The following is a 72,089-nucleotide window of genomic DNA, read 5'->3' on the forward strand; positions in this document are numbered from 1 at the left end:
CAAAAGTTGATTATGTTTTGTTTTCATGTACATGTATTTTAATACAGTATTAATTTTTCTGGATGAGAAACATTCTCTAGAGACAAAAGCTTTCTTTACCGAGCTAAATAAACCCGATTTCTCTGGGTTGTTTTAATCTTTAATTCAAAAGAGTTCAATTTTGCATTACTTGTTTTAAAAATTCTTTTATGATCAATATATCTTATTGACAGACGTCCCAAAATAGCAAAAGTTATGAATATTTACACCAGTATGTGAATTTATTTTGACCCAGAAAAACTTAAACAAAATCGATACACTGCACTGTTAAAATACTTACCTGAAAAAATGTTTTACAAATTTCAGAATATCAGAGCATGCGCATACATGGATGTCATAGTAGTAATGTACTCGGTAGTTGATGTTGAGTCATTCAGGTACGCTGGCAAAATTGTTGGAGAGATCAACAAACATTACAGGAAACCAGTCATTCTAGTTGCTAACAAAGTTGATCTGGCCAGAAAGCGTGCCATTTTTACAAAAGGTACGTATTTTCATGAAAGTGTTTTTGAACATGTGTATATACATTTCGGAGAAAAGTCTTGGCTGTACTGTTGTGAAGGTCGAGGAAGAATTTGTAAGAAATTTGCTTTAATTAAAAACTCTTTTAAAGTTTTCGTAAGATTATCTAATATTTTGGGATATAATTAATTGTTTGAAACACAAAAAGAATAAAAAATGCTTACCAAAAATAAAATTCTTCCAAAGCATTTCTTCAATATATTATATTTTTTCGATAACCACTGAAATTTACATTCTTTTTCCTATGCATCCATGTCAGCAATCATATACTTTGTCTTCCAGATGGTGAAAAACTGGCCAATAGATTTGGGTGCAAGTATGTTGAGTTATCGCTCGTCTTGAATCATAACGTAGATGATCTATTAGTAGGCATTGTGCGACAAGCTCGCCTTCAACCACAATCATCAACGATATCACAAACATCAACGATATCACAATCATCAACGATATCACAAACATCGACAGAAAAACAACAAAACAGAGTTCAAAAATTGACAAAGGGACTTTTAAAAAGATGGAGAAAGTTACGACCAAAGGGATCTCTTTGTACGAATCTGTTTGATTCATGAATTGGGCAAGTGTTTCTTGCCCAGACTCTACTAACCTTTATTTGTTATGGTGTTTCCCAAAATCCTGTCAGGGATTTTTGTTTCTTATTAAGAGAGTTGTCTGAAAGTAAAAAAAAAATAAACATTGTCGTTGATAAAGTATAACAACAAGTGATTCTTCTCCAGAAAGTATCAGAAATTGAGAATAAAAAAGATGTTAAAGTTAAACAAAAGACCATAACTTTCATTCACTATAAGAAAATACAGTAAGAATTGTGGACGGGATGTTTGTTCTACGATTAATTCTTTCCATGAAAATTAAAAAGAAATGAGATTAAATAAAGGGGGAAAAATGTCTTCCACATTTGCCAGTAGAATGAACATTAAAATCAATCGTATATTCATGGTGCTACATATCGGAGACACAGCAATAATTAACTTTATGATTCAATGATTTTGTTTCAAAAACCTTTTTTTCATATTATATTACACTGTGCACAATATACATTGAAATAAAGTGTTATTACATATTTATTAATTTATTATGCTTGTGGTACTAAATTTCTTTATTTTCAACATAAACTATCTTGAAAATAGACCGTTCACGGTAGCTCAGTCTGTAGAGCGCTCGCTTCGTGATCGGGAGGTCGTTCGAATCTGGGCCGCGACTGACTTAAACCGAGGCCCGGTATCACGGCAGGCGTTGGCACGATAAAGATCCCTCACTGCTCAATGGCCCTGAGTGCAGAGTAAAGGTCAAAATTGGAAGCCCTTCACCGGTATATGGTGACGTCTCTATATGAGTGAAAAATTCTCGAACGGGACGTAAAACAACATACAATCAATCAATCTTGAAAATAATGAAGTTTGATGCTTTTGAGAAAAGACGGCTTGGTAACAACCATCACTTTAAGATGTAGTAAAATTTGACAAGATCTTTATTAAAAATTGGTGATATTTAAACGAGGATTTAATTTGAATAGGAAATAAATTTATATTAAAGTTTTCCCAGTCTTCTGATATTCTTTAGTGAAAAGTACCACGCACCTGAAATGGTAACCCCGTCGATATCTGTTACAATGTATTGTTGAAATTTTCACTTCAATAAGCAAAAGTATCTGAATGTAGGCAGCTGAATGTTGATGTTGAAGATGCTGGATTACCAAAAAGCCAAAATGGCCAAAATGTCAAACTAGTGGCCTTGCATTTAAGCAAGTGCCAGCACTCCAACGACATTTGAAGAATAAGCAAGAAAACTCCACTACTTCTTCCGATCTACCTTCCAAGATTGACCTTTTAAAATTTTTATCATACCTGCAGCCCTTTTTAGAGAGATGGTGGGGTCCCTCTAAGTAAAATTTAAAAACTCTTTCCAGTGCTGTGACCTACGATGGAGATTTTCAAAATAACATACACCGAGGCACCTAGCTCTTTCATTTGAGAACAGCCATGAACCGTCCCCTATGTGTTGATGCAGAAGGGATAGCTACATGTAGATGAGGGCCATTGACTACTGACAAGTCTCCTACCCTTCCAACACTGACATTAAGACAGAAAAAGTCTTTAATCATAAACAAATACATGAATGAAAAGTTTCTACAAAATATGTAAAAACAGAATGCATAAAGGAAGGATTAGGTGCTTAATCTAACGGTCTGTTGCTCGACACCTTAACGATCAGCTGTAGTATCTTATTTTTTATACAAACTACAAAAAGGCGCCTATAGAATTTGTAAAACCATGTATATGTGTATTTCCTGAAGAGTAATGACATCATTTAAATAATTATTAATGTTGATCTTTTACTTAAAGTTTAGTAACGTTACCAAGTGTACGAAGTGGTAACAGTAGAGGATATAGAAAAAAATTATCTTTGTAAGCAATAGGTTTTGATATTGTGTTTGTACATATAATCTAAACTGCTTAAAATATACCACTTGACATTGTTGCTTTGAATCTGCTTTAGAATTTTTACAGGATACATTTAAGTCTATGATTGTATGTTAATTGTATGTTGTTTTACGTCGCGTTCGAGAATTTTTCACTCATATAGAGACGTCACCATATACCGGGGAAGGGCTTCAAATTTAGACCTTTACTCGGCACTCAGGGCCATTGAGCAGTAAGGGATCTTTATCGTGCCAACGCCTACCGTGACCGAAGGACACGCAACTTTCACTTCAAAGTACCGAGCGCTTGGCGAAGGAACAATTGCTAACTATTTTTTATCGATTTATGTCAGTCGCGGCCGTGATTCGAACACACGACCTTCCGATCATGGAGCGAGCGCTCTACCGACTGAGCTACCGTGACGGCTATATTTAATATATTTCTCAATAGATGGTACACAGAGTACCCGGGCATTAACATGGCCATATTACCCCGCGCTGTTGCCAAGGAAAAACTGATGTCCCAAAATCTTTTCCCGTCTCTCCATATTTAATGTTAACACATACGAGGGGTTATCAAAAAGTTCGTGGACTAGCGACATAAAATTAAAACCGCTTTAAGTACATCAATGAATTTTAAAACATTTAGTTAGCATCATCTTTTCTATCTACAGAATAAATAATAAATCATAAGTTTTATTTTTTAACAAATTGTTAATATTTTTGTAAGCAATGGTATGTACATGTGGCGCAACCTTGAACATGACGTTTTTTATCTATCTGAGTGTAACTCAGAAAATTTCTTTTGATATGAGTATTTGTCATAAAAAAATCCCGTTAATTCAGGCAAGTGGTATTACATTAATTGTTCCATAAAATTTGCAAGTTTTTCCTCATTCTGTAAGTTCTATGAAATTTTATCGTAAATTTTATATGGAGTGTCCAAACAATAAAGGGCTTGAAAATGACGTCAAAATGGGGTAGGGGTTTCTCTTTCCAATATTCTATAAAGTTTAGCCCCTGGAAAAACTGGTTTAGACCTAAGAAATGTTTAAACGGGCTGCAGATAAATAAAATGCATCAAGAGTACTTGTTTTTAAATGCCGAAGAAATTCAGAGGGATGAGAGATGCACAGTTAATGTCCATTTGTAGACAGGGTGTCAAAAGTCAATCACGTCGAAAAGTGACGTTGATCATGTGTTCTAGAAATTGAACTCCGACAAACACAATATACTGGCATACTCATGTGAGGATCTTTCCCTATGTATAGATCCATTTACAATATTATATACATTGAAAGCAGCTGTTCATGACATTGTAAAGTCAGATTAACAAGACGGGATCAAATCATAAGTTAACTCCAAGAAATCTTATCGAAATAATTGTGTGAGGTAGAGGAAGCGGACAATTAGAAGCATGACGTTGTCGGACGTCATGAAACCAAATGGCGACAGCGCCGGGTGATATTAAAAAAGAGCAGAGAGATCAATTATTAGGAGGTTGAGACTTAGTGCAGATTATCTTGCCATAGAAAAAGGAAGACATTTGTCTATACCCACAGATAAAAGATTTTGTAATATTTGCAACACAGGAGAGATTGAAGATGAATTTCATTTTCTATTCAGCTGCCAAAAATGCAATAATCATAGGTTAACTTTTGAAAGAAATTTGTTGAATTGTTTTCAAGGGAAAATATCAAATATATCTTATACTAAAAAAGTTAAGCTCTGCTTTAACAGCCAATGCCCTGAACTATTGAAAATAACACACTCATTTATTAAAAAATGTCATATATCTAGAAATGCTTGTATTACATAATTATTGTACAAATGAATGTATGATTTATGCATATCTTCACATTCTAGAATATTGTTTAAATGTATGAACAATTGATGATTCTTGTATGTTGTGCCTTTGCCAATTATTGTAATTGTGTTTGCGCCAATAAATATTGTATTGTATAATGTCTTTTTTATTTTATAATAATTTGGCAAATCATCAACGTATCAAGCTAAAATTTTCAACATTTCTTAAACTTTTGTTGTAAATTTTGTAAGCACAGACTACATAGTATTAATTTTATCGCATCAGTCCACGAACTTTTTGATAACCCTCGTACATGTACATTTGACGTCACAACGTCACAAATATCCGTTGAACTGACAGCTACTTAAATGTTGTAAGAATGATTTAGAGTGATTCCTTTCATATGAAAAAGAATGTATTAGTGCTATTAAAATTTGTAATGAAAAGGTTATTGACTGAATATCGGGAAATATGCCCGCCTCGGTCTTTTCGCGGATGAGGACCTCGCAAGTTTCGGTCCGCTTTACCACGCAAAGACCTCGTGCGGTCATACATGTATTTCCCGATGCTCAGTGAATAACCTGTGAGTCACAGTCAAATACAATGTACAATACTGGTCATTTTCTACAGAAAATAGCATCTTGTTTTAAAAATATACTACAAACATTGGGCATAAGAGAACAATATAAATGATAAGTTGAAGAAAAAATTTAAAGAAAAATTTAATTGAGATGTGTTTATAACAAGAAAATGAGTTCAGAATTCAATGTAAATTTAATTGCTGAGTAAATATAAACAGGGAAAATCTCAGATTTAGTTGCCTCAAGAAGGCCAACATGAGTTCAAACCTTTTACACAATAATGCACAAAAGTCAACATCCTTAAAAATAGTTTTGTCGAAAATTTGACCCTCTTGTAAGGTTTGAAGCCAAGGAGGGAGTTGAATTTGTAATTCATGCATATAATTTTCATATGAACCCTGACGGCTTTCACCTCTTGTTTAACTTTTTCGCTTTGTTCACAATCATATTTATTTTAAGTCCAAACATAACAACATCAGCCGTTTAAGTATCGAGACTTCTGGGAGATCTAAGAGAGATAACCAAACAATCTCAACCTCGAACACTAGCTATTCTCATCGATTCTCTTTCTTTTGTCAACATGTTTTTTGTTTAAAAATATACATGTACATATAGAAAGGGGGAAAACTAATAAAAAAGATAAGAACAATACACCAACAACAGCAACAATACCCCAAACACAAAGAAAGAAAATGATAAATCAACTATAACACAATCAGTCAAAAAGCTGCGAAAATTTCATGCACACATTTTCAAAGTTAAAAAATTGGGTTGGAAATATGTTAGACCTCATTTCAATCAAATGAATTTATAATTTAAAAAAAAGGAGGGGAGAAAAAAAACCATAATAGTATGTCAGACTAAGCCTCTTGTTGGACTCTGATGGGATAAAATTAAGTGGTTATATTTTATAATGATGGAAGAGGAAGTAGCACCTGGACTTGGAACACTTTAAAAAAATGTTACTCATACAGAATTACTGAAGTTTTTTAAAATTAAACAAAAAACTGTAAAAGGAGTGGCATTTTGAAATTATTTCACACACATAAAAGATCTAATTTGGTAACCGTGGCAACATTGACTAAAAAGGGTGGACAGAGTAACGGCGGGTGTGACCGGTCGGCAGGGGATGCTCACTTCTCCATGGCACCTGATCCCACCTCTGATGCTTTAGAGCTCCGTGTTTGCCCTGCTCCTGATTTGTAATGTTTGAATGGATTTTTGAGCTTGAATACTGTTTGTTATTTCCATATTTAATCTTAGTCCAGCCGTTGTGTTCCCAGGTCTGAAATCAGACCAAAGGAGAGATCAGTAAAATTGTTTACAAACAAACAGACAGACAGACGAGTAAGCTATTCTCTGGTCCTTGACCATCTGAAAAGCAATGATAATTTGGAAAATTAACAAAAATCAATCATATTCTAAATATTTCTACAGGAGAACTCACAGTTTTATGTTATGAAGAAAAATATTACAAGAAATATACTGCCATTAATTATAAACTCTTTTAAAAAGACTTTCCAAGAAGCTTCTAAGAAAGATACATCTCAAATTAAGAAATCACTTTTTAATTTATTGAGTATATCAGGGTATTACCTACAGTTGGAAACGTGGGATAGTTTGCATAATAGGTGAAGCGTGTTATGCATAAATTATCCCAAGTTCCAGCTGTCGTTAAATTCTTGGCCTATCTAACAAACTACTTAATGTTTCCTTATATTTACATTTCCATGTGAAATGAAATTGTAAATAAAAATAAAAATGTTTAATAGAATTGAAAATTGAAATACTTAAAGCATTCCATGTTAATTTTCGTTGTTCCCCGCCCCATGACGTCCGACACGACAGCACGGATATTTGCACTTAACCTTTCACTTGGCGAAATTTACATTGATTGTAATATTGAGAAATACACTTAATTATGTTCCCCAAACGAAGTTTGGGAACATATTGTTTTTACTCTGTTTCTTATTATTATTAAGGTCTTCCGTCTCCACGTGATTCTATTGTTTCTTATTATTATTCTTTTTTTTTTTAGACAAAATTTTGTGCACGCGATTTCTCGAAAACTATTCAATGAATTTCTTTGAAATTTTCAGGGATAAAAGGTCTTTATATGAATTTTATATAAAATTCCGTTTTTTGGTAAATTCGGTTCCAGTGCCAAGTTATGGACAATTTCCTGATTTTAAAATGAAATTTTGTCCTCGAAGGATCTAAGAAACGGCTAGAGATATGAACTGGAGACTTGTTAGAGATGATAGATCATGACTTTTAGATGTTCGAAATTACCTTGGTTTTCGTCGTCAGTACTTCCGGTCGTCACCGGAAGTGTTCAAAGAAATCGAAAAATTCAACTTTTCTTTTTTAAATCAAATTTTGCATCACATTATTGCAACTCTTTCGCAGTTTCGAAATATGTCGGTCCCACCGGAAACAAAAACGACAACTTCCGGTTATAAGAGAAAAACTACATAATTTGAGTAATTTACTTTCCCAGAAATATCTTTTATAAGTAAAGTATTTGAGATGATTTTTAAATATGTTTTTGAGATTGCAAATGTCTAGAGTAACGTCAAATATCTTTGCAAAATTCACTTCCGGTCGCGTGTTTTTTTCTGTCCTCAAAAAGAGAAAATATCTGAGTGAGATCTCAGAAACGGTAAGAGATTAAGACAACAAACTTATATGAGTAATAGACCTTGAAGAGTAGGTAAAATCATTTGGGTTAAACTGTCAGTCGTCACTTCCGGTCGTCACAGGAAGTGATAAAAAAAAATCAAAAAATTCAACTTTTCTTGTTTAAATTAAAACTTGCATCACCTTATTGCATCTCTTTCGCTGTTCTAAAATATGTTAGACTCCTCCGGAAACAAAAAATTCAACTTCCGGTTTTAGGAGATAAAATACGTTATTTCGATATTTAACTTTCTCATAAATATCGCTTATAGAAAAAGAATTGAAATGTTTTGATACATGTTGTAGATACTGCAATGTCTAGAGACACGTGAGAGATTTTTTTTTTTTTTATAAAATTCACTTCCGGTCGCGTGTTTTCCTGTCCTCAAAATTAGAATTTGTTCTCACAATTGCTCGGCAACAATAAACGACTGAAGTCTGAAACTTTCAGGACTGATAGTCCGTCACTAGTTTATTTGCATCGTATGAAAATCGTGTGTCGCCGTTACTTCCGGTCGTGACAGGAAGTGATGCAAAAAAGTGAATGGTTAATGGTTAGCACGTTGGATTTTCACGCTGACGACCAGGGTTAAATCTTCAGAGTGTCTGTATTTCTTTTATCACTTTTTCAGCTTGAATTTTCGATTTTATTTTCAGATTCGGACGGAAGACCTCTCATTGCTCGCAATGAGTTTCTAGTTAAGGTCTTCCGTTTTCACGGAAGACCTTATAGTGATTCTACTGTTTCTTATTATTATTATTCTTATTATTATTATTATTATTTTTTTGACCAAATTTTGTGCAGGCGTTTTCTCGAAAACTATTCATTGGTTCTCCGTGAAACTTTCAGAAAAAAATGGTCATTGTATGAACTTGTTTCATCACAAGAAAAATTTGGAAAATTCCATTTTGGTTCCAAGTTACGGGCAATTTCCTGATTTTAAAATGAGATTTTGTCGCCCCTTTTTTCAAGAATGGCTAAAGATATGAACTGGAGACTTATTGGAGAGCATAGAACGTGACTTCCAAATTTGCAGAATCGCATTTTCGTTCGTCGTCGGCACTTCCGGTCGTTTACGGAAGTGATCAAAGATATCGTAAAATTTCAACTTTCTTTTTTTAAATCAATACTTACATCACATTATTGCACCTCTTTTGTAGTTTCGAAATATGTTGGTCCCACCGGAAACAAAAACGTCAACTTCCGGTTATAAGAGAAAAACTACATAATTTGAGTATTTTTCTTTCCCATTAATATCCTTTGTAGATAAAGTATTTGAAATGAATTTTAAATATGTTATTTAGACTGCAAATATCTAGAGTAATGTCAAATATCTTTGAAAAATTCACTTCCGGTCGCGTGATTTCCTGTCCTCAAAATGAAAAGTTGTCTGAGCAAGATCTCAGAAACGGTGAGAGATTAAGACACCAAACTTATATGAGCAACAGAGCTTAAGATATAGGCAAAAACATTTGGGTTCAGAGCGTCAGCCGTCACTTCCGGCCTTCACAGGAAGTGATCAAAGAAATCGAAAGTTTAACTTTTTTTTTTTAAATTAAAAATTGCATCACTTTATTGCATCTTTTTCGCAGATTCGAAAGATGTTGGTCCCACCGGAAACAAAAACGACAACTTCCGGTTATAAGAGAAGAACTACATAATTTGAGTATTTTACTTTTCCATCAATATTTTTTTTCTAGATAAAGTATTTGAAATGAATTTTAAATATGTCATTCAGACTGCAAATGTCTAGAGTAACCTCAAATATCTTTCAAAAATTCACTTCCGCTCGCGTGTTTTCCTGTCCTCAAAATGAGTTGTCTGAGCGAGATCTCAAAAACATGTGAAAGATTAAAACACCAAACTTTTATGAGTGATAGACCTTGAGGAGTAAGCGAAACCATTTGGGTTAAACGCGTCAGTCGTCACTCCGCTTGTCACGGGAAGTGATCAAAGAAATCAAAATTTTATCTTTTCTTTTTTAAATCAAAACTTGCATCACATTATTTCATCTCTTTCGCTGTTTTGAAATATGTTAGATTCCACCGGAAACAAAAACATCAACTTCCGGTTTTATGAGATAAACTACGTTATTTTTATATATAACTTTCTCATAAATATTGATTATCGATAAAGTACTTGAAATGATTTGATATACATTGTAAATACTGCAGATATCCAGAGAAAAGTCAGAGACTTTTTTAAATTCACTTTCGGTCGCGTGTTTTGCTGTCCTCAAAATTAGAATTTGTTCTCACAATATTGCTCGGCAACAGTAAACAACTGAAGTCTTAAACTTTCAGGACTGATAGTCAGTCATCAGTTTATTTGAATCGTGAGAAAAACTTGTATCGCTGTTTCTTCCGGTTGTGACGGGAAGTGGTGCAAAAAAGTGACTGGTTAATGGTTAGCACGTTGGATTTTCACGCTGACGACCAGGGTTAATTCTCTAGAGTGTCTGAATTTCTTTTATCACTTTTTCAGCTTGAATTTCCGTTTTTATTTTCAGAATCTAACGGAAGACCTCTCATTGCTCGCAATGAGTTTCTAGTTATTATTATTATTATTCTTTTTTTCTACTTTCTTCTCCGGTACTTTTTTGTCCGGGAGTGTTCTCATAGAACCACTCATCCGATTGACATGAAACCTTTTTAGGGTTAATAGGCATGTTGTGTAGGTGTTCGGAACGAAGGTCATTTTGCGCGCACATGCATGCACGTGCGCGCGCGTGCAATGAGTGAAATGACTGATATACTTCATGAAGCCGTAACTTTTATATTTCTCGACAAATTGCTTTGAAACTCAAAATATAAAGATATATTAGTAGTCTAGACAAGATAACAAGGTCAAATTAGCGTGAACTCACGCGCATGCACGTGCGCTCTTCTCTGATTGGCTGATACAAAAATCTCAATAATTTCCTTGTTTTTTGACAAAATACTTTGAAATTTAGAATATAAGTATATATTATAAGGTGCTACAACATGTTATATAGGAAATTTCTTGAAAACACGCGCATGCAGGTGTGCTGCAATCTGATTGGTTGAAACTTTCAATGTCCATAACTCCCTTGGTTTTCAACAAAACAAGATGAAATTTACGACATGGATAGGCACATAGAGCTCCTACATTATGATACTATCAAAATTGAATGCAAGGCCATGCATGTGCGTATGCTGAATTCTGATTGGCTAATACTTAAAGGGTTACATCTCTCTTATTTTTCAATGAAATTCTTTAATATTTAACACAAATGTATGTATTGTGACACACTATAAGAAAATTATTGTGAAAAATATAGAAAACATGTGCAAGCACATGCGCTGAAATTTGATTGGCTAATACCCATATTGCTATATCGGAGTAGTTTTCCAATGAAATACCTTTAAAAATAAAGTGTCCCTCTATATTACAAAAGTATTGTCTAATTTATTGAAGCTTGTAGGGAATGGGGCATCATAAGGGATTGGGGAGCCGTTTGGGGAACATCTGTAACGGTTCCCGTTACAATTAGCACTAGTTTTTAATGAGTTATCAAAGGGAAAACAGATGGAAATGTAAATATCTAAATAGTTAAATACAATAAATTCGTCTTTGATTTTAACTTAGTGGAAAAACCCAATTTCTAGTAAAATACCAGCAAACAGTATACTGCAAAGTAGATACAAGAAATGAATTTATGAAATTCGACAGCAGGGCTTTTGATGTCTATAGACATGCTGTATTAGATAACCTAAACAGTAAAGCATATAAAGCAGCTCGAGATCCCTGAGTTTGAGGTCCAGTTAGTCCTTTTACTCTCGTGGAGGATTAAGAAGAGTTGGGCTATTCCAGAAGGCAAATGAAAGGATCTTGAAATAAGGTGAAGAATCTTATAATACAGCAAAAAAATCTTGTGTAATATAGTGATTTTTTTTAATAAGGAGAAGACTACTTCGTGCGACGCATAATGTACACTATCGATGAATTTTCATAAATAAAAATTTAAAAAAAGAAAACAATTTTTAACCCATGAGAAATTTTACATACATTAGAAAATGATATACTTCAAAATCACTTATTTCCGTGAGGTCAAATTTTTGTGGTTGGAGGATAAAATATGGGTTCTTCGGGATTGGATTTCATGGATGAAGAATTGTTAAGTAGTAATATATATGAACTAGAGTGATCCAAGTAACGGTTGTGTCACCTGCTTTGTAGCTTCAGTAAAGATGTAAATAAATCGAAGAGTGGTCAACTATTTATTTACTACTAGCATGATAGTTCAATCATTTGCCTGTAAAAAAACATCCAAAACTTCGTTAGAATCTGACAATCAAAGAAAATATGATTTCCCCAACCCTCAAATGAAAAATTAAGTGAAATTGTTAGGAATAATTATTTCTCATTTGAAATAATTAAAATTATTTATTTTAATTAAATAATGATCCCTTAGGCCAAATAAAAAATATGTGTGGTTCCGGTTACACCTCCAATCAAATTAGGGTAGGTAGGTAGCTTTTTTTTTTTTTTTTTTTTTTTTTTTTAATATACTAAACGTCAAAAATATCATTGAATGTTCTTGAATTAACTATTGGTGATATTGGTGAGATAATACTATTGCTTTCTTTCAAGTGGTGATATTTGTAACTGACAAAACACTTGTACTGCGTGTTGAAACGATGTTGTCAAAGAAAGCCACCATTGCTGAAATTAAAACTAATATTGGAGCCAATGAGGGAAATCGGGGAAAATTCCGGAAATTTGAAAATTGTCAAAAAAAAAAAGTTTAGGGTCGGGGGTATAAAATAGGGACGGTCGGGTAACCGGAACCACACATATTTTTTTATTTGGCCTTAGTGCCGCTCCGCTCGGCAGGCGACACAAAAATTATATTTCATGATGGACATAAATTCGTAGGTCTCTTCATACCTTAAAAAAAAACGAAAATTAACCCACGAAACTTAGTGATTTCACAGTAGTTTAAGATTACTTCAAACTTGTCAAAAATGTGTAAAACTTGTTAACTGTATTCAAAGAAAAATATAGTTAAAAATTTTCTTCCTTTATAAATATCCCATATATTATTTAAGAATTCATCGATATCTATGAAATAGAAAAAAAAGATGGATTATTTTTTTTTATAATCGCACTTCCTAAAGAAAGTTCAGGTACATTGTTGTTACCCTGGTCCGTCCGTCCGTCCGTCTGTCACACTATTTATTTCCTAAAACTACTCTTACATTTTAAGCAGCAGTCAACTCATCGTTTGGAATATGATTGGTGGTGCTTTAAATATGTGCAAAATTTTTCAGAAATTTTCAAATTCACCCTGAGGGGGGCAAATGGGGGGAAATGACGTTTTTCTCCTCCTCCTCCCTGGTTCTATGCACACCTCTTACACTCTTTGCAGTAGCCCATTCATATTTTGGAATTGGTTGGTGGCGTCCTGTAGATGTACAATAAGGTTTCGGAATTTCGATTTTCGCCCTGGGGGCTAAATTGGGAACTCTTCTTACATTTTTCACAGCAGACTTTTAGTATTTTGGAATATGTTTGGGAATGTCTTGTACTTGTGCAATAAATTTTCGGAATCTTGATTTTTGCTCTGGCGAACGATTGGGGGTCACAAAAAGACGTTTTTCTACAAAACCTGGTTCCACGAACTCCTCTTGCTCTTGCAGTTTCCAGTTCTTCTTTCGGGGTGTGCTTGGTTGTGTCCTGTAGATGTGCAAAAAGGTTTCAAAATTCTGAATTTCTACAAAGGGAGTCAAATGCTAGTCACAAAACTTTTCTTTTATAAACACAACCTGGTTTTCTATAGTCATTTTACATTTTTTTTTTGCAGTAGCCAACTCATACTTAGGAATATGGTTGTTGGTGTTTTGTAGATGTGGAATAAAGTTTCAGAATTTTGAATTTTCCAAAGGCCTAGGGGCCAAATGGAAGCCAAAAAAGTCATTTTCCCCCTACAAAACCCAGTTCCCTAAGCCCCTTTTTCATTTTTGCAGTAACCAAATCATCTTTTTGAATACGATTGGTGGTGTCCCGTAGATGTGCAATAAGGTTTCGGAATTTTCATTTTCATCCTAGGGGCAATTAAGGGTAAAAATGTCTGTTTTTTTTAAAAAAACAAAAACAAAAACCTAGTTCTCTGAATCCTCTAACATTTTTGGCAGTAGCCCATTCATATTTTGGAAAAAATATTAATGACAAGAGGCCAAAGGGCAACATCGCTCACCTGAGCATTTTGGCTGGTAAAAAGCAGAAATCGGTTCAGCCTTGAAAAGTTTAATGGGGTAGGGGTTATGATTTGAACTTACTTGAATCTACACTTCCTAAGGATGGTTTTGAATTAATATGACACAAAATGCTGATTTTTCCTATGTATTCCAATGTAAAACTTTGATCCCCCCATTGTTGCCCCACCCAACCTCCGGGGGTCAGGATTTGAACAAACTTGAATCAACACTACCTGAGGATGCTTGCATATAGATATGACCAATCATGTCTTTGCTGTTCTTGAGAAGAAGATTTTTAAAGATTTTTCCTATGTGTTCCTATGCAAAACTTTGATCGGCCATTGTGGCTCCAACCTACCCCAGGGGTCATGATTTGAACAAACTTGAATCAACACTACCTGAGGATGCTTGCATATAGATATGACCAATCATGTCTTTGCTGCTCTTGAGAAGAAGATTTTTAAAGAATTTTCCTATGTGTTCCTATGTAAAACTTTGATCGGCCATTGTGGCCCCAACCTACCCCAGGGGTCATGATTTTAAGAAACTTGAATCTACACTACCTCACAATGATTCCACATAAGTTTAATATTTTCAAGCACAGTGGTTCTTGAGAAGAAGAATTTTAAGTGATGCCATTAATTTTTCATGAATTCATAATTATATCCCCTTGGAATAAGGGATGGCCCTTCATATGTGGTTCTTAAGAAGAAGATGAAAATGTGAAAGGTTTACAACGACAACGCCAACAACAACGACGACGACGACAGTCAACAGACAAATTTCGATCAGAAAAGTTCACTTGAGCCTTCGGGAGTAGGGTTAAAAATCATAAATTTTAAGGTTTTTGAACATTTACGACCAGAGCTTGGTAATGCATTGATTACATAAAATACTACATAATAAGCCCATCGACCAAAGGCTTATTCGAGCATTTTAGGCTTAGTTTGTGTAAATTATAGAATTATTATGGCTTCTTCTCTGTTTACCCAGATATGAAGGAGAGTATATTTAAAGGCAACATATATGTGCGGGTATTACTGTCTTACGACAGCATCTAGTTTGTAAATTGTCTTAGAGCTGAAATTTTGCTTCGAGTGAACAAACAAAGCAGCAAATCGATACTGAAGAAAGGAAAAAAAAAAGATTTCAATTTTCAAGAAAGAGAAAGAAATTTTACTCAAATCAAACTACTTTCATTTATAGATATATAATTATTTATGTGCAATTCTAGATATGCAAACATAAAGCAGGTAATGATTTTTATAATCAATTGAAAAGAAATGGTAAAAAATAGTGACATACTTGTACAAAACAAGATATCTAGAGCTATATATGTTCCGTATATGTCTTGAAAAATAACTCAACATATACTTTTTTAAATATATAACATAAAACATTCACCAATCATTTGCCAAAGTTTCAAACGAAATGAAGACGAGCCAAGTGATCAAGCTACAAGCCGACGTTACAAACCACTTCTATTAGATACACCAAAAGTACTTGGCATTTATAAGCCAATTTGATTAAAAATAATTAATACGAGGGTTATCAAAAAGTTCGTGGACTGATGCGATAAAATTAATACTATGTAGTCTGTCCTTACAAAATTTATAGGGAACATAAATCAACAAAAGTTTAAAAAATGTTGAAAGTTTGAGCTTGATACCTTGATGATTTGCAAAATTATTCTAAATAAAAGACATTATATGATCAACGGGCGCTGTCGCCGTTCGTCTGACAACGTCATTATTTCTCAATGTCCGCTCCCTCTACCTCATACACTTATCTTGATGAGATTACCTGGAGTTAAGTAAGGACTTAAACCCGTCTTGTTATATGACTTTACAATGTCATGTACAGCTGCTTTCAATGCATGTAATATTGTGTATTGATCTATACTTAGGGAAAGATCCTCACTTGATTATGCAAGATTACTTAGCTTGTTGTAGTTCATTTTCTACCACACATGATCAACCTCACTTTTCGACGTGACTGACTTTTGACACCCTTACTACAAATCGACACTAATTGTGCATCTTTCATCTCTCTGAATCTTTTGGGGTACTGAAAAGGAGTACTCTGGGTGCATTTTATTTTTCTGTAGCCCGTTTAAAAAACATTCCCTAGATCTTTACCAGTTTTTCTGTGTGCCAAACTTTATAGAGTGCTGGAAAAAGAAACTCCTCCCCCTTTTTGACGTCATTTTGAAACCCTTAATTGTTTGGACATTTCATATAAAAATTACGATAAAATAGAACTTACAGAGTGGGGTAAAAATTGCAAATTTTGCGGAATAATTGTGTTGTTCCACATGCCTGAATTAACGGGATTTTTTGATGACAAATCCTCATATCAAAAGATATTTTCTGATATTTTCTCAGTTACACTTAGGTTGAAAAACCGTCATATTTGAGGTTGCGCTGCCTGGACATGCCATTGCTTACAAAAACATTAACAATTTATTAAAAAATAAAACTTATGTTTTATTCTATAGATAGAAAAGATGATGCTAACGTTAACTAAATTTTAAAATTCATTGATGTACCTAAAGGTGGTTTTAATCTTATGACGCTAGTCCACGAACTTTTTGAGAACCCCTCGTAAGTTGAGTATTTAAGTAACTAATGATGATGCTTTATGTTTTAGATTGCAGAAATTCTAGAAGATCTATCTCACTCTCAACCAAACCATAACCAAAACTCTGAGCAGATGAAACGATTTCGTTAATTGTTATATTTTGATGTTGTACAATCCTTGTACAAACCATTCTGGTAGGTCGTATAGATGATAGGCTATTTTCAAAATCAAGCTATCATAAATAGAAGTCTTTTTACCTTTAAATATTTTTCGTAGTTTCTTCAATTACAGAATTCTTTAAATGTAAGAAATATGTGATTCAAGGTTAATCACGACATTTTATTTCTATCAATATTTTTTGAATTCGCATTCAATATAATAACTACGAAAAGGGAGCATCCTTAAATACAACTTAGACGAGTTAGTGAATCATTCCAACTCTTAAGCCTATAATAAAAGAGAGTATTTTGGTGTGATCTTTAACTTCTTTAATTTCAAACCTTTTGTAAAAGACAATTGGCAAGAACAGGGATATTATTTACTAAAACATAAAGGATTTTACAACGTTTAATGGATGAAAAATGATGCTTATTAAACCTCTGAAGCTCGAGTAGCGACTTTTTTTTTTTACACAACAAGCTTCCTTCCACATTCTCATATGTTTCTCAGAAATCTGAGAAAAAAGGTAGGATATTGTGTAATAAAATTTTCGGCATTTATAGAGCAAAATGATGTAAAAGCTTTGAAACCATACATGTAGGCTATCAAGATCAATCCAACCTCAGCCATACCTTTGGTTAGAAGAGAAATTTTCCTACACTTAAGAGTTATTTTTTTTTATTTTGATTAATACTCTTGATTGTTGTACAAACATTCTGGAAGGTCCTATAAATGACAGGCTATTCGCAAAAATTAAATTCTATCGCCGTTGTAACAGCATTCTTAACATGTTGAAAAATTTGTATCTGACACAGTGCACCTGAATAAGCAGTAGAAAAATACATTTAGTATAAGTGCTTTCCAATATATCCTTTTAAAATACATTTTTTTCTTGCCAAGATTTTGCAATTTTTAACTTACATAAGAACATCTTATGAAACACATAATCAAAACTACAATTTGATATGGCTTTTTAATATCATTCATTTGTAGGAAGACATTGACCTTATTGCAAACAATGTGGGAGATTTAACAAAGAGTGTCGACTTGGATCATTCTGTCATTGTCATCACTACGGTTCACAGCAGGCAACTTAAGAAATGATCCTCGATGTCGTTAGAAATGTAAAAGGTAAAATAACAAACAGTGATCAATCTCATGAATATAGTAGACAAAACGAATTGTGAACAGGGCAACAACACGGACCCCTGAAAACATCAGAGGCGGATCAGGTGCCTAAGAGGAGTAAGCATCCCCTGTAGACCGGTCACAACCTCCGTGAGCCCTGTGTATTGATCAGGTAGACGCAGTACTCCGTATTCAAATTTAAACTAAAAGCAATGACCTAAGAAATGGTATAAAACATGTCAGAAAAGTCTTATTATACAGACATCACTAGTAACTATCAAACATTAAAAATGACAAATTGATTATCTCTGGATTGTGCTGATTATTTAGGACTTACGAACACTTCGTCAAATACAGAATTTTTATAAGAAAGAACATCAACACTTAGAGGCTATTGATCAGGAACTGCCCATTAGTTGTTGAGAACACTGATCCTTTATTGTGTATACAAGAGTTATACTTTTGATTGATATAGGAAATATTGCAAGACACCAAACACTAATGGAGTTTTGGCTTCTAACATGTCAGTTGAACTGTTAGACGGTTGATGACGCCAATCACAGAGTGAATGGTCTTGTCCTTAGGAATATTCATCCCGTGCGAACCTCGTTGGGTGAAAAATAAATATCTGAAAATTTAAAGAAAACTGAAAAGTAAAATAAAAGTATAGGATAAAACATACAAGGTAGTTAAAAAAATGTCTTAACACTTAATAGGAATACAAATTATTTAAACGTTTTATCATTTCGTACAAACTTCAAAATAAAGTATTAAACGGTGGCTTAAAATAAAGTATTAAACGGTGGCTTCTAAATGGAACCAATCAGTCAATTACTATATACATATCTTTAATCATCAATCAACCTGGCATTTACAGAAACACCTTAAATTTAATCACAGATCATATTTCACATTTTCCTGGGATTTATTGGTGATGAATCTAAAATTCTAGCCCTATTGAATAAATAATGCCAAACCTAAACAATATCTTTGCTTCTTATTTTAAAAAAAAATGATTTCAGTATACTAGTATCTTGCAAAAACTTCAACAATTGAATATTATATTGAAGAACATTCGTAATCAAAAGAATAAGAACTTTAAAACATTATTTTTACCGGTGGTTTGAACCATACGGAATATCTAGCAGGCAGTAATAAGCATTATACTCGCGACCACAGGTACTTGTGGACAGGACCCCCCCCCCCCCCCCCCCGAATATACCCCACAGGTCAAAAAATATTTTTATGTATTTTTTTCATAAATTATTCTTCTAGTACACATTTACAATGTATTCCATAAGAAAAATCCAAAAAATAACGCAGAATTAACGTTTTACTAAAAAATCATACCCGCGGTATTATAAAATAGAGAAGGTAAGTCACTTCCATTTGTTTACACTTGACCCCTCTTGGATATCAGGCCCGAAATATCATTTACCTAATACATGTCACCAAAATGTGTCATGATATCTTGTTTCGGTAGATATTTTTGTCTTTAATCGTGCTATTTAATTGCCCAGGCATTCCATAATAATCCGAGTATTCATCGTCAAACGTGAAAAATGCTACAAGATTTGGAAATGTCAAAGTAGAAATTACGGAAGTGATGCAAAAACGACACCTAGCGTGTAACTCTCGAGTTCCGAGTTTTATAGAACTAAGGGAAAAGTCAGAGGTCTACGAAAAAGTTCGGGAAAATTTTGATAAAGAAGTTGAAATTGATTCATTAGAATTAAATTCTGCTTAAGATTTTCGAGATGAGCGAGGGTAGTCGTCAATATTCCCTTTAAAGGATGTTATCACTGATACCAAATAGCGGTTTAAACATCGCTTAAACATTTATTTACAACTTACAAGACATGTACCCCCCCCCTTTCCCTTCTACATGGACATGCTTGCAATTAATTCCGATAATATTAAGCTTAATAATTATGTGTATTTTTTTAATATTCTTTTGCGATGATTATATTTTGCCAAGGAATTTAAGTGTGAGTCTTTCCAATATAATTCTTAAGAATGAAAATCAGAACCCCATTTTTTTTTTTAATTTTCTTGCTCTTCTTTACTTTCGCGTCGCACTGCTGAGTTTATTTCTGGCCTTGATTGCATATATATCAAGCTGCTATTATTTTAATTGAACAAACGGAAGCCTAACTTCTATAAAATAAAGACTTTTAAAAAAGTTCTTTAGGTACGTCTTATCTAACAGTCACAGTTAGAAATTGCCATAGGCGTCGGAACGGGGGGGGGGGGGGGGGCTTAGGCCCCCCCCCCACTTTTTTGCAAAGATATACATAATATAGGCATTGAAAATTGGGGCTTACCTTTTTTCATTGGTTTAGCCCTCCCCCTTTCAATTAGCCACCCCCACTTTTAATTTGCTTCCGATCGACGCCTATGATTGCAACTTGTATTACGCACCTTTTGACGTTTAAATATTGCATGGGTTGTACAACCATTCATCAACCGGTCAATTGTTTTTCTCCAACACTGTAACTTGTAATGCCGTGCACAGCCCCCGTCCCCAAATTAATCAATATTGATTATACATGTAGCGAATTCATAACAAATGGAAAAAAAAAGATTTTTTGTACAGTTTTAAATAATCACATTTCTGTCTTTACTTATTTTTAAAACTAGTTTATCATTCTAAATATTATATTTACTACCACATTAATTTAACGGATATGCACCTTTCCGCAGAAACAATTTAATGAAAATTCCATATCCACGCAGAAGGGGAAGGCGGCCGAGGTGGTGTGTGTGTGTGTGGGGGGGGGGGGGTTAAATGTAAGATATTATAATGTTTAAGCGATGTTTAAACCGCTATTTGGTATCAGTGATAACATCCTTTAAAGGGAATATTGACGACTACCCTCGCTCATCTCGAAAATCTTAAGCAGAATTTAATTCTAATGAATCAATTTCAACTTCTTTATCAAAATTTTCCCGAACTTTTTCGTAGACCTCTGACTTTTCCCTTAGTTCTATAAAACTCGGAACTCGAGAGTTACACGCTAGGTGTCGTTTTTGCATCACTTCCGTAATTTCTACTTTGACATTTCCAAATCTTGTAGCATTTTTCACGTTTGACGATGAATACTCGGATTATTATGGAATGCCTGGGCAATTAAATAGCACGATTAAAGACAAAAATATCTACCGAAACAAGATATCATGACACATTTTGGTGACATGTATTAGGTAAATGATATTTCGGGCCTGATATCCAAGAGGGGTCAAGTGTAAACAAATGGAAGTGACTTACCTTCTCTATTTTATAATACCGCGGGTATGATTTTTTAGTAAAACGTTAATTCTGCGTTATTTTTTGGATTTTTCTTATGGAATACATTGTAAATGTGTACTAGAAGAATAATTTATGAAAAAAATACATAAAAATATTTTTTGACCTGTGGGGTATATTCGGGGGGGGGGGGGGGGGGGTCCTGTCCACAAGTACCTGTGCTCGCAACACAACGAACTGCTCTACAGTGTTAGTACTGTAATAGTCGTCAATTTCACAAAGATAAGTCAATGAATATATCGTTTTGTGTAATCAGTGGGATACTAAGTAGTCTCTCGTCCAATCTGTCGAAGATATATATGACCTAAAAACATTCACTTCCAAAGTTCTTTTTGTTTGTCATCAAATATCTTAGCTTTATTCTTGTTAGGATAACAATCTAAAATTTCATACTTGTAAGATATTATAAAACGTTGTTCACTATCGCTTCGAGAATATTTTGCTTACATAATAACGATGATAAATATTATCCAGTAAGAAAGGATGACGATGTGTAGACGTCTGTTATGGAGAGGTTCGCTATTAAATTCAGCGGAGGTTCTAGGATCCGGATATTGGACAAGGAAAGCTATCGACCTTTTGTAGGAAATGATTAGTTGTGTACGTAATGGAAACTGCTGGCATTTCTTGTATGACAGTAGGTATAACATTAGGATATAAAAAAAAGTCGCTTGACCTTTCATACGAGACATATTTACATATGTGTACATACTATTTCATGAAAGGAATAAATAGCTAAAGAATGTGTTATGATCGTTTTTTTTAAAATGACGATTGAAAGGCTAAAATGTTGAACTTGCAGTTCTGTTATTTTGAGTAATTTGATTTCGTCGAAGATGAATTGGAAAAAGGAGTGCTATTTTTAGAATTATCTTGTCCTTAAAATCATTTATCTTATTGATTAATGAATAATTGCTAACACAACTTTCAACCTTGCAGAGCAATATTATTTCCGAATTCCATCAATAATTGTCTCTAATGTGAAAAATTAATAAATAATGCCTACACGAACAATGAGTTTCTTGAACTTAGCAAAACGGTTCAACTAGGGTATACGGAAAAGTAGATCCGTAAAACCGATTAACATCTTTCAAATTTTAAATAAGGGATTCAAAGAAATAGTTCCTTTTATAAAACAAAATTACGTCAAATAAATGCGTTTAAAGAAATGGTCCACAAGAAGAGTTTTTCCTTAAATGGTTGACAATTTGACACTTAATCTGTATTGTCATCACAAAGGTCGACACCTAATTGGTAAAATCTTATCCCTCAAAATAAAGGTCGACATCAAATTGCTAAATCTCATCCATCAAAACAAAGGTCGACAGTTGACACCCAATTGGGATACTATTTTTTCCTTAAAACAAAGGTCGACAGGTCAACAGTTGATATCCGTTCGATTTCCTTTATACAGTGTTATAACTGAAAACAAAAGTTGACAGGTCGAAACTTGACCAGTCACGGTATTCTTTTTTCCTTCATAACATTGATCGACAGATCTCCTTCACTGTATTCAACATTTTCTTTCCCTAATATAGAGCTTGATTCAATTTTTTTCTTCAGATAATTATCAAAGATGTAAAATACAACTGATCCTGATAATATATATTGTGTCTTTGCTGCCATTCATGAACGAATCCTCGTTCTGGGTAGGCAACACATTCTCCTTGTCTGAATGATAAAATAAAAAAGTGGGTGTGTAGTTATAAACTTAATTATGTGAAAAACAAAGTTAAAAAGTTAAATTTAGAAAATTTAAATAAAACTGTTTTAAAATAAAACCCTAAATCCTCTCGAATTAATAAGCTTTGTTTTGTGGGAACAAACACAAGACATTAGGGTAAGTCTTGTAAAACCACTCGATTGATCGATCCCACCCGAGAGATTAGGGTTAGTCCTCGAACACACCTAAGAGATTAGGGTTAATTCTCGAACCCTTCCGAGAGATCAGGATTATTCCTTGAACTCATTGGAAAGATTAGGGTTGGTCCTCAAACACACCCGAGAGATTAGGGTTAGACCTCGAACCCACCATAGAGATAAGGGTTAGTCCTCGAACCCACCGGAAAAATTAGGGTTAGTTCTCAAACCCACCCGAGAGATTAGGGTTAGTGCTCGAACCTACTGCGCCACTGCGCCACGCGGGTGACTATAATATAATAATCCGTCGACCTCTTAACCTGTCGACTCGTCCACCTGTCGACCTGTGAACTCGTCAACCTGTCGACCTGTCAACCCGTCGACTCGTCTACCTGTCAATCCTTCGACCTCTCTTCTTGAATACATGTAGACCTGGAGAGGCAGAGATTATCCGATCAAAATACACTTTTTTAAAAATATTTATTTTATGTTTGTTGAATGCCACTATAAATAATACTTTAGAGAATTTTAAACACACCCTGAAGTTCCAGATGCATACATATACTGACGAGGTCTGGTGACCTTTGGTATCGAGGTGTGTGGTATATGAACCTCAACACAAAAACATGAAGAAAACCTTGATTTCCGATAGTAAATCACTGTGACGTTTTAGGGGTTGTCACACTTCAAGAGCCAAAAATGCATCAACAGACAAAATTCTATGAATTATTGTTCATAAGGTGTAAAAACAAGAAAATGAAAAGCTATCATACGAATTTAAAAAAAGAGGATCATAGTGACCTACTTTTCATTTATCAAAAGATGCATCAGCTAATAAAGTGTGACGTATAGTATTCAGCATATGTATAAAAACAACATTTGACGATAAATAACTATTATGTAATGGCTGAAGTATGTCAAGGTAACGCACTCTTTGGTAATCACATCTGAGCTTAAAGATGCATCACAGACCTGGGGTAATGGTAATGTGTAATGGTAATGCATTGTAATCATTACATTTTTCAAAGTAATTGGGTGTAATGTGTAATGGATCCATCTTTCAATTACAAGTAATTGTAATGTAATACATTACTTTCAAAAATGTGTCAGCAATGACCATTACTTTTCAATTTCATTTCAGTTACATTTTGTATTTTAATATCTTTTCAATACTGAATCTTAAACAAAGCAAGGCCATTGAGAGTTGTTTTTTATTTATAATGTTTTAAAAAGTCTTAAAATTAAAATCCTATACCTTATTTTTTTAATGTTAATCCATGGTGATTGATAGACAATATACTAAATAATTGTTTTAGTAGAAAACTTCTTTACAAGACAGTTATAAAATCAATTGAAGAGAGTCAGAAAAAAATATTAAAAGAACTCATTAGGTTTCAAAGATAGCCACAAAACAAGTGACATTAATACATGTACTATACTGTGAATACCAATTAAAATACAGACTATATTTTTCAATTTGATTTTTTTTTCTTTTTATGAAGTTCATTCTGATAAAATGGACTTTAAAGCAAGATACAAGATCAGTATGACCTACTTGAAGACACAAATGGAAACTAAGGCCAAATGTAAATACATGATATTGTCCATCATTCATTTTTGGTAGCTTGAGAGTCACATCTAACTTCAAACCCTATATCTAGGTACCAGTAATTATCACCTTTGATTGTGTTAAATTTATATCTTCATTGATTGTGTCTGCTCAGCTAATTATGAGTGCCAATTAATTAAATTATTGATACATACTTGTTTTACAATTATAGAATTATCTGTTGATTAAATATCACTTTATATAAAACATAAAGTATGAAATGTTTATTATGTATTTAAAAAAACATCAGAGACTTAACAAAACTACAACATTGAAAGTGTTCTAGCTGATCCACTTTCTTTGTCAACTGTAGATAGGTAAACTACATGAACATGATAAATGAATCCAAAATCCAAATACCACTCTGACTTATAGACCTGAGGGAAAGCATATTAACCGAGAACAAAGTGTGAGAAAGTTAATTTATGGATAAAAAAATTGTGTGGTCATAAAATTTGTGTTTTTCTTTTATAAAATGTAATGTGTAATGTAATTCATTACTTTAACAAAGTAATTGTAATCTGATTAATTACTTTTCTAAATGAGAGTAATGCTAATGGTATTTGTAATGGTAAAAACTTCCAAAGTAATTGTAACTTAATTCATTACATTTCAAAGTAATTGACCCCAGGTCTGATGCATCAACTAACAGAGTTTGTCCTACGTGTAAGTCTTTAGTTTGCAGAATATATCATAATTCGATTTGATAAAAATGAGTGTAAACTTTCAGGAAAAGGTCACCATAACCTACTTTTAAGTTGATAAATCTTTACACCATTAGACGAATAGTCACCCGCGTGGCGCAGTGGTTAGAGCGTTCGCTCTAGAGTAACGGAGTAAGGAGTTGATCCTTACGTCGCGGGTTCGAATCCCATTGTGGGACGTGGAGACCGGTCCTTCGGATGAGACCGTATAAACCGAGGTCCCGTGTCTCAGTAGGTGTTGGCACGAAAAAGATCCCTCACTGCTCAATGGCTCCAAGTGCCGACTATAGATAAAAATTTGCAGCTCTCCACCGGCAAGTGGTGGCGTCTCCATAAGGGTGAAAAATTCTCGAGATGGGCATTAAACATTAAAACAAACAAACAAACATTAGACGCATCAACTTACAAGGTTTGGTGGACTTTGGACTCATAAAGAGCAGGATATGTATCTTACCTAGGATGTGTATCTAAGCACAAATGGCGTGCATATGTGCAGTAGATTATTTTAATCCAGATTATTGTATTTACTAAGTTTACAAAATGAAATACATTCTATTTTATCCTGTTTAACATATTGAACATTTTACTGCTAAGAGAAATGAGAGTTACTAGATGATGCTAACACAAAAAGAACGAATTTACAAGAATAAAGCAACATAGAAGTAAGGACAAAATGAAGAATTAAAAAAGTTCAAAGTGAAATGTAATAAAGACGAATATAAAAAAACAATAAAGTGACATATAGTTACAATAATAACAAAGAATAAAGAAGTAGGCAGAATAAGAATAAAAGCAAGATAAATAGACTTTTGGCGGTAATTCCCTTCCATAAAAAACAGCCTAAATTTTAGCTTAATATTAACACTTTTTTTGTAATATTTAAAGAGTTACTTATTTTCTTTTTCTGAATATATAAGATAACTTTGACCATTCTGCTTAAATTAAGTAAAAGCTTAAGACTTTAAAATAATTTTGTTGCTTGTTACATTTTTGATGCCAGAAAAATGACATTTATTAATTATTTTTTTCTTGTGTCCCTCTTACCTGTTGACTGTCCTTTCGTTCCGTTGACGACATAGATCAGTTGTTGAAATTACTTTGGCTGTTAGTTTTAGCCAGCGTCATGATGTTTTATTCACTCTCGCTTTGTATGGGATGTAATATTTTTTTTCACATTTTTTAATCAAAGGGAAGGATTTTTGTTGAGAACTTCTTACATTTGTATTTTCACAATGTGAAAGTAATGCATTGTTTTTCACACTGTGAAAAGGGTACTTTTATAGTTTTCACACCTGTGAAAATATTTTTTTTTTCATCTAATACATTTCAACTAATAAAATTTCAAGTAGTCAAATTTGTAATGTAATAAATATAAAAACCACACATATGTATAATATACAACTTTCAGTTTCTTTTGAAATTGTGTAATTTTATAATCGCAGTTAAAAGAAATATCAATAGACGCATGTATGTACTTGTAAAACGAAAAATATGTTTCAAATAATATATTAAACGATTTCATGATTTTATAATTTTCACAATTGTGAAAAGGACAGGAATTTAATATTCCGTTGTATTTCCAGTAATAGGTGCCTTTGTATGACAATCACTCCTCCATGGCACCTATTCCCATCCCTGATGCTTTCAGAGGCCCTTGTTTGACCGCTCCCAATTTTTATTGTTTCAATGGACTCTTGAGCTTGATCATACTGTTCGTTATCTCCAGATTTCATTTATTTAATCTGTTGATTTTAATGCTTTTCACTCGTAAAGTTGGTTTATTAGAGATTGATTCAGAACTATTTCTGCAAAAAGTTCAAGTTCATTATTTTATTATTATCAGAACTATTTGTTCTACCAGTCTAAACAATTATGTAGCTTATGCTGGTATTTAGGCCAAAGTCACAGTTTCTTATGTGTAATCCATTTACCACAGAGTCACTGAGGTATTGGTATTTATTTCTGGAAATCGTTTTGAGTAGAAGGGGTAGAAGGAGTCTATTCACTAAAATTTCATATTCCAAAATATGAATGGGCTACTGCAAAAAAGGAACAGAAGTTCACAGAACCAGGTTTTTCTAGAAAAACGTCATTTTTACCCAATTTTATCTCATTTTTACCCCAATTTGAAAAATTGAAAATTTCAAAATCTTTTTGCAATTGTTCAAAGCACCATCACTCATATTCCAAAAGATTAGTTACTACTACTTCAAATATAAGAAGTTTGAGGAAGTAGATAGTGTGACAGACGGACGGACCAAGATAATAACAATAAACTCGAGCTTTCTTTAGACAGTGCCAACTTTTGGGCCAGACCAGGCCGATCGTACAACGCCGGGTTTTGTGGTATGCCCATGCAAAATTCTTCACGAAACGCTGCCATTATTTAAAATGTTAGCCACTGTTTCGCCATTTAACGGCAATAAACCCAAAGGCAATGAAGATTGAATAAGTTTTTAATAAGGTCAAACAAAATGTTATCGGGAAAAAGGGGTAATTAACCCTAAAAAAAATAGATGATAGCCGATGAAATGACAGTCATGTTAAGTCTTTGGCTGCTGTGGAAGCCAAGCGACTAATATAACTGAAGCGATAACAATTGTGTCATTCTGGTTTTTTCGTGCGTTTGCAACAGCCCAATCAGCCTGCTTTGAATATTGCCTTTTAATGACTGCACTAAATTGCCCCAACAGCTTAATTTGATCGGTAATGTAATTCTTAATCTGGAGGCAGTGGAACTTGATAACAGTTTGCTTTTCGTGTTGGTTTCCCTTCAGTGCTTTTGATGATGTTATGAAGAAGCAAAACCCGAAGACACATATATCTCAATATGTACCTTGCTCCATGGCGAGCTCTCTTCCTTTGACATTTCACAAGTTTATAATATCAAGGCTAAAATGTCACAGCGCTCAAAGGGATACCGTGGTGACATACTGCAGTCATTATCTCTTACATAATTGTTCATAAAATATATTTCTGCTTGTCATGTCATGGAAATGTTTGGGCCTTTTCTCCATCTATCTGCAATTTTTTCATTTCTTATTTCTCAATAGCCAGCAGTAAATTAAATATGTACCACGTGATATTTTTTTAAGACAAAGGGACCTTTTTATGTATGTACAATGTATTTTTTTTCCAAGTGTTATGAGGACTAATTTCTATATCTCTCATAATTTTCAGAATCCATATATGTGCTTTATATACTATTTTAAAGAAAGTGCTGTTCCTCGGCTGTTCATTTTCTCGATTGATCCGAGCTATGAACAATTAATGGCTGCGGTGAAAAGGTGGGAAGTCATGTCACTACAAAGGGAGCCGGTAACACTCTTTGCTCCGTGTTTATTGAATATTGATATTTTTTTTCATTAAAACCACATTACTTATCAATTACCAAAGCAAGTAAATGCCTTGATTTTAGCGTAAACATTACTACAGAGTTCATATGAAATTAGCGAGAACATTAAATCGATTACCATAATATGTGATCTTGTCTTTCGTTCAATCATCAATCACCCAGTCCGCTGTACAAAGCGACCAGCGATGTGTACTAACTTTTGGAGCGTTCTGTAGATAAAGTGAGCGTATTAAAGGTACATGGAGATCCTTTCACGTGTTATTCTTCCTAGCAAGATATAGGACCAACAATCCATTCCCCTTCAAGATTATTTACAGAGGAAGTATCCGATGCATGCGGCGACAAAATGGACAAAACACTTTTGACTGCACATCGAAATTTGTTAACAGTGGATAGTGGCTATCACGGACGCCGGAGGAATTCGGCGACACTTCTGACCCCAGGAGTCTCTAGTCCTCTTCTTCAAGTTCGACAAAATGCTCCCCGACGAAATAGCATGCCAGAAAATGTTTACCTTAATGGTGACAATTCTCTGGATTTGGAACGAGTAAGGTCATTTCGAATGACAAAATCCGGTATTGTAAATAGAGGTGATAGGATTCGCCGCAAAAGCACAACGAGTATAAGTTCCGCCGGAAGTAACGTCAGCGGTGCTAGTTACCAAGATGTGACAGCACCTCATCCCTTGGAAATTAGTGACGGAGAAATGAACTCTGACCCTGAATGTTTTTCTGTGGCAATATTAGGAGCGCAAGGGGTTGGTAAAAAGACGTTGAAAACGCAGTTTATGACATCAGAGGCTATCTGCACCAGCAACACCTCGATAGGTAAGGTAAACCAATATTTGACAAAGTAAAAAGTCTCGGCAAATAGAACATGAATAGACTACGCAGTACAGTTAAGGCAACATTTTCTATCAAAAGGCACCAAAAACGAGACACGTAAAGTTCAACCGTTTTATTTTTTAGCATGAAACTCTATTTGAAATATCTTAATGGCATTTTGAAGAGTATGTTCATCGCTTTTCATATCAATATTTTTTGTCATCTTGTGACCCTCTACAGTCACGTGGGATAAGATTTTGGGTCAAAATATGAAATGTCAAATTTAACCAAAAAGTGCAAGGGCAAGGCAAGCAAAAAATAAACTGCAAATTGTTTCAGCGTGTCTCTTGATATCTACCCTATCTCAAAACTGATGCTCATTCAGTTAGATTTCTGAGATATTTAAGTTAATCATTAAAAACAAACACCAGTATTCAAAAAATTGGGTATTTTCATAATTTCATCGGAAATTATAAATTACCTAATGAATTACAAAGAAATGAGCATCACTTTTTAAAAACTATACAGTAAAATAAAGAATTTAAAATAAAAACCTACCTCTTTTGTTGTCGCCTTGCCCTTGCACTTTTTGATTAAAAATTGAAATCTTGACACATTCATTCTAAATATAGTTTTCAAACGCATCATTGACCCAGCATGGGAGATAACTCTCTAGTACTTTATAGAGTTTCTGTACCTCGCAAAGTTTAAACAAATAATACCTACGTACTGTGCTGGGCTTCTTTTCGCTAAATCAAAACGTTATGCATAAAAAAATCCTTGACTTTACTTTGTTTTGTATGTCTTCGTTCTTTCATAAGCTACACAAGACGTCTTTGACACCCTCCGCATTTCCTCCATCCACAGGCCTCTGAATTTCTATCAATAAGCCGTTATATGATTGATCGGAGTAATATATATATATATTTATATTCCCTCTATTATATATAAATACATATATATGTATTTATATATAGAGGGGGTATATATATCACTCTGATCAATCATATAACGGCTTATTGATAGAAATTCAGAGGCCTGTGCTCCATGATATAATGTTCACAATAGGCCTAAAATTTTCCGCAACATCCATCATGTGTGCCCATGGTTAAAAATATTGAAAGATTCAATCATTTCTAATAAACAATAGACAACCCCTATCAATTAAGTAAGTATTTATACTCCCTCCCCCAGTACACACACAAATAAAAAAAATCTCCAACAGAACTAAGTTTGTTTGTTTGTTTTTTTTTTTACATACATTCTATGTGATTCTCGTAATATCTATCAAACCTTCTACTGTTCAGGGATTCTAGACTAAGTTTTGTAGAACCACGAGGAAGGGATTGGAGTGCTTACACATGTAATTAAGAACATGTTTTCCTTTCTATAGATCTAGCCCCCCCCCCCCCCCCCCACCACCACCAGTTTGCTTTTGGCTCCTTTGATACCAAGTACCGTACTTGCGTGTTAAAAATAAATTATTATACCGTGTTTACATCGGGTTTTACTTCTTTAGGTACTTTTAAATTAGCACAATTCAGGGGTTGGAGGGGGGGGGGTTAATCTCCTTTTTTGAGTTTCTATCAATCCATGCACAAACAAGATAATCATAGGAAAAACTTTGTAATCAAGAAACAGATACTCTGTTAAAAAACAAGTGAACACAATATACATGAAATTTAGATCTTTTTGGTACCTAAAACAACTAAATACATGCAAGTTAAGATTTTCAAATCTTAACAGCCTTCAAACTTTCACACCACTGTACAGTTAAAAAGTCAAAGTTGTATTTTTCTAGAAAATAAATTTAATAAACACAGCTCTTCAAATTCAAAGGCAGGCTGTGAATGGAATTCTGAGCAGGTGCATATTTCCGTTCATGTTCCTTTGGATGAAATCAATTCTGAAAACAAAATGAAATACCATTATGGAAAGTTCATTGGTGTTGAGAAACATAGAAAGCATACATGTATATATTTTAATTCTACTGTTTTTATTATCAAAACATTTCAAAAATCTTGCCAGAAATATGTATAATGGTTTATACATGTAGCTAATATGGAGTAGGGCTGTAGGATCAATTACAGTTGGGGGGGCATACATTTTTAGTTGGGGGGCACTATCAACTACCAAAAATTCTTTGACAAGAAAAAAAAATTAAAAAAGGTCATGATCATAGTTTATTTTTTAGGGTGAACAAGCAATATATACCAGTTGTAGCTATGCTTTTTGTCTGCAAAATAATCCTCCCCCCCCCCCCCAGGTTCCTATGGCCATGAGGAGCATACCTTTTTACTTGATTGGTGAATACTCGTGCTGCCTGAATTAATGAATTGTTCAAATTGTTCGGGAGAAGTAATACATAATAAGTTACATAATATATGTAATTAGTGAAATACATTATGATTACTATTGTAGAATGAAATGACATTGCATTGTGCAAAACAAACCATGCTATACTATATTTTCTGAAATTCATAAAATAAATGGAAACAACTTTTCATACATAACTTTTCTGGGAAATTATAACCTATAACATTCGCAAGAGCAGATTGGTAGCTATAGTTAAAGTAAAAAAAAATCAAATCAATATACTAGAGGTAACATTTAATTCTTTCACCTAAAAAAAAAATATTACACTGGCATACTATAAAATGAATGTGAAATGCTTTTTTCTAATTATTTAGACGTAGTGATCATACCCAGTGGATAAATTGATGCATCTATTTTGATAATTCTGGGTGATGTAATGCCAGTTTTATTTATTCTTTCAACCTACAACACCTAGCAGCTACAATGATAAAAAAAGATGTACATATAAACAATTTATAAATACATGTGTATACATATAAGACTGACTTATTTTACGTGTAGTCAAACGAATGAAAATTCAAATATTTTATCTTCATTAATAATATATATAAATTCTACAAATTTACAGACTGGTGATACAGATAGAAAAAAGTTGAAAAAAATAAAATAAAATATGAAGCACTGGTAAAAAACTGAAATCTTAAAATTTCCTTTATTTTCGATTGGTATTTTTGATTGTCAGAGGTATAAATTAAAGTTAAAAGGGTCTTGAACTCTTTTTTTTTTTTTACAGTGCACATACATTGTGCACTGTACAGTTTGACTTTACATATATATATATGCACTACAAGTGTGACTGCATCTAAATTTATATTTCATATCAATTCATGTTATGCTGTGCATTTTTTATTATGTAACATGTTTGTATGACAAGAATTCTGTATATTCAGTGCAAATTAAATTGTTAAAAGTGTGCAACTTTTATGATGTGTGGTTGGTGGTGTGTGTGTGTGTGGGGGGGGGGGGGGGAGGGTCATACACACAAGGCAATGCATCACAGTTTGTGACGGACTGTAATAATACATCTTATTGTACATGTACACGGTTATTTTACATTGATGTAAATAATAGTATGTCTAGGCCTACATGTTGATACATATGCGCATACACACCTATAAATGAACAGATAGGGACCTAGGAAGGTGGTGCAGATCGTCCCAGTTTTCCTTGATTTCCCGAAATAACGTCAGCACCTTCTTATCAAAGAGATAAACAAGGCTTAGGTGTCTTATTTTATCCATATCCTTTTTAAAGATTGCCTGCTTGTTGCATTTATCCACTGCATATCTCAGCTCCTGTCGCCACGTTTTAGATGTAAACAACATTCCGTGTCACCGAGTGCAAGCGCTTGGCTGAAGCCGAATGCAGCCAAACGACACCAAAAAAAGAGAATTATTTCGAAGACGTTGTGTTTTTATATAAAAGAAAATCACTAATTTTTATTTATTTAAACATGAAAATACAGACATTCATTACAAATTCTCGCAATCAATGACTTTTTTGAGCTCTATTTCCTTATATAGATCTATCAGGGCGGAGCAACTGTCATGACGTCAAACCTCATTATGACCTCATTACCATATTATCTTCATGTGTAGCCTTAACTGTACTGCGTACCAAAGAGTGATAAATTCAAAATAAAAGTTACCGCTAATTGAAAAAAAGGAAGAAAGTTACATTTTCTGTGTTTTATACTTAAGTTAAATTTGAAAAGTACAATTATATATTCTAAAATAAATTATTACAGGTAAAGAAATTTTCAATTTTTAAAAGCACAATAAATGAGAAGGAAAAATAACATGATACACAGAGTAAAAAAAAAAACCAAATACTTGATTTTTTTTAACTAATGGTGGTTTGACTCATCATAAAATAAGATTTTTACAATGTTTTTGATTCTTTAATATTGATTGAAAATAATGTAATACATGAACATGTAACTAATATCATGTGTGCAAAACTTTCATCAGGTTAATCCGTGTATCTCACCATAAAAAAAAAACCAACAAAACAAAAAAAAAAAAAAACCAAAAAAAAAAAAAAACCAACAACAACAACAACAAAAACAATACACAACATAATTTGAAATACAGTAAAACACGCCTATAGCGAACATGCTTATAATGAATTGACGCTTACAACGAAGTGATTTTCATTCCCATTGGCTTTAAAATATAATTATGAACTGAACGAATATAACGAATTACGTTTATAATGAAGCAAAATCGTCCGTCCCTGACACTTCGTTAGGCATGTTTTACTGTAAATGTATGGACTAATTTTATTAGACGTCACAAAGAATGATCAGCTTAACTTCTTTTTTTAATAAAAAAAATAAGTACGTTGTCGATAGAATACAACACATAAAAAAATCCATGTGATTACTTTTAGGTGCCAATGAATTGTAAAATATAAATATGTATGCAGATGTTGCCAGGGCAATAGGAAATGTAATTCAAATTTATTGTGTTTGGTCATCTGGAAATCGATAAATTGACACGATATAAGGCGATAAAAAAATGTAAATTACCTGTAGTAAGCTCTTGTAAACTTTAATACTGGTGGATTTTAATATAAGGCTAGTTTATCACAGGATATAAAAGTTGAACTAGCATATGTTACTAATGAACTAAAAATATTCAAACTAGTTTTCATAGATTTCTTGTTATTACACATGCAGCTTCTGTGAAAAAAAATTGCATATGTTGCATTTGTCAAGTGATTTTTCAATAATGACTCCACTTTTTGTAAACATTGTTGAGTTGGAAACACGTAACATTTTAAAAGACAATTAATAATGCGTAATGAATTTTGACTCACTCCCTGGTTGAAAATTTAAAGCATTAATGGCGAGAGGGATCGAGGGGACGAATGCTGTCTTTTCAGTTAAGTTGGTTTTGGAATACACCTTGTTTTTGTTTGCTTTTTTATTGAAAAAAGATGAATTGATGACATAAATGCAATCAACAAACAGTCATTTACACATATTTCAGTTATTTTGAGTCGCACCAATTCACTTCTTCTAGTGATACTTCTCCAAAATACAAATTTAAATTTTTTACGCTGTACTTTTTTCCAGCGCATTGCGACAGTCGCATAACTATGCATTGGACGCAAAAAAAAAAGACTTTGTGCTACATTGCAAAACCAGGACGTCGTCTCTCAGATATCATTATCGCATGTTACAGAGGTTATTTGTGCTAGAATGAAACTTGCCCGGTCGCTTCAAAAATGAAATTAATACGGTAATGAAAAAATTCTAATCATTAATAAGAAGAGCATGGTGACAAATTAATATCTATTCAAAACGGAGCAAAAATTAGTTTTTAACAAGGTACTACATGCAGTATGATTTGTAAACAAAATGCCTTTGAAAATGGCCAAGTTGCAATAGGAACAATATTTCCTAGACATTCTGTGTATGTGATTACAACAGAGTTTAGTGGACAGAAAAATGTTATTTTCTATTGAAATTTTCATTTCAGTGTAATTAGACAACCCCATGATTAGACATCACCATGTGATCTATCTAGTAGACCAACTTTTTGCGATTGGCTTCGGTCGATCACGGTTGATTCCTTGTAAGGCATCCGGCAAATGTAACCAGATGAGCACAGATGACGCGACTGACTACTTTCTTTACTATTACACTGTCAGCTTCATGTAAATCTGTCGGAACATACATGTATCAAGTACTACGGATCTTTTTAAAAAAAATTGCTATTACTTTCAAATGCAATTATAAATTTACATGGTGAATAAACTTACGTTTTCTTTATATGCGCAAGAATTTTATTAACTTCCGAAACGAAAGTACAGCCTTCCCTTTTAGAGTTTTTTTCGTTCATTGGTATTTCGAGTTAAGTCTTACTTGTTCATTGTTTATTCGCTTAATGGGTAATATTGAATGTTTTGTACATTCTGTGCCTACGTAGGCCACAAGTTTTACATCTGATATTACACTTCCCTATCACTTCTTTAGAAGGAATACTTGTTATTTCTAATCCTAACCAAAAACCACAATCAAGTTGTTTGTGTCAAAGCTGTGAACAATACGTCGGCATGATCCAGTCTGAGACTAGTATATCTTGTGTGATTCCGATTGAGAAATTAAATATAGTTTTTCTTTTTAAAAAGCTTTGCCGTCTTTAAGGAAAACCTTAAACAGTAAACTGACATACATGTATCTGGCATTCTTGAGTAGTTCTTGTTTTGTACTTCTGCAACGTCAGCCCTACCATATAAAAGACAGAGTAAAACCAAGGCCGTAACTACGATTGAGGCAAGTGAGGCATTTGCCTGACTAAATTTCTGAAAAGTGAAAAAGTTTTACTTTGAACTTTAATTTTGTGTGTCTTAGTACTAAATTAATACTTTCAACTTTTCTTTTTTTCAATATCGGTAAATCGATCATAACGTCAGGTGCCACATTATCGTTTAGAACTTGACGCATGTAAAAAAAAACAATTCAAAACGTGTTTGTTTTGTTTGATTGTTTCATGTCCCCTCCAAAAATTTTTCACTCATATAAAGTTGAGACGGCACCACTTGCCGGTGGAGGTCTGTAAAGTTTAGTCTAAGATCTATACTCGGCACTCGGGGTCATTGAACCGTAAAGGGTCTTTTTCGTGTTCTCACCTACTGCGACACAGGATCGGTTTTACCGTCTCATTCGAAGAACCGGTCTCTACACCCTGCAGTGGGAATTTGAACTCCTTACTCCGAGACTCTAGATCAAACACTCTAACCACTGCGCCACGCGGGCGACAATTCAAAACGTTAAAACTTTTAAAGATTAAGTCTTCAATTTGCAAATACCGTTTCGTGAACTCCCCCTTCCCCTAAGCATAATGTTGGAAACCACCATCAGGACCTACCCTGGGCCCGCTTGGGACTAGGATGGCCCCCAGACACCTTGTCTCACTAAAAATTTGAGCCTAGTTACGGCCTTGAAAACAAAGTAATAAAAAGAATAGAACACAAACTGTAACGGTTTGCATGCACAAAAGAACATTTCTGCTGACTATGAGAATATAGAAACAATTTTTAACGTTGCTGTAAACTGTTAAAGTGTAAGTTTCATTAATTGCAATTTTCTTTTATTCGTTTTGTCGTTTTCTTTCTTTCTTTCTTTTTTTTGGAAAATCTGTTAAGTTGTACGAGAATTAGATCGCATGCAAATTATTTCCCTATAGCATTTCAACAAACAGACTAACTCAAGGTCTTTGATCTGAGTACAATGAAAAAAATACATACAAGTAATTAACAGTGATTTTGTTATTTATGTCTCTGTTTTAAAAGGAATTAATTATGATTATATATAATAGATATGATTACCATACTAGAAGAATTTACCAATTACATTTAAAAAGTTGAAACTGCTTTCGAAGAGAGACTAAAACAAGGACAGACAGGACAAAAATATTTTTAAACATTCTTTTTATGACCTACTTCATATCTTTGACCCAGTGTTTCTTAAAGAGATTTTTAAAGAATTTGTCTTCTATATTTCAATGTTAATCTTTGAATTTCTATTGTGGCCCACCCTACCCCCGCGGGTGCAATTAAGTTTCATATTTTCTGGTCAACTGGTTCTTAAGAAGAAATTTTTTAAAGAATTTTTCCTATATATTTCAATTTTAGACTTTGATCCTCTATTGTGGCCCCATCCAACCCCCAGGGCAATGATTTGAACAATTTAGTATCTATACTACCTCAGAAAGCTTTCACTTAAGTTTATCTCTTCTGGTCCAGTCGTTCTTGAGAAGATTTTTTTAATCCTATAATATATTTTAATTTAAAACTTTGATCCTCTATTGTGGTCCCACCCAACGCCCAGGGCAATGATTTGAACAATTTAGAATCTACACAACCTCATAAAGCTGTCACAAAAGTTCATCTCATCTGGCATAGTGGTTCTTGAGAAGAAGATTTTTTAATGACCCCATCTTTTTTGCCTTTTCTTGATTATCTCCCCCATGGAATAGGACTTGGTCCTTTATTTGAACAATTTAGAATCCCTTTCTCCAAGGATGAGTTATGCAAAAATTGGTTTAAATTGGCCTAGTGTTTTTAAAGAAGTAAAAAATGTGAAAAGTTTACAGATGGAAGGGCAGACAGACAGTCGGACGGACGCCTGACAACGGGATCGGAAAAGCTCACTTGAGCTCAAGTGAGCTAAAAACAACTAGAAAGGACCTCTTTGTCTAAGAATGCTTCAAAAAATGCATGTACATGTAGGCTTTCAAATTAATATTTTTAAAACTTCATGTTTAATTCTATTGAATGTTTCTTTATACATGTATAAATGCACAATGAACTTTTTTTTTTCACATGAACCTGTAACAATTTTTTTGCAGATAAGTATGAGACAGAAATCCGTTGATTTTTATACATACACAATATAAAGAAAAATATTACATTGAAGCACTTTTTCCGGACAAATAACACCTAACTTAAATTCAGCAAATTCATAACCAAAAACGAAATTTAAAAAAAATAAAGGTCTTAATTATTAAACACACATTCTTAAAAAAACTCAGCGTTGAAAACGTGCGCTGTAATTTTGAACTGCGAAAATTGGTGTGCACGTGATGTATAAATTTTTTAAGCGGAAAAAATAATCAACCCTATAATAATTTCGATTACCAATTCTGCAAGCAAACACTTGGCGATACCTAGTTAAAAACACATATGTACAGTCATGCATAATGTACATTATGTACAATGGGCGCCTTTTGTTACTTTGAGAAAAAAACGAGAAAAAAGTCTGCGTAATATATAGATCAGGAATCGTTGGCGTCTGTCTTGGAGGAGAGCTTTTCAGACTTTTTACATTGTTATTTGTATATCATTTCCGCTTGTTTCTTTGTCGATAACCTTGAAGAATATAAACACTGAGAATGTATTGTTTATATTTCTATAGAAATGTTTCCAAGCCAGTTGTGAAACATCTTTGCGTGTGTAAATTACGAGAAATCAATGGAAAGGTGATAAATAAAATAATATGCTGCTCATCATGGCTACATTGTGTTTGTAATTGTTAGTTTTCAAAGCTTTTAGAAATTTCTGGATCCGTAGCTTAACTGATAATCTTATCAGTGAATAAGAAATTGAAAAGTTTTTAATGATTGATAAAACTGAAGGTTTTACCAAAGGTCAACATGCCCAAAAATTTATTTTTACAACAGCTCCAAAACTATGTGAGGTATAAAGTTAAAACTTTTACAGTTTATAAATACATCATTGATTAAGAGATAGAAAGTATCACTTAAAAACAAATATTTAAAAAATAGATATTTTTTGAGAAAAAACAATTTCAAAAAATTTGCATATTTTAAAAAAATGCACCTGCTTAATTCTGTACTTTTAGTGAAAACCATCATTGAAGAAATAATATATGTTTATCAATGAAGGGCAAGTTGGACATGAATGGTCTCTGAAAGGCTGTTATTGAAAGCATGACATGTATAAAGACAAGACCCCTGTAAAATCCGCCATTTGCAATGTACTTTCGGTTTCAAATCTTAACATTTGGATAAAATAAACAGGGAAAACAACTTTCCAGAGGCTATCGAAGTCCAACTTGCCTTTCACTGATAAACATATATTGTTTCTGCAATGATTGCTTTCACTAAAAGTGCGGAACTAATTAGGTGTATTTAAAAAAATATATATGCATTTTTTGAAAAGATTTTTTTCTCGATAAATACTTTCTTTAAGTATTTGTTATCAAGTGATACTTTCTATCTGTTAATCAATGATATATTTATAAACTGTAAAAGTTTGAACTTTATAAACCACATAGTTTTGGAGCTATTGTAAAAAATAAATTTCTGGACACGTTGACCTTTGGCAAAACCTTAAATTGTTTTTTTTTAATTACACCTTTTAGTTTAGGACTGGACTAGAAGGTTGTTACAATGGGTGGATCTGTAGCTCTCAGGTATGTCTGTCCGAGTTTATTTTTCCAGAAAGCTACAGATCTACAGCTAATGACATACATGCTCCAGGTGTTGCATTTGACCTACATTTTATGATTCATTGACTCAGAAAAAGGCAAATTTCCAGCTTAATATCTCAATGGTACCCAAAGCAAACTTCCAGAGATTGTGTATATGTGTATACTGTCTGAAGCAGGCTTGCATCCGAACATATACATTTTATCTGTGACTGCTTCCCTACGGTCAGTACATAGATCTTTTCCCGACTTATCACTAGTAGCCGTATTCAAACCAGCCTTTACACATAAGGTTCATTTTACACATGGTTTGTCAGATCCATTCATTGAATGTTTTTGCACCTGACCTACTTGATATGCTTTGGTGACTTTATTTCTGTACATCATATTATAGGCTGCTTCCTCTGATTCCATGTCTCTCTGTAGACAGTATGAGACTGAAAAGTCATGCAGGTGATACTTTTGATATTCACAACTTAACTTTTATTACTGTCTTTGAACTTAACCGTTTGATCTTGGAAAACTTCGGATTTATAGAAATAATGATAAAAAAGAATTTAAAAAAATTTAAAATTGCAAATATTAACGTACTATTTTTTTGAGGGGGGGGGGGGGAGGGGTGGATGGGTAGGCGGGGGTTAGGGGGATATTCATTTTGAATAAATTCTTTCAATGCGTTATATGTTATCACCATGGCTCCTTCTTTAAACCAACATTCATTATATCCAAGCATCAATATTTTAACAAAAGAACCCTGTGACTGCCTTGTGCTGAGTCTGATTTCTGGAGAATCGTTTAGCTCATCTAGGTCTTCAAAAGAAAGCAAATGTCATGGATTTCCCTATTACGAAAAAAACTTCAAAAACGAAACCCTACTACTGATTGTGAGTTGCTGAAGAATACTATCATATTCTTATTGATTGTCAATAAAAAGCTTTTGAACTAACATGTCAGGAAGTAATCATTTTATCATTCAGACCAGAACCAATGATATCACATTGAAATGAAATGTCAGTTTTGAACTCCAAACCACCGGAATTGACTTGTACGCCATTAAGCAATTTATCTTTATGACTTTTAAATTCCGGTGTCATATAGAAATCCGCCTAGGAAAGCCTCCCCCCGAAGGTTCTATGTAAAATAACACTTTTCACCCAACGATCTCATGTCGAAATTCTTTTTCCCACGGTCGATTTATTAGGCAGAAAATAATTCTCTGTATAGAAAAAATCCCCCCTCTCAGCACAAAAATCATCTCTCATGGAAGCTTTTTAGATAGAATTCCTCCCCACTAATCCGGATAATAATATCAGAATTGTAATTGTTTTCTTTACACAGACCCTCTGTCGTTACGTGTAACAGAGAGGAGAGACGTCAGGTTGCTGGCCTTACGAAGAAAAAAAAAAATCAAAAGTTGAATGATGTTAATTAAGCAAAAGTAATTTAACGTCAACTGAACATATTCCAAAACTATTGAATTTTACTTCAAATTGCAAGATTTCAAAGTTTTAATTTCTGGAAAGAATTTATTTCATTTTGAGAAAAAACTCATGTCATAGTTTATTCCCAATGCAACTCGATGGTTTTTTGATTTTTCACCATGCAGTTTTTACTGCAATTAATTATAAATATATTTCCACCCTCCCAAGTCCTCCCTATGGTTTATGATTTCATCGAATACTTTTTTTTAATTCCTGAAATTTTATATGTTGACATGAAATAGTGAAAAAAGAAATAATTGACCAAACGATTGCTTTTTTACACGATTTTTATATATTATTATTGGATGTATTTTACGCTAAATTATGAAGGTTTTCTTATTGCGGTCATCATACTTACTCCTCCGACAGGCCTCTATGATTTTGTTAAGTTTGAAAGCTTTCCTTCATTTGACATAATTGTCTCCTAGAAAATACAGTTGGAAATGAATGTAGAAAATCCAATCCGATTGCGGAGAGGTACGAAGGTTTTCTTTTCGAAATAAATTCTAAATAGAAAATTAATACTGAGTGAGGATGCATAATTATCTATATGACTAATAATGGTGCTGTTGCTTTAAAGATATTTTCCATATATTCTACTGCGACTCCATGGACTGAAAAAATATAAGGAAACATTCATTATTTCATATATTATAAGTTTTGTCTTTTCTGGTCCAGGGGCACTACTGGTAGGGGAATACTACACTCTCGGAATGCTAATATCCTATTTACATCTCTGACTAGTGCCCATAAATCGATCATAATACATAGAAGTACAATTTCTAATACTCCAATTCGTGTCCTAAACTTTGTACATGTCCAATAACCAATAACTTCCACAAACTAATCTCCCACGCATTTGTAGTCGAAGCTCTCCAATTTTCGTATTACTAATAAACAAATGCCCACTCAGTTCCAGCGCTGCAGAAAATTAACCAACAGTTAACAAAATGTTATAGCAGCGTTTTTGTTTGGCTTTTATTCAACAAACCATTGAAGACGTTATTGCAGGATTTCATAGATTTTTGTTGGCAGTGTTAGTATTGTTTTGATATTCAAATATGCTCGAGCTCCTCTTTATATAAATACTTTTCAAGATACGTCGTACAATAGATCAATGGTAGAAAATGTGCTAACTTCCTAGTTCGGTTGCAGTTATGTCATACTATGAAACCTACATTTGAATGATTCACAGATTTGAACGTGTTAAGCCTCTGTCATATACGTACAGGACAGATGATATTATAGGAAGATAGGGCATCTTTTCCTTTACCAAACCTCTGCAACTCGTATCCTGTAAGTGCAGAGTTCATGCCCTATTGTTAGAATGAATATATTTTGAACGGCTAAACAGTTAGCAAAGAGATTTATTGTATAATTTTACTAAAGTGTTAAGTTCTTCTCTGGAATTGCGTCATGAGAAGTATGTGATGACAATGTAGCATCATCTTTACTACGTCCTGGGTCTTCTCGTCGCCACAGGACCACTGGTGTTGTGAGGATGAAGAAGAGTGTGCAGATAAAAGGGTTGCTGCACACTCGAGTTAAGTCTAGGCCAGTGCTCTTTTTTTCTTGGATTTTTTGTCCCCCGCTTTAACTGAAAGTGGGAGATATCAATTTGGGTCTGTCTGTCCGTCCGTCTAGCTGTATTTCTGTCTGTCTGTAACGCTTTCGTTTCCGCGCGATATCTCGAGAACCCTTTGAGCTTTCGCAATGAAATTTTGCATAGCAACTCCCTATGGCCTAAAGAAAAACCCTATTGATTTTGAGGTCAAAAGGTCAAAGGTCAAGGTCATGAATTAATAAATTCTGTCTGTTTGAACACTTTCGTTTCCACGCGATATCTCGAAAATCCTTTGAGCTTTTGCAATGATTGTTTACATAACAACTCCCTGTGGCCTAAAGAAGACCTCTATTGATTTTGAGGTCAAAAGGTCAGAGTTCAAGATCGTAAATTTATACATTCCATCTGTGTGTAACACTTTCGTTTCCGGGCGATATCTCAAGAAGCTTTTGAGCTTTTGCAATGCACTTTTGTACCATTATTCCCTAGGGCCTCTCTCACCCCTCTCAAAGTGTCCCGCCCCGTTTTTTTTTTTTTTGAATTATTATTATTATTATTTATTGTATTAAAAGTCGCTTGGCACTTTTTTTTTTATCACAGGGGGCAAGTGGAGAGTTATTACGTATAATACAGGTTGTTGGCGGACATTATATTCTTATTACATCTATTAGAACTGTTTAGTAAAGGCTAAATTAGACACCAAGTATTGATTAAAAATTTTGACAATATCGAACATGAATATAAACATTATATGTGACATACTGTTTGCATTTAATCTGCTACACAATCAAGTGGCTCGGTGGTCTAGTGGTATGATGCTGGCTTAGCAAATGAGAGACAGGGGTTCAAATCCCCGTTGATCCTTTTTCTTCTTCTTTTTTTAATTATTATTAACTAAGTGATAGTATTCAACATGTGAAATGAAAAAGCTATGACGTCTGGTGTGTACAAACTCATAAAATCATTATTACAGTGTGATTAATATTCTATATAAAAAGAATCTTCTATACACATTTTAAAGAATAAGCAATCAAATCTTTATATCCATATTGGCATTTTTTATTTCCTTCAATATACATGTATACATTTAATAATTCTACCCCCGAACTGCGCATGCTCTTCTTTTTTCCCTAAGCAGGGGACACAAATTCTCTGAATTACATTGTTAAAGTACATTTCTTCTCCTAGCGATTTAAGTGATATGAAAGTATTGATGATGTGAGGTTTTACATAAAATGTCGAGGACTGGATGAACTCTCTGACTAAAAGAAAGATTATCTAGGACATTTTACGTCTTTGATATTGAGACAGGTATAGGTTAATGCACCTCGTATTTTTGTAGACTGTGTAAGAAATTCTTAAACATTCGTTAAATTTATGATATTCTGCCGTCTACGAAACAAATAACGTTAGTTGCAGAAACATATTCCACACACGTACATGTACTTTAACATCTACTGTTACGTGAATTGACTTCAGAAACAAGACTACTTCTTGTAGAAGTCAAACCCAAAGCGCTTTACTAAACCTTATATATGATGTTTTCCATTCTTTCTTTACAGATGCTGATGACGAGGAGGCCACAGTCCCCGTGAAATTAGACGAGGAGGAATCCAATATAAGAATAATTGAAGTACCCGACCTGAAGGTGAGACGCACAGCAAAATAATTAACTATTTCTAATACCTTGGAGTTCATTTCATCTTCAAATTGCACCTGCTGATTAAATCAAAGTGACATGTACACCTACGTAACTTCAGAAGAATATATTCTTTCCATATTTAAGTACAATATCGTAGGCGATTTTCACAGTCCCTATGCAAATCTGACTAAAGCGATTTGTTTTCGTAAGTCCTATCCCCTCAGATTAATTCAGGATTCTAACTAAAACAGAAAATCGGCTTTCCTGAAAAAAGTACAACATCGTTTACACAAAAAGTAATATGAGAGGCATTTTTTTAAATTACAAAGTGAGCACTACATGATATTATAAAGAGGTGTAGCGTCCTTTCCTTGTATTTCTCCTACTAGCATGACTTATAAGATTTTCTCGTCAATTTTTTGCTCTGAATATAAATTCAAGATATAACTTCTAAAACAATACTATATGTTTGATATCTTTTTTAACTTCACAACCAGCCTTTCCTCTTATATGCATATATCACTTAATTTTTCATTATTTCAATTATTCATGGGTTTGATATTTTACAGAATAATGTATCATTTCCAGAATAATAGAAAATCCCTTGTAATGTTTAAGTCGAAGTATTACGTTCAGATGTACTAGTAAACTGAAGTGCGATACTGTTTTATAGATCTACATGTATCTGTTTACATAGGGGAAAACACAGTTAATGAAAGTCAACTAGCTAAAGTTACAAAATGTAATAATTATTATACTGATAACTATATGCAAAAAATGGGGGACTTGAACCAGAAACTCTAAACGCAAAAAAAAAAAAAAAAAAAAAAAAAAAAAAATCTAGCATAAACCACTACGCCAAGGAAACAAAAAGTATCAGGGTCTTTTGTATAAATATGACTCCTTGTTAGAGCCTTTTGGAAAATAGATAACTGAAAAATATTATTATTTTTTTTTATATATGAAAACCATGTTAAACCAAGTTGTTGGTAAGAATATGTCTACTAATAGCGTTGGAACTGAACTTCGTTATTTTTTTTTCTTTTTGCTGTTCTATAAAGCATTCTGCTTCGAGTATAAAAATCAAGGAGGCAACAAGACAAGTATCCGGATTTTGTTAATAATTTAAAGTTAATTATCATGTCGGAACAAAAAGAGATAGCCATTTTCATTATTCATTAAGTAATTTCCGAGACTAATGTGTCCCCCAATACCTTGCAACTAGATAGTGTATTGAATGTTCATAACACTCTTGCCAAAAACAATAACTTTCATCAATCATTGTTTGTTTTGACACCTACAGATAAAGATGTGCACATACAGATGCTTAATTAAGACGGCAATATTAATTAACATTGAAGCAAAAAAATTAGTAAAAGCATGTTGTCATGAAGTATTACTATTGCAAGATGTAGGAAGTACGTTAGTATTTATGTTTTATTGTAAGTTTAATTGTATAATGTATGTTTTGATGATATAGGCCAAAATACATTTACAGTTTACACATTGGCTTTGTTATCTTAATCTTTCCGAAAAAAAATCTATCTGAAAAGACAGTAAGGATTTTTATTCAGTGTGGTGCTGCCAAGATCAAGCTACTTTACAATGACTTGTTCAATCATTGTTGCAAATAAACTTCTTCAGAACGTCGTTGCTTTTCACCAAAATTTGTATCAAAATCATTTGACATCATATATCATATCACCAAGGCTCGAGATCAATAAAGATACCAAATTCACTTCTTGACAAAATCAATTCTTGATATATATATATATACACTTATTTTTAGAGAACGTTTATTTCTTGGAATAAGAGCTAACCATAACATGTTGGTGCCCTTCTTTTCCCTAAGGTCTTGTTCCGCATTCATTTTGTAAATGTCATAGTGTTAAGCTGTCTAGGAATTGAAGATACTTGAATTTGTTAACAATTTTAGCTAAAACTTCTGTGTTTTCAGTAAGTACTCAAATGCGGCTGTTGACATTTTATTTGTACGTCTGTACACAATAATTTTGAAAATATTACCTCTAAGGATTGATTTTTTTAATACTTTGAAGCCAATATTGCTAGTCCTTGATCAATTTTCATTTAATTAATCTTGATAAACTCATATACTTGTATAACATATATACTACACGTATGAAGTCTGGCAAATCCATCAGAATAAGTTTTTTTTAAAAATCTTTTTGAGATTCTTCAGTTAACAACCAGAAAATCGAAAGAAAATATTATATGCAAAGTGTACATTAAGCAAAATCAATTTGTCTCGCGGGAAAAACTTTAATATGGAATATTTTTCACCTTTCCCGTCACATGGATTATCAGTATCTGAATGTAGATTCCAACATGGTACCAGCAAATGCATTTCGGTTCATAACGTTCATTGGGCTGTTTGTATAATTCATACAAAGTATTATGTAACTTGTGCAAAGGTGAACATGAACCTATTTAATTCTGCTTGCTCATTCCAGATCATATCTTCTTAAACCGCGGTCTTGAAACGGAATTCCATTTTCACGTAGCTGACTTAATCGTCGAGATATTGTGAGCATTTTTACACCATGTCGTGACGTTGCTAGAGAGACAAAGAGATAACATGCCACAGCATACCTGTTTCAATTGTCTTCTACGTCTCAGCATGGTGGTAATTTATTGGGGAAAACCAATTTGTCTCGGTGTTTTTATCTTCCGTAATTTTTCTTGTGATAAAACAATACAGGTATTCTCCGGTGCATTATTTATGGTATACTAAAGATATTGTAAAGTTTATCTTACAAAGAACGTGGATTAAGAAAATAAATATATTCAATAAAAAATGTATCAATAACAAAAATAAGTTTCTTGGCGGCAATGTGCTCAAGAAGATAGGACAAGAAATGATTAATTTCATATTCCCAACTTTAATGTTAGGAGGAAAGAGTTTACGGGTTGGCAAAGTACACTGTGGAACAAAACAGTTAATCGTTACTGTTGAGGCTTGAACATGAAAAATTGTTCACATTGTCCAACATACTGTGTAAAAATAGACAACACCTTGCAAATTCAAATGGGTCCGGAAATAGAACCTTGCGAACTCCCTAAAAAATATACTTTTAATGTAAATAGCGCTCAAGCAAAACAAGTATATGTTCAACAAAAGTCTTTGCATCGACATCTTCTAACAATATGCAGCCAATATGTCTATCAGTTTTGAGAATGGAAAAAATAGGCTGACGGCAATTTCAACAGAAATGTAATCCATTTATGTCATGATTTGTAAGTGATTTTATGACCCACATGATAAATGAAATCGCGGTATGTGACAAAAGGCTACAGAACCAATCGCTATGGCCCATATCACACTGAAGGCAAATTGCTTGGGCAATATTGCCCGCGTCAATTTATTCGGTGATTGTCTTTTGGTACGTAATAAACGTACTATTACGGGAGATGAAATTCGATAGAGGAAGTCATTTATCAGGAATCCTAATGGCAAAGCGACAATTTCGGTGAGCACGAAATTTCACATATCTTCCAAAGTATAAGTGGCTAATATACGGACTCTTCCGATTGTTCTCATTGTTTTAAATGCATTTAGTACATATACCCAAAAGCACAATTTGACTGTATTTTATTGGATAATGACTTTAACCTTAACGTTCTCAACTGCGCTACTTGAAATTATACAAGTCACTATTTCAGAAGTATTTCTACAGAAAAAAAAACATGTGAAGAATATTTGTTAGAAATTGTGTCGGTATAGAATACCATTAATGGTCTAATAATCAAGTTATCAATCATCAAGTGTAGATATGAGGATTAGTAGAATATTGGAGATATAATATGCAATAGTGTTGCTTTTAGCGCATATGGGGATCCGAGCTCGAGCCACATTCCATAAGCCGAATCGTTATTACGCCGGAAAGGAACTCATTAAGTCCATTTGAGGCGCATTATTTCTCGGATCCTTTCTCTGTTTGAGCTGCTAGGCCATTCATTAAGGTTAATTGAATCATTAACTATTGCAATACTTCCGTCAAATCAAAAGTCATTAGATAAAATACTGACATCTGCAGTTGTCATATGTCAATAGTGTTGAGTAACACATCCGAATGCCACAAAGCAAAGTTAGCAGTAATGCCCTATAAATCATTTTTGTAATCTTTTCTTTCTTACTTGACAGCTAATATTCAGTAATCGAATGGTTCTCACACTAACGGCTTATGTTTGATAAAAGCATCGGAGTCTTTTGGTTTGTTGATTTTCTTTTTCTTTCTTTTTTTTTTCTTTTATTTTGGTTGTTTAAGCCCAGTTTACTAAAAATATGGGAATCATGTGATCGTTCGAGATCATATTTTGAAAGATTGTTAAAATTGTTTTGTTCGTTGTTTCGTTGTAAAAAAAAATTGAATACATAGGAAAGGAATGTGCTGTTCTAAATGTAATTGGGGACACTGTGAGTCCTGAGCTCACAAAATGATACTCTGGATTTCATATGTATATAATGGCAAAGTCTGGGTTTTTCTTTTGCTTGGGACCCCCCCCCCCCAAAAAAAAAAAAAGTAAAATAGGATGTGCAAAATGCCTCTATGTAAAAAAAAGATTCTGTGAAAGTAAATTTTATTCACTGGTATAGGTGGAGTTGCGGATAAGAGATGAGAACCTCCAATAGTATGGAAAAAATGGCAGTGTCTGTGTTTTGCTATTGAAAACCCGAAATATATATCCGATCAAAAAGTAAAGAGGAGGTCACAATGGCACTGTCATGTTCTAAATTTTAAATTTACCGGGTGGGTACAAAATACAAAATTTAGAACATAATTTTGTATTTACTCCCACCCGGTAAATTCAAAATTTAGAACATGACAGCGCTATGTGACAAAGATTTTGTGAAAATGTCATCAAATTCTATTCTGTGGTATAAGAGGAGTGGCGGATAAGAGAATCAAGAGCAGGGAATTAGGGTTACGAGCCATTACATAAAAAAGAAACATATAAATAAAACCGAGTAAAACATTTTTCTCTTTGTTGTAGTCAATTGAAGATCTGCCGGATGTGGATGCCATCCTTGTGGTCTATTCTGTGGACGATGAACAGTCATTTAAAGAGGCCGTTCAAAATATTCAGTTCATAAGGAAGGAAGTGGCAAACAAGCAGGCCATAATACTTGTAGCCAATAAGGCGGATCTAGAGAGGCGAAGGGTAGTCTCCGAGAAAGGTAAGGCCCAAAACACATGTGACATATATTCTCCTACTGAACCCCTCCCCCGGCTCGAATTAAAAATGTTTATAATGTAACCATTTCACAAATAGAATTTGTGTACTTGCTTCTCCTTTCGTCCATTCAAGAGAGGAAATAATAGTAAATAGAATCTTAATATATTCTGACGTTTTTTTTTTTCAAAGATAAATTTGCAACAGTATATTGCTGAATTATTTACCTTTTCATCGAAAATCTCAACACTTACCAATCATTATACTACCATACATAATTATACATTGCAGTCCAAACGTCCTGTCGTTTACTGACTGGAGTACGAAAACGGAAACGAAAATTGTCAGTTCAATTTTATTCAAAACATCAATATTGAGTCTTTCTTTTATTTCTGATGTATTCTCTTTTAGAAGCCAAAGCTGTATCTGACCGTTATCACTGTAAATATGTAGAGATCTCTGTTGTTCTCAATCACAACGTTGACGAACTGTTAGTCGGAATAGTCCGCCAGGTGCGATTGAGGAGGAACTCGATAGAACTGGAGGTACCCACCCTGGCCCCGACCAAAATGTCTAAATCGTTCTCCTCCAAAACAAAGTCATTCTTGTGCAAGTTGTTCAAAGTTGGACAGAAAGAAAATTCAAGTAATAATTTGTACGATTTGTGATCTGAATACACCAACCATTGATAAAAATGTATTATTGTTCAAAGTCATGGCAAATTGAATCATCGGAGCCGATGTCATTTCTGGAATCAGTTTCGATGTAAGGATTAGACTATTTAGTGGACACGTAGTAGCACTGAAACTGAATGTGCATCGTTTGAATGACTGACGAGCTGGAATGGAATTTAGCAACAACCAATGCGAGCAGCAACCGATTGATGATCTAGTCTACCGATTTCCCCCCGTTTCTTCAGTACCAACAGTGAAATCCGTGTCGGATGCCCTGGCTTATATCGGTATTTAAAATTGTATAAGCAAAGCACTTCATGCAAATAGTTTGTGAAAAAAAAACAAGCGATTAGAAATATCAACTTGCATGTAGCGAACTTTTGGAATTAAGTGTAACAGTGATTGTTCGTTCATATTGAAATGCACAAATTTTTCATTGTACAAGTATAGCGATTGCTTATAATATATCTACCGTGTATAAAATATCAGATCAACCTTGTAGTACGTACAAATTCGAGTTACTTCACAGATATTCTTAAAGCTTTATCTTGAACTATTCTGGAAAGACAGATGCAAACAACTGGATCAGAGACCTGGTATATTACTACTGAACCGTAACTTTGAGTTCTTGTGAAACTCTTTTATCAGAGACACAGATGTGTTTTGTTGTATTTATAAATATACGTTTCAAAGACAAGTGGGCGAGTAATATAAATTGTGCGGAATCTCCCGAAACGAAAAACGTGTATAATAAAAACGATGGTTGATTTATATATTGGATCGGTGTGGCAAATGTGAAAAAATAAACAGGAAAAGAAATATCAACCTCAATGAGATGTCATAAGGTTTCTTATTTTACATGTTACCTTGAGATTTTATTTATTACATTCTTTGGGAGCGGCCAGGAATAAAATGCTTCAAATTATTGAGATTTTCCTCTTTTCTTACATTGACGAGAATGCTTTTGTACATTTCTTTACACATATTCTAAGACATCAAAGAAAAAACTGGTTTACATATGAACTTCTTGAAGTTTCCAATAAAACATTAAATCTAATTCTGGTTGTAACTCGCTATTTGAATTATATTCGCTTGACTTTTTTTAATGCCTTTTCACAAATCATCCTTATTTCGTCACTAAATGATAGAAAATCAAATTACAAGGAATAATTTTAATAGTTACTCAAATTATATATTAAGTATTCGTTTAATCTGGGTTGGTTAAAAACCACTTTTGGATTTAGAAAATGTAAACTGACTCAACCCAGATTGTATTCTGTATTTTAACTTAGGTAACTTCTTATTTTCATTTTCTAATAAATTACACAATCAGGCAAGAATTATTACACAATCAGACCATAAAATTGACCGTCGCAATATGCTAATCATCTATCCTTTAGTTTTCACAAAATCGGAATTGATAAAAGAATTAGACTACATGAACAATGGGTTAGTTCCAGCAGACAAGGCTTGTAACAATATCGTCTTTGTTTGTAAGGCTCATTATTATAACTGTATCTTAGAAGTACTTAATTTAATTCTACATCCATAGTTAACTTTCTAAGTATGAACTTTTAAAAAAAAAAAATCACATTTCATACTTTAATATTTTTATTATTCCAAACAACGAAGGTGAGTTCAATCTACCCTACTTATACTGGCTTCCTTAACTTCATAAAAATCCTTTAGTTACAAACAAAACACATTGCCGTGCCCAGCAAATGCTCTACCAAACCCCTATCTTTACTCCTCACAAAAATATTAACTGCTGTAAAAGAGAAAGTTCAGACATACTGTGCTACAACATATTCAAGAAGTGGTGTAAATCAAATATGGATTCTCAAAATCTCCAAAGAACTTTTAGAAAATTTAAAATTAAAAAAAATTCAGTTAGTCACAATAAAACGTATGACTTCTCTAAATTTTATACCACCATCCCTCACGATTAAAAAAAACCTAGGCTTTTTGATATAATAGACAACTGTTTTTTATTAAAAATGGAGCTCGGAAATTTTCATATCTTTTGATTATTCATCTACAAAATTAATTTGCTAAAAATCCCTCTGATTCCACACAAGTACTCTGAAGTTGATATCAAAGGATGCTGGAGTTCCTCATTGACAACATCTATGTAGTTTTTGCACACCAGGTCTTCCAAAAAACTGTTGGAATTCAATAGACACTTATTGTGCTCCTTTATTAGCCGATCTATTTTTATATTCCTATGAAGCAAAAATTATTCAAAAACTTCTTCATGAGAAGAAGAAAACACTTCCTGTGGCCTTCAACTCGACAGTCAAATAAATCAACGACGTTTTATTAATTAACAGTAGTAAATTCATAAGCCGATCGACTGGATATATCCCAATGAACTCGAAATAAAAGACACCACAGAGTCTGCAACATCTGTTTCATATTTGGATATTTTACTGACTACAGACGGTAAAGGCCAGCTATAACTAAACCGTATGACAAACGAGATGACTTCAGCTTTTTTATTGTCAACTTTCATTATTTATGTAGTAATATTCTGCTATCACCTGCATATACATATAATGTTTATGTCTCCCAACTTATTCGATACTTAGGAGCGTGCTCTGAGTACGATCAATTTTCAAACCAAGACAGGCTACCGACAGATAAGTTGATGCCACAGGCTTTCAACAACCTTGTTTAATGTCAGCATTTCTTAAATTCTATGCTCGTTATAATGTCTTTTTTAGAAAATATAACCTCTCATTGGGTCGTATATTGACAGACATATTTCGTACCAATTGTTAGGACACTTCTTTATGCTAATCTTCCGTCTACCTGATCAAAACACAGGGCTCAGGGCGAGTGTGACCAGACGACAGGGGTGCTTACTCCTTCTAGCACGTTGCTCATCCTATCTGTAGAATTTCCAGTATTCGTATTTTATGCCCCATCCACAGATTTGTATTGTTGGAAGGGTTTTTTTATCGATCACTGTTCGTTATCTTCACCTAGCTTTTCATTTTTATTTCTGTTAATTTTGACCGAGTTCAATCCGACGTTAATTTATGAATGATAGGATTAAATACGTGTAAATGAATGTATCTAGGGTCAGTTTTAAACGTGAAGTTCGTTTTGTTCTTTTGACTTTTGAGTTCGAATACTGTTCGTTATCTCCACATATTTCATCTTTGTTTGTTTTTGGTTTTTATGAGATACCCAGTATTTTGGGAATTACATATAGAACTTTTTATGCTTTTGACTTTACTATTTGCAGGATTATATATATATATATATATATATATATATATATATATATATATATATATATATATATATATATATATATATATATATATATCTTCAGAAATCATCTTCATTTTTTTGTATGACAGTTGGATCGTTTTCATGATTTTGGTGATTTATGAAGTCAGTTTAGGTCTTTCAACGCAAATATGGATATAAAAGAAGGCACGGTTCTCTTCCATTCATTGCCTGACAATGAAGATAGACTTCACATTAAGAGATCTGTAAATTGAGATCAATTTCCGGTCACCCTTGCGGAGTGCTGATCTCTTTTAATTACTCAGTATTATTTTTTTGGCACTCACTTTTCATGTGTAGCTAAGCAGTTATCGGGATGTGATTAACGATTTGACATTTATTCAGAATCAATTTTCCCGCGAAAACAATATTTTTGTGGGGGAAATTATATATAATCGTTTATTTATTTATATTTTTCTGGCAATACACATAATCCTAAACTTATTTGACCGATTCTTCTTACTTTTAGGTTAAAAAACAACTTTGACGAGGTAAACAAACACAGCAAAGAAAACGTAGATGTGATTTCAAACGTAAATTTTCAAAAATAAAGATATTTCAATCACAGAAAGCTGGTCGAATTTAAATACCGACGAACCTACAGATTAAGGTGCATCTTCCCTGGAATAATTCTTGTAATAATTACCATAATAATGTCTGCGAATTTGACATTAATGAAAACCATTACGGTAATACAACAGTATTTTTTTCATCTGAGAGGAAACAATTATTTGCCGCAGAGGATGTGACTTAGTACGACCAAATCTCCATTCTTCACGTAAAATTTCTCGCTAGTGTAAATTATTTTCGCGCAAAATATCTTTACTAATCGACAAATCTAAATAATCATTGCTTATGGTCTGTAACCTTTTTTCTTACAAGATTTAACTGATATATCACTATAGAAAAAAATTACCTTGTATACATAAATTAGAGACTTGAATAAAGACACCCAGAGGCAGTGGATATTTCTGAAACTCCTCATTGCTCTCTGAACAGTTTAAAAGTGAATGACCGAGTTTTCCTTTAATTAATTACGCTAATCTCTAAGAGAACTTGTAGTGCAATTTCCTAAGATATAATGGTCACATTGAATCCGCAGCGTATTGTTAAATCTAAATGATGTTATATCTTTTATATATACGAGTACTATATATCGCCTGTTGAATCAAATCTTTTTCTTCGTCTGAGTATATGCTGAACTACTTTCTCATGTGTATCAAAAACATATTAAGCTATTTATTTTATTGGATTTTCTATGTCTTCACAGACCTAGAGTTTGTATTTGAGTTTATAGTGGCTTCCAGTATAGTTCAACTAAAACTTATTTATCAACTGACAAGATGAAAATTTGACCAATTTATTCCTGCAATGTTTTTTTTCTTGAGATCCAACTTCATCATTCGAAGAACGTCCGGAGAATATTGATTTGACTGGGCTTTGACAATGTGATATCCACAGAAACTGGAATTCAGACACCAATAACAAGCGCTGAACAAGATTTAATAAGAGCAATTTTTCAGACTACTCTGATTTACTGAGCGGTTTACAACAGTCAGCAATATTTCAGAGCTATTAAAGGTCGGCTGGTCAGTTGTGACATATGCTATATTGCGGGCAAGAAATGTTTTAATCGTGTGAAAAAAAAGCACAGGTTCGAAGTAGTGCAAAATAGCATTTGAATTATTAAATGATTTAATAGTAAGAAAATCTTACGATGCCTTGCACACACTTTCATTTATTGAAAAATAATAATAATAATAATAACTAGAAACTCATTACTAGTAATGAGAAGGTCTTCCGTTATACGACTTCCTGTTTGCATGAACATGTCTTTTCCAACGTCGGTATTAGCCTATAACTTATGTAGAAACAAAATAAGTTAAAAAATACTTTTTTGCTTCGTTTCCTGTCACGACTGGAAGTAATGACGACACACGATTTTTACACGAAGCAAATGAACTGATGACTGACTATAAATCCTCAAAGTTTTAGACTTCAGTCTTTTACTGTTGCCGAACAATTGTGAGAACATATTCTAATTTTGAAGACAGGAAAACACACGACCGGAAGTGAACTGAATAAAAATCTCTGAATTTTCTCTTGACTTTTGCAGTATCTACAGCATATGTAAAACACATTTCAAATGCTTATCTATATGTGATATTTATGAGAAAGTTAAACCACAAAATAACGTAGATTATCTTTTAAAACCGGAAGTTTAAAGTTTTTGTTTCCGGTGGAATCTAACATATTTCAAAACAGCGAAAAGGAAGCAATAAAGTGATGAAAGTTTTAATTTTAAAAAGAAAAGTTGAAATTTTCGATTTCTTCGATAACTTCCTGTGATGACCGGATGTGACGGCTGACGCTTTTAACCCTATGTGTTTTGCCTCCTCACCAAGTTTTATTATTCCTATAAGTTTGGTGTCTTACTTTCAAGCCGTTTTTGAGATCTTGCTGAAATAACTTTTCATTTTGAGGACAAGAAAACACGCGACCGGAAGTGAATTTTACTAAGATATTTTACGTCACTCTAGACATCTGCAGTCTCAATAACATATATAAAAATCATTTAAAGAACTCTATCTATAAACGATATGTTGGGGAAAATTCAAAATCCCTATTATGTAGTTTTTCTCTTATAACCGGAAGTTGTCGTTTTTTGTTTCCGGTGGGACTAACACATATCGTAACTGTGAAAAAGATACAATTATATGATGCAAGTCTTATTCCAAAAGAGAAAATTTGAAATTTTTGATTTCTTTGATCACTTCCTGTGACGACCGGAAGTGACGACTGACGCTCTTAACCCAAATGGTTTTGTCTACTCCTCAAGGTCTAATACTCCTATAAGTTTGGTGTCTAAATCTCTTACTGTTTCTAAGATATCACTGGGACAAGTTCTCATTTTGTGGACATTTAAACGCGCGACCGGAAGTGAATTTTACAAAGATATTTGACGTTACTCTAGACATTTGCAGTCTAGATAACATATTCAAAAATCAGTTCAAATACGTTATCTATAAAAAATATTTATGGGAAAGTCAAATACTCAAATTATGCAGTTTTTCGCTTATAGCCGGAGGTTAACGTTTTTGTTTCCGGTGGGACCAACATATTTCGAAACTACAAATAAGATGCAATAATGTGATGCAAAAAAAGATTCAAAAAAGAAAAGTTGAAATTTTCGATTTCTTTGATCACTTCCTGTGACGACCGGAAGTGACGGCTGACGCTCTTAACCCAAATGGATTTGCCTACTCCTCAAGATCTATTACTCGTACAAGTTTGGTGTCTTAATATCTTACCGTTTCTGAGATATGACTCGGACAAAATATTTCTGAAAAAACCGGAAATCGGACAGATCTGACGACCGGAAGTGAATTTTGAAAAAAATGAAAAATCCATTTGTAGGTATTTTCATTATCTATTATCCCTGAAAATTTCAAGAAAATCCGTCCAGCCATCTCTGAGAAATCGTGAAAAATAGAAAAGGAAAAAATAATAATAATAATAATAACTAGAAACTCATTACTAGTAATGAGAAGGTCTTCCGTTATACGACTTCCTGTTTGCATGAACATGTCTTTTCCAACGTCGGTATTAGCCTATAACTTATGTAGAAACAAAATAAGTTAAAAAATACTTTTTTGCTTCGTTTCCTGTCACGACTGGAAGTAATGACGACACACGATTTTTACACGAAGCAAATGAACTGATGACTGACTATAAATCCTCAAAGTTTTAGACTTCAGTCTTTTACTGTTGCCGAACAATTGTGAGAACATATTCTAATTTTGAAGACAGGAAAACACACGACCGGAAGTGAACTGAATAAAAATCTCTGAATTTTCTCTTGACTTTTGCAGTATCTACAGCATATGTAAAAAAAACATTTCAAATACTTATCTATAAGTGATATTTATGAGAAAGTTAAACCACGAAATAACGTAGTTTATCTCTTAAAACCGGAAGTTTAAAGTTTTTTTCCCGGTGGAATCTAACATATTTCAAAACAGCGAAAAGGAAGCAATAAAGTGATGAAAGTTTTAATTTTAAAAAAGAAAAGTTGAAATTTTTGATTTCTTCGATCACTTCCTGTGATCACCGGAAGTGACGACTGACGCTTTTAACCCTATGTGTTTTGCCTTCTCACCAAGTTGTATTACTCCTATAAGTTTGGTGCTTACTTTCATGCCGTTTCCGAGATCTCGCTGAAGTAACTTTTCATTTTGAGGACAAGAAAACACGCGACCGGAAGTGAATTTTACTAAAATATTTCACATCACTTTAGACATCTGCAGTCTCAATAACATATATAAAAATCATTTAAAGAACTCTATCTATAGGCGATATGTATGGGAAAATTAAATACCCTATTATGTAGTTTTTCTCTTATAACCGGAAGTTGTCGTTTTTTGTTTCCGGTGAGACCAACACATATCGTAACTGTGAAAAAGATACAATTATATGATGCAAGTCTTATTCCAAAAGAGAAAATTTGAAATTTTTGATTTCTTTGACCACTTCCTGTGACGACCGGAAGTGACGACTGACGCTCTTAACCCAAATGGTTTTGTCTACTTCTCAAGGTCTAATACTCCTATAAGTTTGGTGTCTAAATCTCTTACTGTTTCTAAGATATCACTGGGACAAGTTCTCATTTTGTGGACATTTAAACGCGCGACCGGAAGTGAATTTTACAAAGATATTTGACGTTACTCTAGACATTTGCAATCTTGATAACATATTCAAAAATCAGTTCAAATAAATTGTCTATAAAAAATATTTATGGGAAAGTCAAATACTCAAATTATGCAGTTTTTCGCTTATAGCCGGAGGTTAACGTTTTTGTTTCCGGTGGGACCAACATATTTCGAAACTACAAATAAGATGCAATAATGTGATGCAAAAAAAGATTCAAAAAAGAAAAGTTGAAATTTTCGATTTCTTTGATCACTTCCTGTGACAACCGGAAGTGACGGCTGACGCTCTTAACCCAAATGGATTTGCCTACTCGTCAAGATCTATTACTCATGTAAGTTTGGTGTCTTAATATCTTACCGTTTCTGAGATATGACTCGGACAAAATATTTCTGAAAAAAACGGAAATCGGACATATCTGACGACCGGAAGTGAATTTTGAAAAAAATTAAAGATACATTTGTAGGTATTTTCATTATCTATTATCCCTGAAAGTTTTAAGAAAATCCGTCCAGCCATCTCTGAGAAATCGTGAAAAATAGAAAAGGAAAAAAAAAAAATAATAATAAAAAGAAACTAGAAACTCATTACTAGTAATGAGACGGTCTTCCGTTATACTACTTCCTGTTTGCATCAACATGTCTTTTCCAACGTCGGTATTAGCTTAAAACTTATGTAGAAACAAAATAACTTAAACAATACTTTTTTGCTTCGTTTCCTGTCACGACTGGAAGTAATGACGACACACGATTTTTACACGAAGCAAATGAACTGATGACTGACTATAAGTCCTGAAAGTTTTAGACTTCAGTCTATTACTGTTGCCGAACAATTGTGAGAACAAATTCTAATTTTGAAGACAGGAAAACACACGACCGGAAGTGAACTGAATAAAAATCTCTGAATTTTCTCTTGACTTTTGCAGTATCTACAGCATATGTAAAAATCATTTCAAATACTGATATATAAGTAATATTTATGAGAAAGTTAAACCACAAAATAACGTCGTTTATCTCTTAAAACCGGAAGTTTAAAGTTTTTGTTTCCGGTGGAATCTAACATATTTCAAAACAGCAAAAGGGAAGCAATAAAGTGATGAAAGTTTTAATTTTAAAAAGAAAAGTTGAAATTTTCGATTTCTTCGATCACTTCCTGTGACGACCGGAAGCGACGGCTGACGCTTTTAACCCTATGTGCTTTGCCTTCTCACCGAGTTTTATTACTCCCATAAGTTTGGTGACTTACTTTCATGCCGTTTCCGAGATCTCGCTGAAATAGCTTTTCATTTTGAGGACAAGAAAACACGCGACCGGAAGTGAATTTTACTAAGATATTTCACGTCACTCTAGACATCTGCAGTCTCAATAACATATATCAAAAAACATTTAAAGAACTTTTTCTATAAGCGATATGTATGGGAGAATTAAAAAACCCTATTATGTAGTTTTTCTCTTATAACCGGAAGTTGTCATTTTTTGTTTCCGGTGGGACCAACACATATCGTAACTGTGAAAAAGATACAATTATATGATGCGAGTCTTACTCCAAAAGAGAAAAGTTGAAATTTTTGATTTCTTTGACCACTTCCTGTGACAAACGGAAGTGACGACTGACGCTCTTTACCCAATTGGTTTTGTCTACTCCTCAAGGTCTAATACTCCTATAAGTTTGGTGTCTAAATCTCATACAGTTTCTGAGATCTCACTCGGACAAATTCTCATTTTGCGGACACTTAAACGCGCGACCGGAAGTGAATTTTACAAAGATATTTGACGTTACTCTAGACATTTGCAATCTTGATAACATATTCAAAAATCAGTTCAAATACTTTATCTATAAAAAATATTTATTGGAAAGTAAAATACTCAAATCATGCAGTTTTTCGCTTATAGCCGGAAGTTGTCGTTTTTGTTTCCGGTGGGACCAACATATTTCGAATCTGCAAATTAAATGCAACAATGTGATGAAAGAAAAAAATCAAAAAAGAAAAGTTGAAAATTTCGATTTCTTTGATCACTTCCTGTGACGACCGGAAGTGACGGCTGACGCTCTTAACCCAAATGGTTTTGCCTACTCCTCAAGATCTATTACTCATATAAGTTTGGTGTCTTAATCTCTTACCGTTTCTGAGATATGACTGGGACAAAATATTTTTGAAAAAAACGGAAATCGGACAGATCTGACGACCGGAAGAGAATTTTGAAAAAATGAAAAAAACGCCTGGAGGTATTTTCGTTTTCTATCATCCCTGAAAATTTCAAGAAAATCCGTCCAGCCATCTCTGAGAAATCGCCCCGAAAAGAAAAGGGGAAAAAAAAAATAATAATAAAGAAGAAACAGTAGAATCACTATAAGGTCTTCCGTCTGAAACGGAAGACCTTAAAAAACAGTAGAATCACTATAAGGTCTTCCGACTGAAACGGAAGACCTTAATAAAAAGAAAAAACAGTAGAATCACTACAAGGTCTTCCGTCTGAAACGGAAGACCTTAATAATAATATTTCATTTCTGGGAGAGAAATTTTCTATTCTGCAACATTTTGAAATCAAAACGTAATGACTTTTCTACACCCTATACAACCAGGCTTTTTGATATCATAGACAACTGCTTCTTCAATAAAAATGGAACTCTGGAATTTTGCATCTTGTAATTGGTCATCAACAAAATTAATTTGTTAAAAAACGCTATGATTCTACCACACAAGTACTCTGAAGTTAATATTAAAATGATTCTGAAATTCCTCATTGACAATATTTACGTAGTCTTCGGAGACCAGGTCTTCCAACAAACTGGTGGAATTCCGATAGGCAATAATTTTGATCCGTTATTAGCCGACCTATTCTTATATTCCTATGAAGCAGAATTTATTCAAAATCTTCTTGAGAAGGAGAAACACTTGCTGTGGCCTTTAACTCGACATTCCAAATATAACGATGACGTTTTATCAATTAACAATATTTACTTCTATTCAAAGTCGACTGGATCTATTCCATCGAACTCGAAATAAAAGACTTCCAAAGAGTCTGCCATATCTAGATGATTTTTCATAAAAAGAAGTACTTTTTTCAAGCGTATCACATACTTGTCATCATCACAATGGAAGTATCAAAATGGATTTTTGTGTGTGTATACAGACCTCCATTTTTAAATCATCTTTTAGTAAATCTACTAAAAGATGATTCATTTAAAAGATGGAGGTCTGTATACACAAAAAATACATTAAAATACTTCCACTGTGATGATGACATGACAAGTATGTAATGATGCTGACTCTTAAATTCCATTAATTCCGCAATGTATTTCTCTTTATTTCACTTTGCTTGATATACGGAACATTCACAGAATCTTGGAACACAAAAGAAGAATCAGATGCATGTGTTTCCTTACCAACATCCTTGGTTTTTTTTTTTACTTAGTTGAACATCCATTTTTTCTTCCCTTAACCAATCCGTTTAGTAACCAAATTTCGACTAATTCTGTGATGTAAACCTGTATTTTCATTAGACTTGACCATGTGTTCTTCCAGTCCCACGTTATATGAGCGAGTGTCTGTCGTTGCTTTTAAGGAGTGACTCGAAAAAAATCTTTCAAAACCCACACACAATCGAGAAACTGCTAATTGCAAATTAAAAAGAAAATAGAAACAATCTCCTAATTTCACTCTAGAAAAAATTCAAGCTTCAAGAGTGGTTGGTGTAAAATCTTTGAAATCTTGATGTTTTGCACAATCAAGAAATTGTTTCTTGCAAACTCTGACACATGCATAAGAATATCTCCGGATTTCAAGGTAGAAAACTTCAAGCTTTAGCTTGCATTTTGGTGTTCTTCATGACATTGTCAAGAATACCAGAATCTGAAGAAGTCTTTGATTTAAAATTTACGTCCTTTTCCATAATGTTCTAAAATGTATAAATTGTCAAGGATTTAATAGAACTAATATTAACGCATGCCTAATATAATATAAAAATGTCGCAAAGCGAATATAAATAAGACTAAACAAAGTTATTGTTCATATTTATCGATATAAAACGGCGACTGAGTCTTATGTTTCCTACTAATGAAAAACTACAGTGGTAAATTCAAAAACTCCTTTTTCTTTGGCCTAACTTAATGAACAGTGCGAGGTAAAGTCTCCAAAGCAGAACGAGACCAGTTTACCTGGACGTGTCCAATAAGTTAACAATTGTGGAGAGCTCGACATTGGTGAAATGTGTTAAGTAATAAGCCTAAGTGTCGGTACACACGGTAAGGCTTGCCTTATAAGCCTTAAAACTTAGGTTTTGCAAGCCGCACGGCTCTCATGTACACACACTAAGGCAAACCTTACAAGATTGAAACAACATTACCACAAATTCCACGAGTTTTAGTCCATAACACTACATTCAGTTTTCAAAATGGAAGACCTACGTATGCTACTAGTGCAGTACCAGTAGTTTTACTTGCAACTGCATTTGTGCTCCTTAAAAAAGGGAAAATGTTAAATAGACGCGATTGGACGCGCCCCTGGATACAAAGGAGAACCCTGCATGGTGCACACAATGTACTATTGCAGTAAACCAGCTTGAAAGATCCCAGTGCCTTTATGAAGTGCCCCATCTGCAAATCAATCAGTGCAGAATTTATTTTTTTTTAATTTTACCAATATTATTAAACAACGTACCAGGATACTTTTAATGTGCTATATTTGTTAGTTTTTCTCTACAGTATACAGTTAAAGTATATCATTGAGGGAGTTGGCAAGATTCCAGTTCCCCAAGGCCAGGACTATTTCCCGAGGCGAAAAGAACTGCTTTATTATACCGATACAAACGTAAAATTTAGAGGATACAGATAGCGTGATTTCAAATCAGGGAGTAGCTTACTGAACTAACACACGGGAATTTGTCCATTCACATATCATACCAATGTAAAAGTAAAATCGAGAGGATTACGGAAAACCGAAGCAGGGATTAGCTCACTTGACTAACGCACGGGGATTAGTCCACTCATAACGATTTCTAGGGAATTAGTCACATATAACGATCTAATGATTATATAGGGAAAAATCAGTAGAGGTATAATAAGTATAATTAATGTCAATTCTGAAGAAATGAAATGATAAATCTCATGATATTATATTCCAGGCGACACATCAATCTCTCGAGTACTTGTACAGAATCCCTAAGAAGACTTTGTCTACTATAATTACAGAAACAACTATAGCAATTTATAATGTTTTAAAAGAAAAGTATTTGAAAGTAAGTTTTTTCTATTTAAGAGATGAATTTAATTTTTAAAAATTCATGAGGACATGAACTACGACGCTTCACGCCGGCATATTTCATGAAGCGCGTTAGCGCTTCATGATAAATATGCTGACGTGAAGCGTTGTAGTTCATGTACCTCATGAATTCTCAAAAATTAAATTCATATTTTATATTTACATTATTTTTCTGATGACTTGCCACATATTTTTGTCATTCAACGATCATTTTTGAAAAAAAACCCCAGTTTGCACTATTTTTTGACTTCAATCACATCACAATGGAAATTTTCTTATTCATCCCACAGTAGTTCATGAGAACATGAACTTTTTCTTATTTGCAAAGAATTTAAAGGAAAAATATTTGGAAATGTAAATATATAGGTGTAAAAGTTGTATGTATAAATGTTGAAAGTATATATAATATGAGGAATTAAGGATTTCACAGCTATTCAACAACTGATGTTCTTGTTGAACAGCATTTCTATACCTCCCTTCTGCCAGAATAAACACAACTCTTACATAGGACTAGTTCAATTCAAGTACAGTGATTTTTATTGATCAAATTCTATGGCCATTAATGAAGTCATATGAGTCAATGGATTCATTGTATTTGTATCTGTAGAGGAATTCAAAAAATTCAAAGAAGCTTAATTTGAAGAAGTAACACTGCTGAATTTTGTATCAGAAATTAACTGTTGATTTTTTTATTTTTAACAAAGATTTTGTTCTGTGGTTTTTTATTTTCCTGAGCTAATTCGCCATAAGTTTTGCAAATATAGAGTCCTCATCCTCAACTTCTGTTTTCCCCTCTTGAATGCTTGACAAAGCAGAAACAGCCATCTCCATGACTTCCTCGGGCAGCTTTCGTTTCTTCTCTTTTGTAGTCGGGGCCTTTCTTTGTCATCATTTTTGTCATCCTCTTCATCATTTTTTGGAGGAATTGCTGATATCCTACAAAATAAACTTTGTCATTTTTTGGTAATTTTTTTTTAGATTCCATCAACATCAGAAAAATGGGAACGTACTGTCGAGGATTTTGAAAGCAAATGGAACTTTCCGAATTGCATCGGGGCTATTGATGGAAAGCACATTACCATTAGAAATCCTGTGGGGAGCGGATCTGCTTTTATAATTATATAAGGTTTTATAGTATAGTGATAAGGCTGTTGTTGATGCAGATTATAAGTTTATTTACATAGACATTGGCTGCAATGAAAGAATAAGTAACGGGGGTAATTTTGCAAGATGCTTACTTCATGAACGCCTAGAAAACTCTACAATGTGTGTACCACCATCAAAGCCACTGCCAGGACGTCGGAATGCTGTACCCTATCTTATTGTTGGTGATAAGGCTTTTCCCCTCAAACCCTATTTACTTAACCCCTATCCATCACGACAACTTGATGAACCCAAGCAAATCTTTAACTACAGATTTTCAAGAGCGAGACATATAGTAGAAAACGTGTATGGCATACTGTCCAACAGGTTTGCAATTTTTCAGACACATATTGCACTATACGTAGAAAAAGTTGAGGCTATTGTATAGACTGTGAGAATTTTGAAAATAGCAATATAAATTATTCAAGGTGATTGGCGCAAGGGTCCAGCTCCCCAGGGTAACTTTATTGCTTTATCAAGTCAAGGTGGAAACAGAACAAGTATACGGACAAGGGAAAATCGTGACGAATTCTGCGATTTTTTCTTTACAAAGGACAAGTTGCCTGACAGTGAGATAAGACAAATTGAGTCAATGTATGTAAAGGTGATAGGCCGAAACTGTCCATTCTGTGAGAAGAAAGAATTGTTGGAAGGCCGTTAGGCCCGACAATAGTTCTTCCTTCTCACAGAATGGACAGTTTGAGGCCTATAACCTACTTAAAACATTTACTCTGTTGTGTTCATAATGTACTCTCTTAGAATTGTTTCTCGTCCATTGTATTAAGTAAGCATTGTCTACTTATTGGACTGTCTCAAGTAAAGGTTGCTTACAATCAAAAGAAACTTACATTCATTGTAATTGTTAACTTAGTGGACAGTTACAGGTAAGTGCTAATCTAAATAAACGAATTAAGAATATTTAACCACAATGCCATGAGATTCTTGTGATTGTCAATGTTGAAAGCACGTCTTCTTCCGAGGGAGAAAGCATATTTCTGATGCAAATCAAATTGAGATATGATGATCAATCTACTTATACTGGATTTTGAGGTTAGGATTGTTAAGATAATGAACTTTGAACTCAAAGTGGATGTTTTTTTTTTTCAAATATGTCTCAACTTTTGGCCAAGGCTATTCAAGGATGCAGAAAAACAAAGGGAACGTAGAAAGATTTTGGCAATTGAACCAACAATATTTATATGATTTAGAAAAGGTTTTTCGCAGAAAACAGAGAAATGTAAATGGACAGTGACTGTGTTCCTTAAATGTCAGGGAGAATGTTGTGCAGTACCCAACGTTGACGTTTTCATGCTTAAGGATGTTGGGTGATAAAGAAATCAACAAAATTATTTTTTTTTCATCGCTGAAGTCAGAAACGAATCGGGCAAAGACTAATGACCAAATACCCTTGCATTCCTATAGCAGAAGAAACTGTGCTCCTGCAGAAAGTGAGCAAAATTATTCGGAGTTCTAGTGAGAAAGAAGTAGCAATTGATCCTTGTCGGTAAGGCATTAAAAAAGGAGAAATGATATCCCCGCGTGTGTTGTTGGTGCAAGTTACATAGAATTCGGAGATATTTCCTTCAAATTTAAGTTTTGACATTCATGTGATTTGGAATGTACATTTCATCATTTTCAATTTTTGTTTCTGTGACTTGGAATATATATTTCATTACATTGTGAAACATGTTGGATTCATTACTTCAAATATTTAATTGTGTATTGTTGTGTTTTCTTAATCCATTAACTTACCTGCAGTCGTCCAATAAGTTATTAAATACTGTCCGTTATTTTTAATAATGGACAGATTTTTTTAAACTTATTGGACGGTTACAGGTAACTTATTTGACTGTCTTGGGCCTTTCAAGGAATAGAAAGTATTAAAAGAACAAAGGATGACGTCATACTAATGTTTTAAGTAATTATATAATATCACTAGTAGCGTCGTCTTCCATTCTGAAAATTGAATGTATTGTTTTGGACTAAAACATAAATTATGTAATGTTGTTTATAATCTTATAAGGTTTGCCTTAGCGTGTTTACATGAGAGCCGTGCAGCTTGCAAAACTTAAGTTTTGAGACTTATAAGGCAAACCTTATGTACCGGCTCTTAACATTATGTCACATTATGTCAGATATTAGACTCTCATCGGCGCTAACGTGCCTCGGACCGTTTAAATTCAGACCTAATGGACAGTTTTCGACTTAAAAACATTACTATACTTATTCTTTGCAATCTTTAATTCACAATGGATTTTGTTAGGTTTGAGATATAGCAATTGCAAAGGTATGAAAAAAAAATTGCACATGCTTAGATCAATTAAAAAAAGTTTCCATCTCTATCTGTTGTGAAGATTTGAATACAAGGTCATTGTTGAAAACTGTTTTGTGAACTCTAGACATCACTTGGCCAGTAACCGTTCACCGCTATCAATCGAAAGCGGGCGAACTCTTACCCCTTAGAATTAAGTAGATAAATAATTTTTCAATGGTAACTGCCATTACATTTTTGCTTGAATATTACATATTTTGCAATGCATTGCCGTTACAAGATCAAAAAAAAGATCCTCGTCCCTAACCCCAACTTTCCCTCTTTTGCTTTGAATAAATTTTTAAAATTTATTTTCGAGGTATCGGATTGAGTGAAATTCATGAAAATTATGTATAATGTTATAAACTTCCGATTTTTTTCTTCTGATTTTATTATTATTGAAAAAACTTTTGCATCTTGAACAGTATTTTATGCAAGATGAACTCTCGTCACCAAACCCTTGCATTAAATCTTTTAAATTGACAACGCATTTTTGGAGAAATTAGGACATAGCAATTGTAAAGGTGTGAAAGAAAAAAGATGAAACATGATCAGAGCAGTTAAAAACAAGAGGCCCATGGTCCACAACGCTCACCTGAGCTACTTTGGCCCTGCTGTTCTTCACAAGACCTCCCCTTTGTAATATTTATTGCAGCCACGCCCTACCCCCGGGGGGCATGAATTGAAGAATTTAGAATCTACACTACCCAAGGATGCTTCCACATAAGTTTCAGCTTTTCTGGCTCAGTGGTTCTTGAGAAGAAGATTTTCAAAGATTTTGCCCATGTATTTCAATGTAAAACTTTGATTCCCTATTGTGGCCCCGCCCTACACCCAGAAGCCATGATTTGAACAATTTAGAATCTACACTACCCAAGGATGCTTCCACATAAGTTTCAACTTTTCTGGCTCAGTGGTTCTTGAAAAGAAGATTTTCAAAGATTTTGCCTATATATTTCAATGTAAAACTTTGATTCCCTATTGTGGCCCCGCCCTACACCCAGGGGCTATGATTTGAACAATTTAGAATCTACACTACCCAAGGATGCTTCCACATAAGTTTCAACTTTTCTGGCTCAGTGGTTCTTGAAAAGAAGATTTTCAAAGATTTTGTCTATATATTTCAATGTAAACCTTTGATTCCTTATTGTGGCCCCGCCCTACACCCAGGGGCTATGATTTGAACAATTTAGAATCTACACTACCCAAGGATGCTTCCACATAAGTTTCAGCTTTTCTGGCCCAGTGGTTCTTGAAAAGAAGATTTTCAAAGATTTTGCCTATATATTTCAATGTAAAACTTTGATTCCCTATTGTGGCCCCGCCCTACCCCCAGGGGTATGATTTGAACAATTTAGAATCTACACTACCCAAGGATGCTTCCACATAAGTTTCAGCTTTTCTGACCCTGTGGTTCTTGAGAAGAAGATTTTTTAATGACCCCACCCAATTTTTATCTTTCCTTGATTATCTCCCCTTGTAAGGGGGGTTGGCCCTTCATTCTAACAATTTAAATTCCCCTTCACCAAAGGATGCTCTGTACCAACTTTGGTTAAAATTGGCTCAATGGTTCTTGAGAAGAAGTTGAAAATGTGAAAAGTTTACAGACGGACGGACAGACAGACAGACAGACAGACGGACGGACGGACGCCGGACAACAGGTGATCAGAAAAGCTCACTTGAGCTTTCAGCTCAGGTGAGCTAACAAAATACACACAAAAATGTTCCCGATTTCTTTCTGTTGTGAAGATTTGAATACAAAGTCATTGTTGAAGTCATTGAAAAGTAACTGTTTTGTGAGGTGAACTCCAGACATCAAGTGACCAGTAACCGTTCACCGCTATTAATCGAAAGCGTACGAGCTCTTACCGACTCCATAATGTTAAGGACATACGCAATGTAGTATGAACTTTATTGTCTTTTTCCCTGGAGTTGAAGAGTTCCAATACTTAAAGGAACTGTGTGCTACATTTTTCATGTCTGTATATGCTGTTGTACACTTCTTCTAAAACAGGTTTAGATAAACAAAACATCTAGAATATATATTTAGTAATTTTTGTATATTTTTGTTTGAATTATAAAAGAATTTTCATTAATTGATATCTTTTTAAAACCCCTGGTAATATATGCTGATATTTTGTCTATGAACATATGATGGCATTATAATCTTAAATTAAGTATGTCCTTAAGTAGAAAAATAATTTTCAATGGTAACTGCCACTATATTTCTGCTTGAATATTACATATATTGCGATGCATTGCCGCATCGTCGCAAGCCACGGGTTTTGTGTCCATTCTATTTCAAAATGCAATGGACACAAAACCCGAGGCTTGCGACGATAGTTTTGCCGTTACAAGATCGAAAAAGATCTTCGCCCCTAAACCCCAATTCCCCAGTTTTGTTTTTAAATAAATTTTTAAGGTTTATTTTCGAGGTATAGGATTAAGGTAAATTAATGAAAATTGGGGATCATCATAACAAAAAGCGTGCAATGTCACTTGTTCACATTATTCATGCTTAAACATTTTTTTAATTATTAAGATATTTTAATATATCAGACACAAACTTAAGACAAGTAAAAGATCTTGAGATGCCAAGACTCAACTGCGACATTATGCTTAAACGTCGTTTAAAGGGAGATCATGTGAGTATTGTCACGTTTATTCTAGAACAAATTATTTTAATGTGTGCACATACACGTATATCTTTCTTTCAATTTGGTTGATATGAGGCAAAATTGGACATTGAAGTCAGAGAGAGAGAGACAGAGAGAGAGCAATACATTTCAACGAATCACAATAGATGTAAACCTCTATTTTATTTTTGACTTGTTTGAAGATCTTTATTATTGTTGAAAATAACATTTCTCACTGAATGTATCGTAAAATATATTTTTATTTAAAAAAATCATTTTGGTTACCTTTACTGACAATATACTATTTGTCAAATTTGAAATGCATTAACATTAAATCTCAAACAGAATTGATTTTTTTTTCACAAAGATTTGTACGTGTTATGAAGGGTTTAATATAAGTTAATTTGTATCTTGAACAATATTTGTGATGCTAGATAAACTCTCGTCATCTCGTCACTGAGCCTTTGCATTAATATTAGCTTCATTCAAATAATCGTTGTACCTACATTTTGTACGTCGTTCAAAGGGGGATCATTTGAGTACATCCGGAGTTACCTTATGCAAATTTCACAAAAATACAGCTAAGCATTTGAGGGATAAGTATAAATTCCAGAATTCTAGAGGATGGTGAAAGATAATGTACATATAATAAGAAATCTGCCCCTTGTTTCAGGCAAGAAAGGCACATCTGCAAATACATGTATAGTACTGCGACTGAAACCTGTACAATGTACTTTACTAAATTAGTTGTACGCAAATTGATAAGATTCGTTTTACTAAAACCTCAGATATTTTAATCTTAGGGATTTTTTTGTTTTTGTTTTTTTGTTTGTTTGTTTGTTTGTTTCTTTTTTTTTTTTTGCTTCAAACTTATGTGTTACCTGTATCATTCAGAATTGTGACTGAGTTAATTGTCTATAGGATCAAAATGGTTTAAGTTAAGAAAACTTGAAACATTTTTGTGACGTCATCTTTTGTTAAACTTGGACAAGTATATGTCTTATTGCCTTGAACTCCGTCCAATAAGTTACCTGTAGGCGTTAATAGATTCTACTTCTTGGACAGCTGCAGGTAACATTGATATGAAAACAAAGGGCGATGCAGATAATTAAACAGCACTGAAAAAAAGTTTTGATAAATGAAACAATCAAATATGAGCAATGTAGGAAATTAGTAATGTAAATTATAATTACATGTATGTCACAAGATAATCCTACTAAAATGTCCATGAATAATACACGATGAACTGAATATCTCAAAGGAAATGTAAAGGAATCCATGGCACCAATTTTGAATTCCATCAATTCACCGTTCATTACTTCTCGTTTGATTCACAGAATATTCACAGAATCTTGGAGTTAAATCCTTCAAAACCTGCACACAATCGAGAAACTGTATGTTGCAAATTAAAAAAATAAAAATAATCTTCTAATTTCACTCTAGAAAAAAAAACTCAGGCTTCAAGGGTGGTTGGAGTTATATTCTTCAAATCCTGATGTTTTTATCATGTTGTAAATTTTGAATTTACTAGGGGGAGGTAAATGCAAAATTTACAACATGATAATAAATTTTGCATTTACCTCCCCCTAATAAATTCAAAATTTACAACATGATATTTTGCACAATCGAGAAACTGTTTCTTGCAAACTCCAAAATATAAGAATATCTCCGGATTTCACGGTAGGAAACTTCAAGCTTTAGCTTGCATTTAGCGTTCTTCATGACGTTGTCAAGAATCAACACAGTGCTGGATAAATCTGCCTTTTCCAAAGTGGCAAATCGGCACCCGCCAAAGTCTTATTTTACATAAAATCCACATATACCATGAGGTGGCCATCACTTACAGAGTTCAAAATTACATTTGTTACAAATGAATCTCACCTGTCAGGTGAGATAATAACCTTTAAAAAGAAAATTCCCACGGGAACAATAAAGTTCCTGTAGGAAAATTAAAATTCCCGAGGGATATTATCAAAATCCTATGGGATTCGATCATTTCCTGCAGGATATTTAGAACTCCTGCAGGAATTTT

At 33.6% G+C, this 72,089-nt stretch overlaps 2 protein-coding genes across 2 annotated transcripts in view; both read left to right on the top strand.

The window, feature by feature from the left end:
- The window catches only part of LOC133206416 (GTP-binding protein REM 1-like), a 2,317-nt gene extending 717 nt beyond the window's left edge, over positions 1-1,600 (top strand). The window contains exons 3-4 of the mRNA XM_061342397.1: positions 346-523; positions 844-1,600. Of these exons, the coding sequence (XP_061198381.1) occupies positions 346-523; positions 844-1,130 (465 nt within the window). The 3' untranslated portion in view covers positions 1,131-1,600. The remainder of the gene's footprint in view (positions 1-345; positions 524-843) is intronic.
- A 27,435-nt stretch (positions 1,601-29,035) lies between these two features.
- Positions 29,036-51,629, top strand: LOC133205479 (GTP-binding protein RAD-like). Its single transcript, XM_061341304.1, has 4 exons — positions 29,036-29,816; positions 44,757-44,842; positions 49,850-50,033; positions 50,441-51,629. Exons 1-4 carry the CDS (start codon positions 29,336-29,338, stop codon positions 50,695-50,697), a joined length of 1,008 nt encoding a protein of 335 aa, XP_061197288.1. The 5' UTR covers positions 29,036-29,335; the 3' UTR covers positions 50,698-51,629.
- Positions 51,630-72,089: the final 20,460 nt, after the last annotated feature.

The sequence above is a fragment of the Saccostrea echinata genome, unplaced genomic scaffold (genome assembly GCF_033153115.1).
Source record: "Saccostrea echinata isolate AGI-Se365-2 ecotype Australia unplaced genomic scaffold, CSIRO_AGI_Sech_v1 ptg000054l, whole genome shotgun sequence".
Taxonomy (NCBI): Eukaryota; Metazoa; Mollusca; class Bivalvia; order Ostreida; family Ostreidae; genus Saccostrea; species Saccostrea echinata.

Bases quoted from the DNA above. Each gene is read 5' to 3' on its own strand.
- LOC133205479 (XM_061341304.1), top strand. From the start codon at position 29,336: ATGGACAAAACACTTTTGACTGCACATCGAAATTTGTTAACAGTGGAT. The intron at 29,817-44,756 runs GTAAGGTAAACC...CTTTCTTTACAG, and splicing joins CACCAGCAACACCTCGATAG to ATGCTGATGACGAGGAGGCC. The intron at 44,843-49,849 runs GTGAGACGCACA...TCTTTGTTGTAG, and splicing joins TTGAAGTACCCGACCTGAAG to TCAATTGAAGATCTGCCGGA.